The sequence below is a fragment of the Marmota monax genome, unplaced genomic scaffold (genome assembly GCF_021218885.2).
Source record: "Marmota monax isolate L192 unplaced genomic scaffold, Marmota_monax_Labrador192_F-V1.1 WCK01_AAM20220418_F8-fsc00013, whole genome shotgun sequence".
NCBI lineage: Eukaryota > Metazoa > Chordata > Mammalia > Rodentia > Sciuridae > Marmota > Marmota monax.
The window spans coordinates 10667994-10740082 of record NW_026692202.1 but is presented as its reverse complement, the minus strand read 5'-3'; the positions used below and the strand labels follow the sequence as shown (position 1 = coordinate 10740082).

The 72089-nt window shown below is 36.4% G+C and overlaps 1 long non-coding RNA gene across 1 annotated transcript; it reads right to left on the bottom strand.

Annotated features, from left to right (window-relative positions):
- Positions 1-51019: 51019 nt before the first annotated feature.
- On the bottom strand, positions 51020-71778 carry LOC131423776 (uncharacterized). Its single transcript, XR_009225825.1, has 6 exons — positions 70815-71778; positions 69941-70019; positions 69154-69296; positions 59384-59510; positions 58913-59078; positions 51020-52075 (listed from the first exon to the last, which is right to left on the bottom strand). It is a non-coding gene; the product is annotated as an uncharacterized LOC131423776 (long non-coding RNA).
- Positions 71779-72089: the final 311 nt, after the last annotated feature.

Genomic DNA, 72089 nt, shown 5'->3' with positions numbered 1-72089 from the left:
TATTCACATATTCAGGTTACAAGGCAATTTTTTTTCCATTGAAAAACAAAATAAAAAATCAACTTAAGTAAAAATGTGACTTCATATCCAGGTCACCTTAAGAGAATCCTCTCCCTCTCCCTCTCCCTCTCCCTCTCCCTCTCCCACACACACACACACACACACACACACACACACACCAGGACTAGCTTATGAGACAGAAAACATCACCAAAAGAAAAACATTTTCAGTGCTACATTAAGTAATATATGTAAAGCACTAACATACTGCCAAGGATAAAGTAAAAATGTAATAGATATTTGTGCTTGTGAGTGGCATCTGTTGTTTCTGGTAGCTAGCTCTTGTCCTCCATATTGGCCTTGGGAAACAGCCCTGACTTTATTCTCAACACATGTACTTGGACAGGATTAAGCTCACTGCCAGTTTCAAGAATGGGTCCTGGTTGGCCTAAACCAAGTAGCACATCTCTTTCCTCTCTAAGTGATCGTGGACAGGCACATGACCCTATCTGAGCCAAAGACACTTTCACTGAGACTTATGAGACAGACCAACTAGTCTTCCCAGATGAACTTGAACCTTGTAGAATAGAACTTCTACTGCCATCTTTCTTCCACATGAAGTCTGAAAAGGAAACAAGGCCAGATAAGAGCAGAGCCAATGGATGAAAAGAAACCAGATCTTGATCACCTTATTTAAGTCACGATTTAAAAAGCAGTGTTCCTGGGCCATTTTGAGCCAATCAGACAGAATTTTGGCTTAATCCAGGTTAAACTTAATTCTTTGTCATTTGCAATCTAGAATGAGTTCTAAGTGATTTGGTGTATAGATCCTCTTTTCCTTTCAAAGAACATGGAAACTCTTGCATTGATATGATTGAGTACAACATCCAAATTACCAATATTATTAGCATTTTTGGCACTTCATGCCTGTATGTGCATAGTGGCAGACTTAACTCTTCATATTAGTTATGCCCTTTGATTCTACAATCTCCTGTTGGAATCTGTAAACAAGTCAAAATAACACCTGGCATTTTGCCAGGGGAATGTTAGAGTTCGTAAACAAGTCTGGATGGTGCCTGGCAAAATGCCAGAGGGAGTGGTTTGAGAAGTAACAAAAGCGAGCCATTAAGTGTGGAGATTCCTGATTGGTTGACTGATGTATCTAGTTTATGCTAATTAGATAAGCTGTGTGGAATGTATAAATACTGCTCCTGTCCTGCAATAAACGGCTCCTACTCCTGCTGTATCAACGTACACAAGTTATTCGTCACCCCCCGGTTATTTTGCTGCAGCCGGACTGCGGCAATCTCCCTCCCAAGACATATAAAAGAATTCACTTCTGTCTTTAAGAACATGGAATTATTTTTAAAATGCAGACAATGGCTAACAAGAGGAAACTAAAGTTGAAGGCAGGATGACTCCTCCAATCTAAACCTAGAATGTTAGAGAGTTATGACATAGTCTACTAAAATAAGAACACTTGGCACAAAATTAACTCAGAAAAAATTCTAAGAACACGTGCGTTCAGAGTTACATTCAGGATTTTAGCAAGTTCATGAAAAATTGTATATCAAAATATGCACTGCCCTCTTCAAAGGCTATACTAGTACTACAACACTGCAGACAGTCCTAAATATCTGGACTTCAGAGACTAGTAGTACATTCATTTGAGCACTTTCAATGGTAGAAAAATCTTTATTGTTAAACAGAGACCTTGATTTTTAGAAATAAAATTTAAATTTTTTTTAAAAAAAATGTTGAATTATGTAAATAAGAAGGTTGAATGAACTGATCAATACCATTTTGCTCAAAAATAATATAGAATGAGATTCGGTTTTCATGTGACGTAAAAATGGCTATTATAAAAAACCTCCAAACATATTATGAACAAATATTATTAAATAAACTTCTAAAAGATAGCTTCTTTGAAGATAAATAACACTTTTTAAGATTTTATATGCATATAAAAATACCAGTCTCATTACTTTTGGGCTGGTCCATTAAACTTAACATTCTTGTTCTTCAAAATATCAAGTTTCAAAATAACAAACTTGTGCAAAATTTGTCCCATGATCAAAGCTATTTATATATTTAGTCCTCCGGTCATGCATATTCTAAGAGTAATTGAGGCTAAATTTTATGCGGTTTCACTAATAATCACAATTTGTGGTTAGCCATTAAAGGAAATAATACCTCCCAAGGTATTTTATTCCTGAATATTTGAATGATATGAAAACTAAGCCCAAAATGTGAATTTTGAGGAAATATTTCTAAAAACAGACTCATTGAAGCTAAAACACAAATTCACACAAATACAAACTGCATCCTAGATATAAGAAAAAAATATTTTCAAGTTTATATCTGTTTGAAGGAATTTAATAAACTTCTGTTCATATAAATAATGGAAGATTTTATATCTTAGCAAAAGGGAGCAGAAGAAAGGCCAGATTTCTTTCAAATTGTTTTGTGCTGCTTATTGATTTACCCATCAGGTTCATTCCTGGGTAGGAACTGGCAGCTCCATGACAATATGCAAGATTTTTAGCCATGACTCAATGGCTGGATCAGAGAAAGAACAAATAAGAGCATTTCTTAGCAATGCTCTCTGAAACCCCTAAGCCTCATACTGCACAACTCAAGCTATACTGGGTGGGTTTCAAAGGCAGTGGCAGTGGCAGCCCCAACATTCTGGGGACCAAGTTCAACTTGAACAACTCAGTTCAGTACCTAAGTAGACACACATTGTCTAGCCCCAAACCTGATCCTACTAAGGTCAAGAAAGAATATCATGTAGCACAACTACCAGCTGAGAATTAACAAGCTAATTGTTTGCCTTATTGATACAGTTACCATTTTTTCTAAAACCAGTACCTATTAAAATGATGTTGATAGTTTACACACTGAGACAACCACCATACAAATTGCCATCTAATTCCATTAGAAAACAAGACAATGATTTTTGCCTTTGGATTGTGCCTGAATTGATAGCCAAGTAAATATATCAATAAGTCTCACAATATTAAATCTTGTGAATATCAGAAGAGCTTCTAAAAATGTAAAATATGAAGAAGGATAATGATCCTATTGAGTTATAAAGGAATTTAATATTTTACAAAATGTATTTGAACTCATTTTTACCTTCTCTGATAAGTTGGATGATAAGTTGGATGGTCAATTTGTTTAAGATAAGAGAAAAATTTTAAGGAAACCCAAACTCAGAAATGAAATAAATATATATGAAAGTATTTAAAGGTCAATTGACTGTCTATTAAGATGGAAGAGTAAGCATTTGGTGTGTCGTGATTCAGTGAATGAGGATCAGACTGAAAACTTTCTGCATTTCAACTTATTCCTAATAATTACAGTCTCGAATGATTAAACTATATCCAAACAATTTTATCTTTTTACCGAAAATTTTTAAACAAATTCAAAATGTATAAAATAGTATAATAAGCTCTCATGTACCTGTTACCCAGCTTCAAAAGTCACCAACATATGGACAGTTGTTCATCGATTTGTCTTTCCACATACACATTGATATTTGTGATGGTTTCTTTGGTGCAGCGAATGGACCTAGAGTCTTACAGGCAATAAGCAAGCACTCTACCACTCAGCTACATCCCCAGAACCCTGAATTTTCATATTGCTTCATTCATAAATATTTGAATATACATGTCTGAAAGAGAAAACCTTTACCCCATATCATCTGAAAGATACCCCCATATCACCACAATGCCTAAAAACATAAAAATAGCTTTTCAATATCAACTAATAATTAAATGGAGTTCTGATATCCTTGATTATCTCACGAATGTGTTTTGCTTAGTTTGAATAAGAACTAAATGAGATTGATACCTTGCATTTAGTTGAACCATCCTTAGACCTCCTGATATAACAAATCTCCCTCATTCTCTGGCCTCTTTTGCTACTGATTAGATAAAAATAGGGTTACTTACCCTGGAAAGTTTTCCACAGGCAGAGGTGGCCTGAGTGCATCCCCCACAGTGTTGTGTGTTCCTTTATCCTGTATATTTCCTGAAAACCTGATGAAGACTGTGAGGGACTCAGGTTAAACGCCCAACTTTTTTAGCAAGAATCCTTCACAGGAGGTGCCATGCACTCCCTCCACAACACATGAGGACACTCAATGACTAATTTTCTCTTCTGTGATTGAAGCTCCATCAGTGAGCTCTCTGCCATCACTGGTTAGAGTTACACATTTGTCTTTCACCAAAAGTTTCAGCAGCCATTGATGATTGTTGCCCAGATTCATTACCTCCAAAATCATTCTTAGTTAATCTATGTGTAGCATTTGATATTTGAGAACATATTTTCACATCCATTATTCTCATTAGATGTCTCATTCAGTTCTATTAGACCTCTTTCCAAAAGCTACAACATGCAAATTCTAATACTGACTTGTCACATTTCAGTGAAGTTTCATGGCATTTGAGGTATGTTTTCTCAAAAATAAGGTTATTTTTGCAACTGCATCACAAACTTTATTTAAATCCCTTTGAATTCATTTTTAGCACTGCTATTTGCATGTTTACATTTTAATATTTTTTGTTTCTTTTCTGTTGTTTTTTTTTAGTTTTATTGATTTATTTTTTTAAATACATGACAGCGGAATGCATTACAATTCTTATTACATATATAGAGTACAATTTTTCATATCTTTGTATATAGAGTATGTTCACACCAATTCATGCCTTTATACATATACTTTTTTTGCATTATAATTCTTATTACACAAATATACCACAATTTTTCATATCTCTGTTTATATATAAAGAAGGTTGACACCCAACTCGAGTCTTCCTACATTTACTTTGGATAATGATGTCTATCACATTCCACCACCCTAGCTAATCCCCTGGCCCCTCCCTTTCCCTCCCACCCCTTTTTCCTATCTAGAATTCATCTTTTCCTCCCATGCTTCCCCTCCCTGCCCTACTATGAGTCATTCACCTTATATCAGACAAAACATTCACCATTTGTTTTTTGGGGATTGGCTAACTTCACTTAGCATTATCTTCTCCAATGCCATCCATTTACCTGCAAATGCCATGATTTTATTCTCTTTTATTGATGAGGAAAATTCCACTGTGTATATATGCCACGTTTTTTTTTTATTATTCATTCATCTACTGAAGGGCCTTTAGGTTGGTTTCACAGTTTATTGTGAAGTGCTGCTATGAAACATTGATGTGGCTGTGTCCCTGTAGTATGCTGTTTTTAAGTCCCTTTGGTATAGTCCAAAGAGAGAGATACCTGGGTCAAATGGTGGTTCCATTCCAAGATTTCCAAAGAATCTCCATACTGCTTTCCATATTGGCTGCAGCAATTTGCAGTCCCACCAGCAATGAATGAGTGTGCCTTTTTCCCCACATCCTCTCCAAAACTTATTGTTGTTTGTCTTCATGATAGCTGCCATTCTGACTGGAGTGAGATGAAATCTTAGAGTAGTTTTGATTTGCATTTCTCTGATTGATAGAGATGATGAGAATTTTTTTCATATATTTAAAATTTTTAACTTTGCATTGAAGTAAAACTTTGAAACAGAAAAAAGCATAAATTCCAAGTAAAACCTCAAATATTTTCCCCATATGCATAGAGCATCCCAGAGAACTTTCAGCAACCCAGAAAGCTGCCTAGTAACATTTCCTAGGCAATAACCCCTGCCCCAAGGTAAGCACTTATTTCATCTACCTTCACAGACTAATTTTGTCTGGGTTTTGAGCTTTATACAAATAAAAGTCAAACAGCAGATACTCTTTTGTGCCTTGCTTCTTTTGCTCAATGTTATTATTGAAGGATTATATATGTTCTGGTGTGCACAAATAATTCATTCTTTTTCATTGCTATATAGTATTCTAAGTGTATAACACAGCTTATATATGCATAGGGTAATTAAGTCTTATTTTAGAAAAATAAATGAATTGTATTAGTGCATGTTTTATGTCCTCTTAGATTATCTCTATTAGTTTTGAATATTTTTTAATCTACAATAGTTATCACTCTATGTGGTGTGGTAAAATATATCATTTGAAAATAAATTGATATGATAGGATTTGTTATAGCTAAATTATGTCAGGGTAAAAGATAATTACCTTGTCTCCTAACTGGCTATCCCATTACTTGGGGAAAACTTACATAGGTTTAAGACTAGAGGGGTTTAAAATCATGACCATGAACTTACTGTGTAATTGTTGTTCTCTTTGCCTAAGAATATTCTCATCTATAAAATTAGTGTAATGAAATTTGTATTTTCAGAAAACCATAATAATGGGTGTTAAATTTAGAGATTCAATTAAATGGAGACAAGAAGAAGTTTAATTAATGTGACATTAAGACTAGCAAAGTATTTTAAGTATCAAATATTACCTCATTTATTCATCAAATTAATAGTCATTTAGAACCTACTCAGCCAGGTGCTAAAACAGAGTGTGTCGGCAATGTATAAATAGTAACGCCAAGAACTTAAAATATACTGTACTAATTTTATATGCATCATCTCACTTAATCTTCAGCTACAAAATTGATGGTACTATTAAACCCATTTTACATGTGGGTCACAGAAAGATTAAGAAACTTGTTCAAGCTAGGCACAGTGGTGCACAACTCTAAACCCATCAACTCAGGAGGCAAAGGACAGAAGGATCACAAGTTCAAGGACAGCCTGGGCAACTTAGAGAAGAAACCCTGTCCCCAAATAAAAAGTAAAAGAAAAAATGTAGCTCAGTGGTAAAGGGAATCTGGGTTCAATCCCCAGTACAAAAAGAAGGAAAGAAAGAAATTGCTCAAGATCTCATCACTAATATGCTGTAAAGGAGTGATTGGAAGACTGATGTCAGTGTTAATAATACAAAACTAAAATTATAATTTAAAGTATTGCTATGATCATCGTTGACATACAAAACATATCTAAAGTTGTGCATTCAGGGTAATACCAAATTTTCTGGAATTAGCCCAAATATCTAATAATAGGTTCATTAAATAAATTATGGAAGAGCACACGTTAGAAGAATTGAAGTTTTCGATGGCCATATTTAAAATAATGTTTAGCAGAATCGATTCTTGTAAAGGGGTTGAGAGGGTGTGTGTTTATGGGTGTGTGGTGGGCATTTGCTGCTTTAGACTACACAAGATCATTCCTCTTCTTAGGGAACCCATGATCTCCCTATGAGCCAGGTGCTCAGAGAGAAGTTCCCCCCTCTAAGGTAAGGTTTGTCTGATCTGAGCAAATCCCCATATCCACAATCAGATCAGGGATGGGCACATGATCTAATTCAGGCCCATGAGACATGAGATTTTTCTGGGAGCTTCCAGGAGGCAAAGAAAATAAACTGAAAGGCCATTCTGCCTTCCTCTGGTTAGTACCGTGTAAGAACATGTCATTTGGTACTGCCACAGCCATTTTGCCTTACAGCAAATCTAAGGCCAATATCAGTGCAAAGAAGAGGAAAAACAGAGCCAGAGTCTGCTGAGAGCCATTGCCAAGTAGGAATGACTCATGGCAATTTCTTTGTCAGCCTACCCTATGTTGCTTAGAGGGAGGACTCTCCATTGTGGAAATGGGCTTGCCTTGGACCCAGGTCATTTGCAGTGACATTGCATGAATGTTTGAGAAAGGTGACCCTGCTCAAGGACCAGGGTGGATCCGGGTTTAGGGAGGATCCTGTTGGATTAGGGTGGGTCCAGGTTTAGGGTGTATCCTGCTGGGAATAGGGCGTATCCTGCTGCCTCAGGCACCCACCTGCTCCTTGAGTTCCCATTGAGTTCTTGAGGGATTCAGAGAGTATTTGGGATATAGAGTGCCAGTGGATTTTCCCCAGAACGTGCGTGTTGCGTGTAGAGTGCCCGTGAGAGGTGGGGAATAAAGACTTGCTGTTTGAATCTACAAGGCTGTGAGTGGCTTGTGATTTTGTGCCCAGCCAGACTGCAGCAAGAATCCTGTGGTAGTCCTGAACCCCTGGATTAAACTCTGCCTACAGCCAGAGGCATACCTTGGCTTGCTGGGTTCCACAAGCTAATAAATTTCTTTCTCTTCTTAATCCATTGTGGGTATGAATTGTTATGACCTAAAAAATCTCAGTTGTACAGATTCTGCATACAAAAAATTGAGAATGCCTGGGATTTTTCTTTTTGTTTTCCCCTATTCTGCATATTTTTCACAATACACATTATTTTATCATCAGTAAGAACAATAAATACTATTTTAAGTAGACCATTCAAATGCCCCACATTGAATATATTTCTTGATTATTTATATCTGAGCTCACCAAGCAATTGAAAAATCAGTCTGCTTTGCAGAACCTTAACATTTGAAATAATGATAATAATAGCACACATTTGTGTGAGACTTGATTGTTTTCAAAGCACTTTCCCATTTGGTAATCTGAACAAATCTATGAATTAGGTAAGAGTGTGGCAGAGACTACTCAGTTTATAAGGCCTATTTCTTTTCCCTCCTGTATACATAGATACAAGGTGTTTCCCAGCCTCTCCTGGGAGTAGGTGACACACTGACTGAGTTCAGCCTAATGGACCATCAGCAAAGCAAGGTATAAGAAGTTAAAGTGTAAGAAAGCAAAGTGTAATGGACCATCAGCAAAGCAAAGAGTGCTGGAACCTTCCCATAGAAGCCTCCGTGACACCTCTTTCTCTTTCCCTCTCTTCCCTCCCCCCCCCCTCTTTCTCTCTCTCTCTCTCTCTCTCTCTCTCTCTCTCTCTCTCTCTCTCTCTCTCGGCCAGTCTAATGCAGGGGATCTAGAATGAACCTCAAGGACCCAGAAATCAATAAAGATGCAAGATGAAAGGTACTTGGATCCCTAACTAAATAGAAGGCCATGTTCTGTCCAGGAACGTCTGTATTAAGTTTGCAAAAAATGAGATTGTACTTTACTAAAATGTATTATCAGAGTCAGAGTTCTCCAGAGAAACAAAACCAATATGGTGTGTGTGTGTGTGTGTATGTGTGTGCGCGCGCATTATGGAGAAAGAGAGATTTATTTTAAGGAATGGAAACTTAGCAAATCCAAAACCAAAATTGTGGATGTGGGCCTGCAGACTGGAGGAGAGTTGCAGTTTGCTACTGGCAGAATTCCCTGGTGAGATCAGTTTTGTTTCTATTAAGGATTTCAACTGATCGGATGTCTTCACCTATGTTGTAGAAGGTTATCTGCTTACCCCAAGCCTACTGATTTAAATGTTAATCTCATTAACATCACAGAAACACCTAGAATAATATTTGACTAAATGTCTGGGTACCATAGCCTAACCAAGTTGACACATAAAATTAACTATCACATAAACCTGTGGGGCCGGGTGCGGTGGCACACGCCTGTAATTCCAGCGACTCAGGAGGCTGGGACACGAGGATCATGAGTTCAAAGCCAGCCTCAGCAACAGCAAGGCAATAAGCAACTCAATGAGACCCTGTCTCTAAATAAAACAAAAAATAAGGCTGGGGATATGGCTCAGTGGTCGAGTGCCCCTGAGTTCAATTCCCAGTACCCCTCCCAAAATAAATAAATAAATAGATAGATAGATAGATAAATATAAACAAACCAGTGGGGACTACTTGCTAGGCCTGAATGCAACAGTTGCTGAGGAGCCTGAATTTCAGGCTCTCTTGATGAATCCCATTAAATGTCCATGAACACAATCATTCCATTTGGTCACGAGTGTGTTCAGCCCTCTCCATCCCCTGGAGAATGGCAAGGGTATCTTCTCACCCCTCTTACCTCTACTGATTGCCTGCAAACCTATGTATGTTTCCTGCTTTACAGGGTTTTTTCTTAACTTTATCCAGGAAAACTACCGCTTCTCAGTTCACTTTTCTTCAAAATAGGATATTAGGAAGAATTTTCTTCTCTCTTCCTCCTCTCCCCACCTTTTCTCTTTCCTCCCTCCCTCCCTCCCTCCCTCCCTCTCTCTCTCTCTCTCTCTCTCTCTCTCTCTCCCCTCTCCGTCTTTCTCCTTTTCACTCCTTGTCATCTTTCCTTGCACAATCTCTACATCCTAAAGGCCAGATAAGGAATAATCTTTCTCTCAACTCCAGAATTGTCTATTTTTTTTTCCTTTCACCACCACTGTGAAAAGCTTATTAATATGAAGTATACCCTTATGCCCTTTTCCCTTCTTGACTGCTGTTGAAATTTTGAGTCAAGATCCTTTAAATTATTTTAAAGTTTTGAGAGAAGGGGACTCTGTGATCCTGCCTTCTCTACTCTTCCATCTTAATCCATAGAATCCAACTGTTTACATTCAAAAGGAAACTATAAAAATATGTTCAAAACTTTTTGCTGTATTGCAAAACAGACTCATAATTTTAAATAACTTGCTCAGAATATAATCAAATTTAAAGCTAAGAGTTATATGCAAAGTCTTCTAAAAATTTTATTATTAAAAAAATACTTTTATTTTAATATACACCTTTGATGGCTATTTTAATTCACTCCTCTATAACCTTAGGATGAAGCTGCTATTTATGAAGCTAAATGCAATTTCTCTAAATTATTTAACATATAGGATTTAGATAAGTTCTAAAAGAGTTATGTATTTGCTAAAAGCCCTAAACTCAAGTGAAAATAATCTTAATTTTAGATAAGACAGTCATATGGCCCTTAACTCACCTGTCTGTGCCTATCATTGCACCATGCCTTGTGTTAACTGCTCCCCTGTAATAGCAGAAGGATGGGCCTGACGACCTCTCAAGGTCAACTCAAGCCTTTTGATTATATGAATTTTGTGCTGAAAATTACATGCTAAAATATCTACACAAAAGCTATGTCATTTTCTTTCTACAACTGTCATCTTTAATGCTACCTTGAGTTTTATATTTAAGGTGTATACCCATGTTTACTTGTTTCTAAAATGGTTTAAAAACTGTTACAGGCCATTCTCAACTTTCAATAGCAATAGAGGCAGATTTCATACAAGGTTAAACAAAACTGACTGTGAATGTTGCATTTGGTAAGTGTGATTATAGCTCTTTGTTTTATTCTCTGTATCCCAGAAACTAATATATCTACACCACATCCATTTTTAATTGTTTGTTATATTTGTATTTTCATATTTAAGACACTAACACCATAATAAATTTTCTATAAAATAAAAATCATTACAGTTGAATTTATTAAACCAAAATTTATCATATAAATTAGGTTGCTAGAATTAAGTTTTTAATATTTATCTGCATTAGATAGCCACCAAAATTTTGGAAGTAAATATTTTAGCAACTCACATTGAGGGATAACTGCCAGTTGGGAGAGGACTCAGAATTGGTAAGACAAATCAACTTAGTTGACATGTCAATTTTAGTTATCATTACTTTTGAGTGCCTGGAATTTTCTACCCAAAATTCCTATTAATGACAAAAAGTTCAACTAAGATTTTAGAATTTCCCTTGAATACTGAGACTTCTTTTCATATAAAACTTGTTTTCTCTGATAGACCTTAGTTCACCCTTAATAAAAAAACGAACTGTACATTTTCTTTATTATCTAAAAACCCTCTCTTTTTCGCTACCTCTCTTTCTCCCTCCTCTTTTATCAGTTTTCTTGGATCTGATCTCAGCATCTTTGCTCAGCAACTTTGGTACTTTACTCTTCCTCCTTTGGGAAAACATATCTCAGTTTCCAAAATTTGACCTTCACCATCTTATCTGTCACCAACGCCTTCTCAAGTCTGGGGAAAATCCAGGAGCCTTTTTAGCAAGCTTTGTTTTATTCTGTTTGTATTTTCTCCCTTAGCAGCCTTCAACTGCTGATATTTTCTTAGATCTCTTTTAATAATGCATTATTTTATGCCCTTTATCTTGATACATCTGTAGTCTTTAAATTAGTACTTGGCTAATTCACTTAAGCACTGCTATGACTTTCAGAGAAATTTTATTGCTGTGTTTTATCTTTCTTGCATCAGATTTTAACCTATTCTGAACAATTTCTACATTCCATTAAAACTAACCATTTCAAAGTTTGCTTGTTTCTGCTCTATCTTGTTTCACTTTCGTTTTCATCCTGATCCCAAACACAATGAGATTGGGATCGCTATTTCCAAGGTTCCTCTCAACCATTCTGCCTGCAGTCAGACCCCATGCAGCATACACAATACTCCTGCTGCCATTGTTTCTGCTCCTTGGCTGAGGCTTGTGGGCTCACAGTGAATGAGAAAGCAATGCTGCCGCATCAGAGCTATAAGCACTGGCCTGCCTTATCTGGTCTGCTTCCTAAAACAGTCTATTCATAAGAAATTCAGTTTTGCTGACCACTACTGTCCCCTAAGATGTTTACACATTTTTTTTCTTAATAATTCAGTAATTTTTGAGTGATATTTTAAATTGTGTGACATAAAAAAAAACTACAATAAATATTTTACTCTGAACAGTCTTGGGGTTAAAGAAAAGTATTTCCTCTGTCAACTGCAATACCATATATTCATCATTTTGCATTATTCATCGTCTATAAATTGGTAGTAGTGAAGAGGTTTTCAGTCAATATCAAAAATGTAAAATATGAAATAACTTCCTCTAATTTTTCACCAGAAACAAAAAGCTAAGGTCTCTAGATTGCTGAATAGAAAAAAAAAATTTTTTAATTTAGAAAAAAAGGAGAGTAACAAAATGAATACCCATCAGTAAAGGATCAGTAAGGGTATGGTTGTAAAGGTATAAGTTAGCTCCAGTTCCTAGAATATAATGTCATCATTAACAGAATGGATTAAGCACTGTATATACCAATTGATTTGAGAATTATTTATAAGATTCTGTTCAGCCAGGCATAGTAGCACACACCTGTAATCCCAATGACTAGGAAGGCTGAAGTGGGAGGATTGTAGGTCCAAGGCTAGCCTGGGCAACATAGAAGGACCCTGTTTCAAAATAAAACAAAAAGACTGAGAATATAGCTTGGCAGTCAAGCATACCTGGCTTTAGTTCCCAATACTACAAGAAGAAGAAAGAGAGAGAGAGAAAGAGCAAAAATGATTCTGTTAAGAAGAAACAGATACAACAAACATGTATTTTTCTCACTTTTTGTAAAGCAGTTGCAAAATTATGCATATATACACATATGTATTCCCTGCATATGAACATACATCACTGTATATGTCCATGTACATACACAAGTATACATACATATATACAATTTTCTGCATTTTATAAACATATAATGTTACATATGTACATGTATATTTTTCATAAAACAAGCAATGATAATGATATAGGTATTACAATATTACAAATGTTTTAGTTGATAAATTTGAAGAAATCACAGAAAAATACAATAGATCACAAATCTGGGTTCCTTGGATAAGGGAGGATGGTTTGTAATGGGAAAGAAATCAATGAGAAGGAAGAAGCAAGAAAACATTTAAAATTATTTAATGTCCTATATCAAAAGATAGCCTTGTGACATAATCTCATTGTGTAAAATGATGTGTTGGATCTTGGCATATACAGAGAGGTGCATGACACTGTGCGTGTTGCCAGGTCAAGGAGGCAGGATTTAAGTCAAGTTTTATTTTCCTGCTCACAGTTTTTTTGGCATTATTTGGATTTTTTTTTCAGTGAGCATTTTATCAGGGGAATTATTGAGGGCAAGAATACAATAAAGCTATTTCCATTGTGAATGAAAAAGAACTTACAAGTTGTTGTCTGTTGTGATGGTGATTCTCCTTTGCTCTGATGCTGCCCTGTTCTTCTGGGTTGACAGACTCAGTTAAGATGTACACAACCTGTAGGGAACAAACTGAAGTGGATTGACATCATAAGCTTTGCTTGAGGTTCTGACATGCTTGGTGGCCAAAGAGTTGCAAGCCCTGACAAATTATGGCACAACTGATCAGTATGAACACATCCTCCTAAGGGAACATGGTAATGGAAAGAAACAATCAGTCCTTCTCCTGTGCAGCAGGGGATTCATTTCCAACATGCTTACCTGCCAACAACTGTTCACTCAGGTGCTGGTGCTGGGCTCTGGAGGTGGTTGCCTGGGTTCAGGTCCTGCTCCCACCACTTCAGTTTTTTCACATACAAAACAGGTGCAATCACATAACCTCATTCATAAGTTAATTGTGATAACTGAACACCAGGTACATACTTAAAACTATTCCTACCTCATTGTGGATGGTCAGTGTGGATGATGCAAACATGCCCATCATTTCAAACAGAAAATCTGAATTTGATACATTTCTTTTAACTATTATTACTTAGTTAATTAATATTCTTATTTAATGATTTGCAGCTAACAATCCACATTTAGAAGAATTCATTTTAAATTTGGATTTAATGTTGGATATATCATTTATGCAACAAATACCAAGTCCTATAATGTCTAGGTGTGGCTACATCCAGGATTAGGCTAGTTGGATATAATAAGCCTTGCCTTTTTTTCATGTCTGCAGCAAATGAGTCCCAATTCCCAGTCCATACTTAATCAAAGCCTATACATCAGTGTATGATATTGAAAGCACTTTCTCTCCCTATAATGAAATAAAAAGAGAAAATAATTTTAGAAAAATAATTCTCCAAGTTGCTAGGGATAGATATTGATCACTAGCCCCTGGAGTCTCTATGAAAGGGCTTTTCTTTATAGGTAACAGAAAAATATGGAGGTAAGCACAATGCTGAGCTACTCCTAGTAAGGAGATAAGTTTCAAACGGTGTGAGCTATTTTCTCCATCTGCCATCTTGTGTGTATGGTCCTTCTTAAGCTTGCCTTTAGCTTGCAGGAATTTTCCATACCAAAATGCAATTTCTTGTCTCGAAATCCAGTTTAAGGTTCTTAGCTGGTACCTATTCTCCCTCCACAGAAAGAACAAAGAACTTGATGTCAAACATTTTAAGTTGAGAGAGTTTTTACCTACTTCCTACTGGCATTAGTGTTCACAAACATCAGAGCAAGGATCTTAAGCTACTGCTACCTGGGTGGTCACTAGGGTTACTAGTGGGGTAGGGACATGGGGTGTCACTTTTCCTGTGATGAGAAATGCATTCAACACCTTCTGAGTTCTCTTTCCCCCTTATTCCTCCCAGGGAAGGAGACCGTACATTTGATTGTTAATTTAAAACAATGATCCTCAAATGTTTTGATCTCAAAAGTCCTATGCACTCCTAAAATGTATAACTACCTACTAAGAGCTTTTAGTTATGAGGGTTATATTTAGTGATATTTGCTGCACCAGAAAGTAAAACTGAGAACTCTACTTTTTTATTAGAGCATTATAGTTATGCATAGTTGAGTTTATCCTGACACAATCATATAAGCGTGGAATTCAATTTCAGTTCACATTCTGCTTTTTTTTTCTTCCGCTCCTCCCTCTCCATTCCTGTTCTTATTCTTCTACTCTAATGGTCTTTCTATTATTCATCTATTTAGTGCCTCACATATGCAAGGCAAGCACTCTACCACTGAGCCACAATCCCAGCCTGGGATACCTTTCTTTTTAAATAAACAATAAATTCACTATATGTTAACATAAATAAGATTTTATGAAAAATAACTTTATTAGGGTTAGGCTAGTTGGATATAATAAGCAAAACTTATGATAAAAAGAATAACATTGTTTTAAAATTTTAGAAATCTCTTCAATGTCAATTTCTGCATTCAATCATTCCCAATATCATATGATGTAGCCTCTGGAAAATTCCATCATATGTTTGAGAGAGAGGGATAATATGTAAATAATACCTTACTACTGTAAAAATAATTTTGACCTCCGGGAACCCAGGACCATACTTTGAGAACCATCAATTAGGAGAAAGAAGTGGGCAGATTTTTGTCCTTCCTTAAGGACTGAACTGTCCCTAGAGAATAATCCTTTTCATTTCTCTCTCTGTCCTGCCTGCAGTTCTCCTGTGCTGTCTGAGAGGCATAAGAAGCACTATCCCACTCTGGGCTTGGTTTCAGGAAGTCCTTCATTGCTACTTGACTCCACTGTATTCTCCAATGTCTCTATCAAGAATAAAGCTGGGGTTCTAATCTTCATGTGTCTCTCACTCCTTAGTCTTTCTCTGGGTTCTTGTTCTAAACAGCATTGACTTTGATTTTAGAGATAGAGCATAACCTGAACCAATGTTTTCATTCTCAGTGCAAGTCACTTGGTTACCTGAATTCACACTTGTCAAGTGTAAATCAGAAGGTGTTTCACACACTTGGGGTTCCAAAAGGTATCATCTTCAGGAAGTTTGCTCCAGCTCCATATGACCTGTATCTCTACAACCCCCACCTGGGGGAGCTCCAAGGACAAGGAGCTGATTATAATAAACATGTGCTCTGTAGAAAGATGTGTACATACATTGCTGGGCAGTGTAATAGAGTAACAACTTTCACCTATCCTTTCCGCTTCCATCTTGAGCATTAATCTTGACCCACCTGTCAAGTATATAATGCCACCCAAAGATGCATGTATTTGCTTAATGACCATTTGGGTAGTATTTACTGTGTTCAGACACCATTAAAAGCATTTTACTAGCAATAGTTCATTTAATCTTCAGAACTTAATGAAGTAGGTACAGTTATCCTTCCCATTTCATAGACAAGGAAACTAAAGCACAGAGATGTTGAGTAACTGCCCAGTGGCTGTTCTGGGACTCAAACTCAAGCATCTCCCTCCAGAGTCTATATGATTTGACGTCTATCCCTATCCTGAGTGTGGAGGACACTGCTCTGGAGTTTTTAATATAATTCTCCTGAGTAAATGATTGTTTCACCCTGGCCCTTCCTTTTGTAAACTATACACTGTTCCCCCATCAACACATATGTGGGTTCAAATATCTGTCCTAGAATGTCTGTTCCTTCCCCCTTCCAAACATTCTCTTCATCCAATATAAACACCAATGGTCATGCAGCACATGAGGCCTCCCAAATCATTGAAGAATTGGTCACTGTGACATTTGAATCTTCTACATATTTTCCCATAGTAGAATCATTTAAACCTGTGCAATATTCCAAAGGTCACAGGTATCCTGTGCAACTTCACAATTTCAATTTCAATGTCCTGTAGAAGCACTTGACAGCATTCTGTGTAATGGAATCCCCAACAAAAATAATGGTTCTTATAATCCTTACTATATTTCATTTTAGGCATATATAAAATATCCTTCCCCTATTGGTAAGAAGTTTCTGGCTCAATCTACTGGGTGAACATTGAGTTAGATCCTGGAAAATCCTTTCATTTGTCTGATCTGTTAGACCCTCAATCTAAGTAAACTCCAAAAGTATAATAACATTTAAAATAAGTTCATACACTAACATCATCAAAATGGCGATATTACCAAAAGTTCTCTATAGGTTTAATGCAATGCCAATCAAAATCCCAATGGCATTTCTTGTAGAAATAGAGAAAGCAATCATGAAATTCATATGGAAAAATAAAAGACCCAGAATAGCAAAAGCAATTCTAAGCAGGAAGTGTGAATCAGGCGGTATAGCGATACCAGACTTCAAACTATACTACAGAGCAATAGTAACAAAAACAGCATGGTACTGGTACCAAAACAGGCGGGTGGACCAATGGTACAGAATAGAGGACACAGAAACCAATCCACAAAACTACAACTATCTTATATTTGATAAAGGGGCTAAAAGCATGCAATGGAGGAAGGATAGCATCTTCAACAAATGGTGCTGGGAAAACTGGAAATCCATATGCAACAAAATGAAACTGAATCCCTTTCTCTCGCCATGCACAAAAGTGAATTCAAAATGGATCAAGGAGCTTGATATCAAATCAGAGACACGCCATCTGATAGAAGAAAAAGTTGGCTACGATCTACATACTGTGGGGTCGGGCTCCAAATTCCTCAATAGGACACCCATAGCACAAAAGTTAATAACTAGAATCAACAAATGGGACTTACTCAAACTAAAAAGTTTTTTTCTCAGCAAAAGAAACAATAAGAGAGGTAAATAGAGAGCCTACATCCTGGGAACAAATCTTTACTCCTCACACTTCAGATAGAGCCCTAATATCCAGAGTATACAAAGAACTCAAAAAATTAGACAATAAGAGAACAAACAACCCAATCAACAAATGGGCCAAGGACCTGAACAGACACTTCTCAGAGGAGGACATACAATCAATCAACAAGTACATGAAAAAATGCTCACCATCTCTAGCAGTCAGAGAAATGCAAATCAAAACCACCCTAAGATACCATCTCACTCCAGTTAGATTGGCAGCCATTAGGAAGTCAAACAACAACAAGTGCTGGCGAGGATGTGGGGAAAAGGGTACACTTGTACATTGCTGGTGGGACTGCAAATTGGTGCAGCCAATTTGGAAAGCAGTATGGAGATTTCTTGGAAAGCTGGGAATGGAGCCACCATTTGACCCAGCTATTCCCCTTCTTGGTCTATTCCCTAAAGACCTAAAAAGAGCATGCTACAGGGACACTGCTACATTGATGTTCATAGCAGCTCAATTCACAATAGCAAGACTGTGGAACCAACCCAGATGCCCTTCAATAGACGAATGGATTAAAAAAAAATGTGGCATTTATACACAATGGAGTATTACTCTGCATTAAAAAATGACAAAATCATAGAATTTACAGGGAAATGGATGGCACTAGAGCAGATTATGCTAAGTGGAGCTAGCCAATCCCTAAAAAACAAATGCCAAATATCTTCTTTGATATAAGGAGAGTAACTAAGAACAGAGTAGGGACAAAGAGCATGAGAAGAAGATTAACATTAAACAGGGATGAGAGGTGGGAGGGAAAGGGAGAGAGAAGGGAAATTGCATGGAAATGGAAGGAGACCCTCAGGGTTATACAAAAGAACATACAAGAGGAAATGAGGGGAAAATAATACAAGGGGGAGAAATGAAGGTCAGTAGAGGGGGTAGAGAGAGAAGAGGGGAGGGGAGGGGAGGGGAGGGGGGATAGTAGAGGATAGGAAAGGTAGCAGAACACGACAGTCACTAGTATGGCAATATGTAAATCAATGGATGTGTAATTGATGTGATTCTGCAATCTGTATATGGGCTAAAAATGGGAGTTCATAACCCACTTGAAGCAAAGTGTGAAAGATGATATATCAAGAACTATGTAATGTTTTGAACAACCAACAATAAAAAAAATAAAAATAAAAATAAAATAAGTTCATACACTTTATTTTAAAATAGCACCAGCATCGAACATATAGAAACACAATTGTGTTATTTTAAGAAAGATTAAGCAAGTTTGTGTTGAGAATACGTAAAATGGTCCACTGGGTCATTCTGCTCCAGAGCCAGCTCACATTTTCACCCCTCCTGAAGCCTCCAAATACTACCTCCACCCCACCACATGGGAAAGCTGATTTCACGAAGAACTTCAGGATCTGGAACTTTTTAGAAAAATATCTTTACTTAGGCACACCAATTCAAGCTGTGGGAGGAAAAGTGAATTTGTAATACGAGACATCTAAATCCAAATATGTCTAGGTTAATTGGCCATTTATGATTCATCAATAGCCTGATGTTTCTGTCATATCTGAGAGTTACATACTTTCAGGTGAGAGTATTAACAAGCTCCTGGATGAGACTTTGATAAAATTTATGCTTCTTTAACTGATCCAAACCCTCTATTTTAAAAAAATAACCAATTTAACTGTCAACATAAAATATTCATTTTGTAATTCATATAAGTAATGATTCCCTAGCACACAAGCTAGTTTAATTTTCTATGTGAATTTATTATTTACTTTTTCTTCCTCCCTATTTCCAGACAGGACTGTGACAGCTGTCCAGGAACCCCAATTAAAACACTTGAACTGTCCCTATTACACCCTCTAGAGCATTTAAAAATCTCCACCTGAAAACAGCCTTTGCTAAACAGCTCATCCAAGTCTGCAGCTACCTAACACACTCTTGACACTCCCCACAAAGACCATAAAAATCCACTCACCTGGGCTATCATGTTCAGAACCTTTCATACTAGCCAGGGGAAAAGAAAAAGCAAGGAGATTCAGTTACCTGGGGTGCCCACTTCTGTATTAAAGATAAAATCTACATCTTTCAGATAAGCAAGTCTCTCCAGAGGCACTTCTCCTGAGACCCCAGTATATTTATTCACTGGATATACAGATGGCACTAAAGGTGCAGAGAGCTCCCAACATGCATTCAGCCAACCTGGAAGGAGTGGCAGCTGAGCATGTCTCTGTGTACATGAGACACACTCATGGAATTCAGAGAGGTGCTCTTCAAAGATTCTGTTTAGGAGTCTGTAGCATTTTACATGTTCACTCTTCAGGACAGTGAAGAATGGCACAGCAGGACCTTCTGATAAGTGTTTACCAGAGTCATGAATTCCTTCTTCCTAGTTTGTGAGTATTTAAAAATCAAATAAATGTTCTGTGAAAAACCTTAAGAAAATATTATAAAACTATTCACCCCAAACCATAATAATCCTATAAGAAGCAAAAAGTTTTCCTGTGCTTTTCTTGTTACTTCCCATGGTCATACTGATGATCCTATAAGATCTGAAGGCAATTTGTCACAGAGAAAAATTTTTTGAAAGCTAATGAAATCAGACAGGTGGTCAGCTTTTATAACCACAGTGCGAAGCATTCTTCAGAATCTCATCACCTTTTTTTTTTTTTTCAAAACAAGAGGGAACTTATTGCAGTCTATCCAGATAAAACTGCTTCTGTTGTCTTCAATGGTACTTTTTACCTGAGATGCCAGGCAGATTTTATATGGTAGGTTGGCTGGGATTTTTATTTGTAAAAGCTTTTGAAGACTCTAAGACCTTCCATTTTGTGAGTTGATGCTGGTTGGCAGGAATACTTTGCAGAAAGGAGTCAGGGTTGCTCAATATTCTGGGGGAGTAGAAACAAGATTTGTAATGAGATAGTAGGTGAGGTGGGCAGGGTTGGTGAATGAGTATGTCCTTATGGATATTGATTAGATTCTGGTGGGTTATTGATCTGGATTATACTTGTTGGATGGTTGTGATGAATGGATTATGCAAATTATGTCTTTGACAGTCCTCTAATCTTAGATACCATTCCCAAATTTTAGCAGAAAACTTTATTATCTACAGTCCCCGCTTCTTGCCCTTTAACTAAATGATATCCAGGAAGTACATGGATATTTATGAGCCCTTTCTTAAGACAATTTTGCATTTATTTCAAAAATTTTACATACAAGGAAAAATGTTGATTTATTTAAATTAGTAAAAGAAAATTCTGCAGAGTACCCACTTCAACTAAAATTCCAATTACTTTTTTCCTTCTGTCATCACAATCATTTGAAAATTACAGAAGTCTCAGCACCAAAGTTTGCAAACTCAAGAAATGGAGTATTTTTGAGAATACACGTTTTAAAAATAGAAACAAATATTTCATTAAGCCACTTTATCTTAAAGGTAATATAGATGGTTCAAACATATTATTAAATTATAACTTTATTATAATAAACATATTCTGTACCACAGTATTAGCCCTCATAAGTTACCCTCTGATAACACACACACACACACACAAAAAAAAACATTTTTTCCAACATAGATGTTTAGAACAGGTCCTGTGAACACAGATTCTGTTCTTCTCCTTGGACCTGAGCCATTCAATACAATAGCTACAAACCTTAAGTAGGTATTTAAATTTAGTTTAACATAAATTAAATTAAAACTTTACTTTCTCAGCTTCCCTAGACACATTTCAAGGGCTCTAAAACCATGTGTGGTTGGTGGCTACGTTATTAGCGCAGATTATAAAACATTTCCTGGATTGCAGGAAATTCTACTGGATAACTCTGCTTTAGATTAGGCCATGAGTTCTTTCATATCAAAAGCCATGGCTAGTCGTCAGTAGGAACAGAGCAATTCTATAAGAATATAACATTTATTTCCAGTACTGCAAAAGTAGGGAAAAAAAGAATATAACATTCAGTCCTAAAACATTCAAAGTCCAATTTGCTCATTGCATGTTATGGTTACAAATCCCTTCACTTTTTTATTTAACAGTTACCACATGTCTGCTCCCCAACTAAGATGGAAGCATCTTAAGGACAGGGACTACATTTCAAATTTTTTTTATTTTTTCACTGCCTCTCTGATTAATACCAAGCACAAGACTTTTTTTTTAATTAAAAAAAAAAAAAGCACCTAGGGCTGGGGCTGGGGCTCAATGATAGCATACTTGCCTGGCAAATGTGAGGCACTGGGTTCGATTCTCGGCACCACATATAAATAAATAAAATAAAGGTCTATCAACAACTAAAATATATATATATATATATATTTAAAAAGCACCTATTCGGTTTAATTAGATGTAACATAGCCTACACTATGTTTTGGATATGATTAGTCCCCCAAAGAGTCATGTGTTGGAAGCTTGGACCCCAGCAGAGTGGTGTTGAGAGGTGGTAGCTCTTTAAGAGGTAGGGCCTGGTGGAAGATGATTAGATCATGGGCAGCACCTTTGAAAATGATTGATGTAGTTCTTTCAGGACTGGGTTAGTTTCTACAAAAATAGACTGCTATAAAAGAATGATCCAGGACCCTCTGTTTTTTGTTTCCTTGTTCACACACATGCCCCTTCTGCCTGCTACCAGTTTGCTTTCAGCTTCTCTACCATGTTGTGATGCAGGCAGGGGACCCTCATCAGATGCTAGCACCATGCTGTTTGGACTTGCCAGCTACCAGAATCATGAGACAAATAAACCCCTTTTCTTTATACATTACCTAGTGTCAGGTGTTCTATTAAAGCAACACAAAACAGGCTAAGACACCAACCTACCTATGCTACTGCTAAGAATTCTGGGTATCCAATAAATCCTTGCTGGTTGGCTATCTTAGAGAAGAGTCTCACTCCAGGAAGAATCCTCCTGGTATATCCAGAATATTTTTCCATTTATAATAGCAACTCTTACTGGAGGGGTAGTTGTTACCCACTGAAGCAAAGAGTAATAACAGGTACCATGGCCATATTCCCAGTAGACAAATTTCTCTTTGCTCTTGCTGAGAGCCAAGTCACAGGGTAGACGCTCTTAAACCCCAAACTCACTGTTCAGAAAGCTGAGCACTTGATTGGCATTCAGCTTCCCCTTAATTGTGCTCCAAAAAAAGTTCTCAGCTTCACCTCAAGCATGATACTGACAATCATTTTTCTAATAATCCTGACAACATTCTAAAAATACTCATTCATTCTGCAATTGGATATTGAAAATCAATCCTTTGTTTCTTTCTCTCCCCCACCCCCACTCCAGATCCCTGGCTGGGGCAGAAAGTCAGTGGTAGAGTACTTACCTAGCAAAACAGAATAAGGGAGGCAGATAACAAGTAACAAACCAACATATTATTAAGACCTATGAGATGCTACAAAGGAACAGAGGCAGGTGGGTCTAATAAAGGGTCTTAAGAGTGAGGTGGGACAAACCTTATGTTCAACCAGCAGGAAAGATATTTTAAAGAGATGGCATTACATTGTGACCAGAAGGATGAGAAAAGCTAAAACCACACAGAGTCAGGCAGAAGAAATAGCAAATACAAATGTGTTGATAAAAATAACAAGGGTGGTTTATTTGAGCAAGGAAAGGCAACCAGTGTGATTCAAGAGAGTTTAAAGGAAAGTGGTAAGAGGTAAGGGAAGAAAGGACCATATTATTGTGGCCTTTTCAGTCATAAAAAATAATTGAGATATTATTTAATGTGCTTTGAAAAGCCCTGAAATGTTTATATCAGGGGATTAATGCAAAAACTAGACTAGTGGGCAGGTAAGTAAATGAATGAATGAATGAACAAATGAATGAACGAACAAATGAATCTAGTTAAAGCCCAAGAGCAAGTGTATTTAAAGTGGAAGGAATATTATAATAATGTAGGGTGCTTATTTTCCTTAAATAAATATAGCATTTCTTTCTATTCAACTGTCCACTTTCTTTCAGATGAGGAGGGTGATGTATTTGGCTGGGACTTTGGAACCAATTCCATGATATCCTTACATTCACTTTTTAAAGAGAGCAACAACATTAACTGGAAGACTTCCCTGACCCCTTCAGGCAGAATCAGGTCCTCTCTCTGCTGTGTTCTCACACTGCTTAGCACTTTTCTCTATGAAGCAGTTCTCACCACTTTGAATTATAAGTAAGTGTGTTTTAATAGGCTTCGAGCACAGTGAACGCATCTCTGTAACTGTACTTCCCAGCTCAGCATCCAACACACTGTGGGCCATCACTCAATGCTTCCTGAACAAGCAAAAGAATGAGACAGACAAGACATTATTTAAGAAGTCTTCTTAAATAAATGCAAACTAAGAACCAAGTTTCCATCATAATTAGTACTAAAAGAATATTAATTTACAGTTCCATAATCAGTTCCTCTGACCTGATTATGTGTTGAAGTCCCGAGGTCCTCTACAAATATTACATAAATAGCAGCATATAAATTAAGACAACGCTTGGAAAACTGAGAGATTTGAATTCCCATTCTATAATAAAGCTGTTCTCAATTAATTCAAAGTGCCTTTTTATAAATAATAGCTTCAGAAGCAGGGTTGGTCCCATCTAGCAGTTCCTATTCTGTGTACCCAGACTGTGGCCTTTCACCCTCCGATCCAGAGAAGGTAGGCATCTCTATCTTATAAATGAAAACCTAGCCCTGCCAAAAGAAAACTCATTTAAAGTTACCCAGTTCGTGTGCCAGGGAGCTGATGATCCTAAAACCTTTTTCCTAAGATTCTCTTCTTTCTTTTATACCCACAATGTCAATAGTTCTCAAAGTGTGAACCTCAACCAGCAACAACAGCCTCACCTGGGAACTTTCTAGAAATGCAAATTCTCAGCCCCACACAGACTTAATGAATCAAAACTTTCAGGCTGAGGAGTTGCCGGGTGAGAGGAGGGGAGGAAGAGAAGCCAGCAATATTTTAACAAGCCCTCTGATGATTCAAATTCACAATGAGAAATACTGCTCCTAATAATATATTTTTATGTGGTGCTGAGGATCGAACCCGGGTCGCACGCATGCCAGGCGAGCGCGCTACCGCTTGAGCCACATCCCCAGCCCATATATTTTTAAATATTAATAATTTTAAAATGGATCCAAAGTACATTCAGTTTATTTCATGTATTATGAAAGTACTTGATTTGAAAAAAAAATTGTACCTGAACACTTGGATTTACTCATTATCAATTCATTATCCATTATTTTGTTAGATTGACACATTAAATATCGTTTGTTCAAGGGCATACAATTTTTGTTTTATATAATAGTACCAAGCATTTCATCACAATCTTCTAATTGTAATTAAAACTGAATGAAGTAAATGTAACAAATTAAAAATTGCACTTATACTTAATCTGATACCCATCAACATTAATATCAACTGTAAGGCATATGGCTTGACCATCATACTTATAAGAGCAAAATGATGTAGCAAAAAGTATACTACAGAATCCATTTCAGGAAGGATGTTTATTGGTTAAAAAGTAAAACAAATGGGGCAGAGTAATGCATTTTTATTACATCTGCCAAAAGAAAGTCTTTGCTGAAGAAATTGCATCCAAAAAAGAAACTTGGCATTTTTCCCCTGGAGGACTCCAGCTCAATCTTTTAGGGGGACAGAGTTCCTGAATGATCCCTGACTTACAGACTTCAAGCAACTGAGAGTTAATCAAAGGTCTATGAAAGAGTCTTCAAAAGTTCTACTTGCACAGACATAAGCAATGTGTGCTATTAACATGTACAGCAGAATAAGACATCTAAACCCATGAAGAAAGTGGAGCAAATATTCTTACAATGGGTTTCAGTTAACAAATATCCTTAGGGACGAATACTTTAAGGTAGTATGTTAAGGATCCTAATTGCATATTTTCAAATGAGTAAGCACTCTGGTGTTCCTGAACAGCAGCTGTTTGAGACCTAAGTTGAGAAGTTTTGGTTTTCATTTTGGACCTTTACTAAGGAAATCAGTGTTAAACCTAAAGTCAACTTGGAATATTTTGGAGTGATAATCCAGGCTAAACATTATGGGCTTTTCACATTTCTGCTTTTGAACACTTAGCTACCAAATGGCCTCCTTCACCTTCCTATTTCACGCGCGCGCACACACACACACACACACACACAAATATAAAGGATTTCAAAAAGCTGTTAATACTTCTTGATTAACTTTGGCAGATTCTATAGTCTCTAAATCATTTTCATGATGGCACATTGCATTCCAGGACAGGTTATCAATTTTGTGTCTCAATGACAGTCCTGTCCTTTTCCACTTACATCCTTTACTCCCTTCCCAGGGGAAATTGTTCCTAACCAGAAGGTAGAAAAGTATTTGAGGAAAGTGTCTGGAAGGTTTGACTGCTGAGAAGACCAAAAGTGTGGACTAACATAAATATATCGGATTACTTAAAGACTCAGCTACAATAAATAGGATGAAATTAACCCTTGATTAAAATATGAATAAGTTAAAAAATAATAATAGTTGTCTGTTATTGTGACATACTTCTGTGTGCCAGGCTTATTTCTAAGCTACTGGTCAACATTATCTCTTTCACCTACTCCCTAGGTAGATGGAAACAGTCTCAATTTACAGCTGGAAACAAACTCAGAAAGACTTGTGCAACTACAACCATAACAGGACTTTGTGGGAGAAACTTTAAACCCAGGTCTTCCCGACTTCAGAGTTTATGCTCCTTTTAATATACCACAATGAATGAAGGAATGATTGCTTTTTCATTGTGCGTTTCCAATGAAGAGTAGAGAACACTGGACACTTCAATGGCTCCTTCACTGTTAGCAGAGCTATTCAAAGGGGGCTCTTTGTTAAGAAAACGTCTCTTGCACAGTCTTATTTTTGGGGGGGGAGTCTTTTTAAGTATATGTGACAGTAGAACTGCACAATCTTTTTGAATACTTTTTAAAATTTTTAATTGACACATAGTAATTGTATATAGGTATGGGGTACTATGTGATGTTTCAACACATATATGCAGTATGTAATGATCAGATCAGGGTGATTGGCATATCTAGCACCACAGACATATGTCATTTATTTGTGGTAGGGACAATTCAAAATCCTCTCTGCTAGCTATTTTGTATATTCAATTAATTTTTAATAACCTTAGTTATTCCTCTGACCAGCAGTCTTGGAGAGGGTTATGGTATTGCCAGCACTGACGTCAACTTCTCCTATTGTCCAAAGCTTTAGTGCCTGTATACTATGGTGTAGATCACTTAGTTGAAATGGGACCAGAGGAATCCAGTTACAGCTCAAATTGAGTGTAAAAGTCACTAAACTTCCCTCGAAAACAGGGGAGAGGAAAACATGGAGCAGGAGTCTTGGGAAAGATGGCAGTAGTTTAAGCTGGGGCAAGCAGAGGTTATCATAAAAAGCAGAGAATTCCAGAAGGAGAGGCAATAAGTTTTAGTATAAAGGGGTAATAATGCAAGCATCAACAGCATAGTATGAGAGAAAAGAAAGAATTATTTTTAAATTTTTTTTGTCTGGATGTTTCACATTTTCTAAATAAATCAAATAGAACCTAGCCTAGGCTAATTTTTATCAGGGTAACATTGTACTCATTTTGCTCACATCAGCAGGATGGAAGTTCCCAGAGAAGAAAAGAGATATGCATCCCAAACAAACTGACTATTTTTCAATTTGCAAAATTATGAAATATCCCTTTGGAATATTATTGTCTTTCATGGAAAAAAATATTTTATGGTACTGAGACAACAAGAGGCCAAGAAAAAAAGAGTGCCACAATTAATTCTTTCCTTTATCAAATGTTTATTGAGCACTTCTTACATGATAGGCACTGAGGGAAATAAAAAGATGAATAAGGCCTTCCACTCTGACAGTCTATTTGAAGATGTACATACATAAACAATTGTGAACATTAAAACAGAGGCTATAGCAAGATTTGTACAGAGTCCACTGGATCACAGAGAAGGGAGTCATACATTTAATCTGTCTCTGAGAAAATTTCACCAGAGAAAGGATGTTGAGTTGCTGCCCGTGTGCAAAAGGATTCTGCACATGTGTTCATGTGCTCCCCATGACCATGAGGCAAGACAACATGTGGACTCATTGGAGAAATTCTCTCTGTGCACAGAGGAAGAGAGTTTTTTTTTAATTAATGTTATATAGCTAACATCTACTCTTTTAACACTTTACATGCAACATTAGCTCACTTAATCCTCAAAGCAAATTTCAGAGTAATTCAAATTTTGCAGGTGAGAAAAATGAGGTTGAGAAAAGCTAAATAACATGATCAATGTGGGAAAAACTAATTCAGGAACACAGACACTAGAATGTAAGTTCTAACCACTGCACAACACTGCCCATGTGGCATTGCCCACAGCACATGAGGACAGAAATGTCCAATGCAAAAGACTTTACATGTCCTGCAACAGAGTTTAAATTTGGTAGTGCATAACCATCAAAGATTTCAAGATAGAGAAATAACAATCAGATTTTTATTATAGAAATATTGCTTTGGTGGCCAAATAAAGAATGGGTTGTAGACCAGGAAAACTGGAGGTTGGAGCACCTGTTAAGAATCTGTTGCAAAAAGACAGGTAATAGATGATGATGGTTTCCTTGTGATTGTAGGTTTGCATAGAAGAAATACAAAAGACAATCATTTAGTGGTAGTATTAACAGGGTTTGGTGACACTGGGAAGATTAGGTGGAGAATACATAGAGATAGGGTCCAGGATGACCTGAGGTGATTCCCTCCATCAAGCATTAACTGAGGTAAAAGTGTGAGGAAAGGAAGAGTTTGGTTAAGGTTGTTAGTAAGTTCACTCTGGACATGTTGAGTTTGTAGTACTCCTAGAACAGAGTTCAGGTTTTGAGGAGTGACATCTGGAGATACAAGTTCCTTATCAAGTCATGGACGTAGCAGAAGTCTTGGAGATGGATAAACTAATGATGATCAATCTCATGCAGAGTGAAAAAAAAAAAAAAAGCACCTAGGGTGCAATCCTTGGGCATAAGAGCTGAGAAGAGGAAGAACTCAAAAACAAGGAAGGAAGGGAAGGAGGAAGGGAGGGGAAAGGAAGGGAAGTTGAGGATGAAAGAGAAGAACTTAAAAAGAGTGACTTCATGACTTTTGCTTGAAATGGATGGATCTAGGAGACTATTATCTAAGCAAAATAATCCAATCCCCAAAAAACAAAGGTGGAATATTCTGTCTTATTTGTGGATGCTGAAACACATGGGGGCAGGGAATAGAAATATTTAGTGGATTAAAGAGGGATGAAGGGAAGAGAGAGGGGACAGGAATAGGAAAGACATGGAGTGAATCTGACTTAACTTTCCTATGTACATATATTAATACACCTCAGTGAATCTTCACATCATGTACAACCACAAGACTGGGATCCTAATTAGAATAAGATGTACTCCATGTTTGTATAAGTATGTTAAATATACTCTACTTCCATGTATAACTAAAAAGAATAAAAATTAAAAAAAATAAAAGAATAGGTTCATCTTAAATTTCTGAGATATAATATTGCTTCTAATAGAGATTTAGGTATATGATTCCCCCAAATTTCTATTTCTTTTCCATAAATTTAAATGGTATTTTAAAAATACAATTATTTTAGTAGAAGAATTCACTATATTATTTTCAGGTAACCAGCAAAGAGATCTTCTAAGGCACAGATTCTCTGCCAAAATCAGTAATTTCAAGATGGATTTATTTTTTTAGTGTTCTTAAACATACAAAAGTTTTGTCACAGGCTTCAGGGGGAAAAAAGCATTACAAAAAAAAAATCTCAAACACTTTCATGTTGAATATGTTCGGGCATATTCTACCTTTGGTTTTCGATAAGAGCAAGTTCAGATCATTTAACAAATAGTATTGGTAAATATTTTTCAATGAAGTGAAAATTTCCCCAATTAAGTAAACATTGACACTTAACAATTCTCAGCTTGAAACTTGCCTCCACTAATTAAAAGAAAGATGAATATTTGCATTACTTATAAATCACTGTCATTAAAAGTCATATTTTCTAATACAAAAATGACTGTATTTTATTAGAAATATGTTCTCAAAGATATCAACACGGATCTATGTGTGAGAAAATTATACATACTCAAACACTGTCGCAAGAAAATCAGTATTTATACTTAATATCCAAGCCTGTGTTTCCTGGATGGTGTATCTGAGTCCCTGAACAATCAGAGAAAGTATCATCGATGAGTCAACACTGGTTAACCTGACCTCAAATGTACAGTTGTGTTTTAAAAAAGCAGAATCACAGAAATGAAAGATAGTTCTTTTGATTTCCTTACTTCTCTTTTTGGTTATTTGTCCTTCCCCTCATTAGATTTCAATAAAAATCAAAACTATAGGCAATACAAATAGAAATTATAGGCAATATATAGTATTTATATTGCCTATATATAAATATTATTTTGCGCTTGTTTAAATAGGATAATAAAATAAGCAGCATCAATTATCCATTCGTGGTTATGTTTCTCACACATAATCAATATATTCTTTAAATGTGTTGCATACATAAATTACGGTAAATTAGCAAATAATTTAAGTGCTTGCTATTTAAAGGAATACTATAAGGAGTAGAAGTCTCTAACAAAATAATCACTTAAGTTTGCCTATGGATTCTGATGCCAAGGTATCATAAATGAATCAAGCCTCAGTTTATACTCTGAAACAACATAAATTTTCTTAACTCAAAGTAGAGTATATTGCAGACACATTGTAAACAGCATTATATCAAACCAGTAGGTAGTTTTTGCTGCTATAGCAGGCTGGACTCATTCATGTAAAGTGATCTGGGTCTATATGTCTAAAGGACCATAGTCTGCAGTATGGGGAATGGAGTGCAGGGGACTGAGAGGAAAGTGGTGAGACTAAGAGGAAAGATGGTGCCCTGGACTAGGATTAGGAGGTGAAAATGAAAAAAAGTGAACAGTTTGGGGGTATTTTACAGTCAACTGGACACATGCACTGATAGATTGAATCTGGGGAGGAAAAGTAGTGAGCAGAGGAAATAATTGGATGAATAGAGTGCTCCTTTCTGAGTTGGGAGAGAATTCAAAGAAACAGATATGGAGAAAGAGGGTTTTGTTGTTGTTGTTGGTGGGGGGGGGGTGGTTTTTGGTTTTGGGGGGATTTTTAATGTTAAGTTTAAGATGCTTACCAGACATCCAGGCAGACATTGGTTTTCTCTTCCATTAGATATTTATAATAATGTGCACTTTGGAGGGTTGTTATGTAGAGTAGAAATATTGTATTTAACTCACCTAGCAACTGCCCTAGATAACACAAGTGCTAAATTTTAGCAACCATTTTTTAAATTATCATTTGAAATGCACAGAAAGTGAGTAATGTTGTTGGGACTAGAAATAGAGGAAATTGGAATTATTGATTTAGACATTGGAATCATCTGTATAGCTTAAGGTCAAGTCAACAAACATTTTCGAGCACCTATCATGATCAGGTATTACATGAAGTACTGGAAATGGGCATAAAAATGACAAAGACAGTCTGTCCTTACAAGGCTCAGGGTAAATTATGGAAGAGAATAGAATGCTTAAAGGTCAGAAATTATAGAAGAAAAAGAAAGGCAACAAATTGGTTAATACTTTGTGCAACATGCAAGAAGGCAGATCTCAAGAAGGAAATCACGTAGAACAAAGCAAGAAAGAACCAGTACAACACAACCTGGGTAAATTCAGAGTCTTTTCCACAAGAGTAGGTGTGTGTTTCAACAGTGAGGAATTAATGAACAGCATTAGCTAGACAGATGGCTTGTTATGGATGTAAAGTGTCCCCCAAAAGTTCCTGTTAATACATATTCAGAGGTAAAATGATTAGAGTATGAGACGTGCAACCAATCAGTCCATCCAAGTTTGAATGACTAGGCAGTAACTGCAGGGCATGGTTGGAGAAGGTGGGTCAGTGGAAGAGTACCCTGGAAGTGTCCCTCTCTCCTGCAATTCCTTCTCACTTTTCTTTCTCTGCTTTCCAACCGGGCCATGAGCTGAGCAGCTTTCCTGCACTGAGCCTTCCTCCTTAATGTTCTGTCTCACGTTGGCCCAAGAGCAATGGAATTGGCCATCTATGGACTGAGACCTCAAAACTTTAAGCTGCAAATATTCATTTCCTCCTCTAAGATGTTCTCGTCAGGTATTTTGGTCACAGAGAAAAAAAAAAAGTGACTAACACACAGTTAAAGGTAACAAAAAGCTAAGAAAATGTCAGATCACAGGTGATTTTCATTACTTGTATGCAGAGTGAAGAAACCAGACACTAGATTGCCATGGAGTTAAGAAGCCTTGTCATTTGGGATAAAGAAGGAACCAAACAGAAGATTGACAGGTCAAAGAGGGACAGCAGTGGGTGTAGTTCATATGGCAGGACCTTGTGTGTAAGACTCAGGCTAATGAGGACATAGATGAATATTACTCATCCTAGCATTCTATTAGAGGAACACTAAAAATTGAACAAAATTCTGGACCCAAAACAACTAGATGTATCAACAATTGTATAATGTCTTTCCCAATGCTTCATTTTATTCATCAGGCTATATAATTTATATGTGTGTGTATAGACAAACGTGGTAACCTTAAGGATCTCTTTTTATCAATTCCTTTTACTTCATGAGAAAGTTAGACTAATGAGACCTAAATTCATGATTGTAGTTTCAAAAAAAAATACCATATTTTATGTTTTTATACTTGAGTTTCTTTTTTTTTAAAGAAAGAGAGAGATAATTTTTTTAATATTTAGTTTTCAGTTTTCGGTGGACACAACATCTTTATTTTTTATTTTATGTGGTGCTGAGGATCGAACCCAGCGCCCCACGATGCCAGGTGAGTGCGTTACCACTTGAGCCACATCCCCAGCCTGAGTTTTTCTTTTCTAATAATATGCTACAGTATTGTTTTATTGTGAATCCCTGACTTCAGTATTAACTGTTGCACATCTCTGAACAAATAATTGAGCCTTTTCAAGCTTCTATATTCTTATATATTAAAGATGGTTGGAAATATCCGCATCATAAAAAGGTGTGAGTGCCCCAGGCCACCCTGTATAGTTAAAGAAGCCGCCCAAGGCTCTAAAACTTAAAGAAAATCCTAATTTGAAAATCAGCAAGTCTAATACTAACAGGTTTTAAAGACTGGCATGAAGACAGACACAGTCAGCTTGGAAGTCAAATCTACTGCTGGCGCTACTGGGTGAGGTCACTTTTAAGAATACACAGGAAAAAAATGACAGTGTGTGGGATGGCACTAGCCATGTTCTCCAAAGGGAAAATTCAATTGGCAATCATTTTATTAATTAACTTATCATTTCATATAACTTTTTGGGTCACATATTCAAATTAATATAATATAATATAATATAATAACCGTTTTATAAAGCTATGTAAATACGTGCTCGTTTTCAACTAGTGATGATAGATATATAATAGACACCTATTATTTTTAATTATCATATTAAATGCTTTAACAGATAATACTAATCAAATGAGTACTTACTCTTTGTCATGCAGTGTTCTAAACACTTGACATTTATTAATTCAGTGCTGAAAACGATCATACAAAATCAGTAGTATGATCATTTTCATGATAAGAAAGATAAGAAAGCTAGACATAGATAAGAAAGCTAGACAAAGTGTGGGTAAGTAATTTATCCAAGGTTGTACAGCAAGTAATCTGCAGGCCCAGAATTTGAATGCATCACTTTATACTCTGTGCTATAAATATTCATTTACCAACTACTATCTTATAAGCATTATACTATGTATAGGGAAACGAGAGAGATTTGTCCCTACTTTCATGGACTTTGTAAAATAGTGGTAATACAAACAAATGAGCAATTAAAATACAACGTGCTAAGTATTATAATGTAGGAGGTACATAATGCCTTGAGAGCACATAGTAGGAGCACAACTTGGATATTGGGGTGGGGGGGTGTTAGGTAAGGATTCCTTGAAACAGTAAAAGTGGTTCATCAGGAAAAAGAAAGTTGGAGGTCAGAGAGTGAGGAGGAGTGAGAGAAGGACAATGCCCAAGGGGAAGAGAAAGCATTTGCAGAACAGAGAAATCTATAAATATTTCTGAAGTTGGAGAAAGGATGCAAGAGATAGGAGGTGAAATGGGAGATATGGAAAAGAGCCAGATTTGGATTCTATCCTAAAACAAAAAGAAGCCATTAAATGGTGTTAGAAGAGAGGATGTTTGAAATGCATAAAGATTATTATGGTATAATCCCAGTAACCCAGGAGGCTGAGGCAGGAGGATAGCAAATTAGAGGCCAGCTTGGGCAAGACCCCATCTCAAGACAAAAAAATAAAAGTAGTTGGGGGTATAGCTCAGTAGAACAGCATTCCCTGGTTCAATCCCCAGCTATGGGGGAAAAATAAAAATATTATAGCTTCTGTGTATAGCTTAGATAGTAAGAGGACAAGAATGAAGGCAGCAAGGCCATTAGCAAGCAAGTTGTGTTGAAAAAAAAAAGGCAACAATACTATCCTGGACTAGCATAACACGGAAAAAATGAGGACAGAACAAATTTATAAAATCTTTAGTTAAAAAAAAAAAACAGACGTAGTAAGGAAGAGAAGTGAAAAGAGCTGTCAGGGTTGACTATCAATTCCCTGGTTTAACAATTATTTTTTCCCAGCAGGGCACAGCAGCCTGACATAGTATTAGAGGATACAAAGAGCTACATTGAACCATGGTCAGGGTTCTGCAGGTGTGTAGGACCCTGGGACAAGTGGTTGGAGTTGCAGCAAGAGAATAATTAAAAGAATGGAATACAAAACCTAAGTTCATTAGGAAAGAAGAGAGAGAGACGTTAGAAGGTACAGCATTCAAGGAACTAGAGGTCTTTATCTGGGTGAGGAAGAGATGTAGCAATTGAGAAAAGAAAAAGATTATAGTTTGTGATCAGCAAATAGGGTATTTAAAATATCAAAGTGGCAGTGGTTCCATGGGACATGAGGTCTAAAGGACGACATGACCTTTGATAATGCCAAAGGACTAAACAATAAATACAGTAGCAATTGACATAGAACAGAAAAAAAATATCAGTCCTGAAAAGACACCACACTGGCACTGTAACTCAGGACATAACAAATAAAGCTAATGTAAGAGGTATTTTTTAAAAAAGAAATAAGCAAATTATTCTACTTCTCATTATTCTTTTCTTACATTAACACCTGGAAGGAAAAAATGAAATTTGAACAACATAAATATGCAAAATTATCAGCATATAGGAGATAATTTTTCTATTTTCAAAAGACTCAAGACTCATATTTAAGTCACAAAAACAAATATATTAAGCACAGGAGAAGAACTATAAGAACTATATTTGTAACCCAAATAAATCACAATTTCAAGAAAATAAGTAATCATTTATAAGATATTAAAACACTAATAATTTGGATGTGAGATCATGTTTAACTCTTTCTCCACAATGAGTAGAAGATGTTCAACCTGCAACATTCACAAAAGAAACTATTTACTTATTTTTTTGTTTGTTTAAAAAGAAAGAAGACTCTGAAAATTGTTCACTGGTAGAATGACCCAAACATCTCTTCTCTATTGATAGTGAATTTTATTTTAATAAATTTATAAACATGCAGCTCATTAAAATCTTCAGTCTCAGCAAAGCCTACAGAATATCAAGATAATTTTAATGCCAAATAGATGACAAAAGAAGGTAAAATGTTTTTCAATTCTATGAGTACAGCTACGGCACTCGGTTTGAAGTTACAGGAAAAGATGTAATATTTTCTCTGCCTGCTTGCTTATCATCCTATTTATCAAAACCCAATTTGAACATATTATTTTAGATCAGGCCAACATAATTTTAGCAGACTTAGGCTTGCTACTGAATAAGGTATATGGTATCTGTATTCTCCATAGAAATAATGAGAAAGAACCTCATCTATATGTATGTATACATATATCATATCCCTCAAATAGAACACAGATTTTTTTTTTAAAGATGGCAACAACCGGTGGATGATGGGAAAGGCAGCGGAGCACAACAGACACTAGTATGGCAATTTGTAAATCATTGGATGTGTAACTGATGTGAATCTGCAATCTGTGTATGGGGTGAAGGTGGGAGTTCATAACCCACTAGAATCAAAGTGTGGAATATGATATGTCAAGAAATTTGTAATGTTTTGAACAACCCACAATAAAAAATTAAAAAAAAAAAAAAAAAAAAAAGATGGCAACAACCCAATGATCTTCCCACTAGTATGGCTAAAATACTAAACCTCTAGATAGTTTCATGTGGACTTGAGCTTGATTGTTTCTTATTTCTGCTTCAGAACCCCATGTTCATGTGCATGTAATTTCCACAGAGGCGGAAATGTGGATGCTGTGGGTCAGTGAGCATTCCTTTCCAGGGTGCTTCTGAGATGAAGCCCCACGATTAACACAGGGCCCTTAATGATGGGCGGGGGACTAAGCATTCCAAGATTGGCCTGGATTCCTGCCAGAAGGGAGAGAAAGGGGTCTTTGTATGTGGACATCTGAAGGGCGGGCATAAACATGTTAGTTGATACTTAACACCCAAACCCAGTGCCAAAACCGTTAGCTCCCCTCAATAGCCTACTCTGGTTTCAACTGTCCACAACAATGGAGCAGCCACCTCAATATACAAAACTTGCTCTTTAAACATCCTCAGAGGAATTCCCAAAATAGCAGCTGTTAGAAGCAAACAGACTCTAATTCATTGACATATGCAGACCTTTTAATGTTTTTCTGGAGACAAGATTTTTTTTCTTTTGGTACCTACACGATCTATGCATTTTTAATAATTACCTTGTGGATTATGTGATGCAATTCCTCCAGGCACTTGCAGAAGGAGCCCTGGATTCATAGTCAGATGAAATTGTTATTTTTTATGGCGAGACGCCCAACTAATTTATGTGGTGAATTTTTTTTTATACATTTTCACCCTGGTTTCCCTTCCCTGCTGTCCTCACCCCCTTTATTCTTCAGTACATTAAGAGATTCTGATGTGCCCGCAGCAACATGCACCCGGTGGTGGCTGAGTGTAGAGATCCCAGCCAGACTACCCTGCAGAGGCACCTGGCCATGTGTGCCGCCTCAGCAGAGCTGACTCCCTTGGAATCCCCTCTGGGACTCTTCTTCCACCAGGGCTCGATCTAATCTCACACCTTCAATAACTTTTGAGGGTTCAGCTTAGTTCCCGGAAGACAGTTATCTATGTTACATAAATTCCATATGGGAGGTAAGCAACCTCCTATCTCTAGAGAACCAATTGGCCAGGCAGGTTGCTGGGGAGGCAGCTCCAGAAACTTCAGCTTATAAGTAGCCATGTGTAGCCAGATAAGAGAATAAAATGGTATGCTTGCAGTTCAAAGAGCTTTGATTCTCTTCTCCCTATATTTATTTATGCAAAATAGTAAGTCTACATTAAGAAGTCATTGGGAGTTTATATATATATATATAAAGGCAGATCTGTACGTGGACGATGGTTGACATATTTCCAAATGAACCAGGGTACACCTCTGAAATATTGGTTCTCATCAGGCAGCTCATTTCTAGCTACTACAGGACATTGGCCATGATATGGATGCCTATTTAGGAAGGTAACATCAGCAGTTCTAAGTAGATAATTATTCCTAATGAGAAACTTATTTAATAAGTGCAATTACAAAACCCTACTAAAAGTAAAACTATTCAATACATTCATAAAACTAAGTATTTCTAAGAATACATAGTGATTTTTAAATATCAATCTGATAATATCTTAGATATTAGTAAGCTGTAAACTTTATCACTCTTCCTTTCTAATTTTTAATCAAATGCAATATTTCTAGATATGTTGCTAAAAAACACTGGCTTTTATGGAGTGATAGTGTGTAGGAGAAGTTTTATTTAAAACAAAATATTCAGAGAAGAATAACAGTGTTATAGTGGAAAATGACACACTTTTGATATAACTAGGGATTCTGGTAAAGGTGAAAGCAGACATTACAAACTTAACAAGCCTTTTGTGTGACCTAATTGCATTAGAATATATTAGTAAGGTTGCATATTGTAGGTTTTATGTTTCATTAGAAAGGTCATCACCGATTTGGGTTGAATCGTTAAAGAAAGGAAACCACATTAGCAGAGTGCTCTTTGAGGGGCTGAAGGGTGAATATGCTTTGCTTCATTAGAATTATCCCACTGTAACTCAATATTCTAATTTTACAGTAGGAAGAGACAATAAGAGAGTTCCGAAGCCCCAGATTCTATGTTCCTCTTATTGTAAACCGGTGGGTAATTGCATCATGACATTGTTTCTCTAAAATATAAACCTAGTACAATAAGAGCAGTCAACCTATTTGTCCTTCTGATTATGATCAAAGATCAGGCCCATGGCAAACTAAATCATAAAAGACTTTACCCTACAAATCATGCTATTTTTAACATTTGAACTCTTTTTAAGAAGTCTTAGGCTATTTTAAAACAGCACAATTTTTAATCCCATAGTTATTATTGAAACAAAGATATTATAAGGTCTCTATGTATAATCCTTAGATATCTTCACGGATGTAACAAAAACATAAGCCTTACTGATCTTAATTGGTGTTAATTATAATTACCCCAGGAGGAAATTTTAGTTGCTGTTTTTATCACTGGTGGCAATGAGAGCAAATATACTTGGTGATTCATCTTGGTAAGAATTTTGTTAGAATCTTGAATTTCTATAAAAGAATAATAAACTAGTCAATCATTTAATCTCCAGATTCCCTGAGCAGACTGTTGTGTTTGGCTCCTCTGGGTTACAGAGAACAAAACTATGCAGATTACCTTGTACAGTGAGCTTTATTAGAAGGATTCCCAAGATAGTCAGGACTCAAAAAAGGCTTGTGAAGAAACTCAACATGGCTTACCATGCCATGGTGACACCTAAGGCTCCATAGCAATTTCAGGTGTCTGCTTTCACTTGCCACCACTTCCCTTGACTTCTTCCTCTCTACTCTCTGGCTTCAGCTTATCATCTTTCAGAATGCTCCTTGTGTCTGAGTACTCTTTGGTCTCTACCTCTTTTTATATGTTTTCCTGTCAACAATTCTAAGAGCAAAGATGCCACTTCAGTAATCAGTCCTTTATAGCTTGGGCCTAACATAAAGAAAGAACTTTTTAGCACACTATCTCACATGATGACCTAGAAGATGGTCTTGGACTCAGTTACAGATCCGAGGCCCAGCTCTGGCTATGGCATTAGAAGCAAACTCACAGGAAATGTTTATACAAGGAAGTACCTGCTCATAAAGGGACTGTGGGTATGAGGTGGGCACTCAAAGTATGATGAGCACTTATTACCTCAATACACAACACAGAACACCCCAACAGGGAATACAGCCTTGAACTGCCTGTCATCCATGAGAAAACACTTTGAAGGATGTGCTAGCTATCCTTTCCTGTAGAGCTACCAAGGTGAATTTCAAAAGCTCTCATTAGTATCATATTGTCTTGACCCCTTATGGAATTGCTTATACTAGACTGTTTTATAGTCTGCCCTCAGCTTTCATATTAATGAAGAATGAATCCTTATCATTGGAAATCCTTTGTTTCATTGACTATAGGAATATTGTTGAGGGCATCATTCATGGCTTTCTCATATACACCTCTATGACAGAAATTTCCTTTAGGACTTTGTGCTAAGAAAAGTGTTATGTGCAGAACACAACAGTTTCCTTGTCTTAAACAATTATCAAATTCTCCATCTTCACTTGGACACAGTTATTTCAACTATGCCATATTTTGTTTCTGATCTTATCTTTTGTTTCTAATTTCTATTTTCCTTAATCCTATTTTTAAATATTGTCTGTTTTATCATTCTTCTTGTAAATTAATTTAAATCCCTTGAGGAAATGCATAGCAAAATAATATTTTTAAAAGACATATATGACAAAAATTAAAAATGATGTTAAGTTTTAATAATTATGTCCTATGGGCTTTTCTAAAACACAAGAATATAATATTTTATCTTATCTTACTAAATTTCTGAGGCAGTTTACAAAGGTTTCCAATATCTTTCTGTTCCATTGAACCACGAATTAAATTCAGAACTACTACAGAGAAAAACTGGATCAAAAAGGAGAATCATACATATCAGAAGCAATCTTATATGTAAATAACATAACATTTTCAATCCCTATAACATTTCAAAGACCAATTTAAATGATCATAATTAGTTCTTAATACAATAAAATTTATAGTCAACACAATTACTAATGAAGTTTTGCCATGGAAAATATTATATAAAAATAAGAAGCCAAATTAAAACTGACCACATATTTTTGAGGTAAATAGGAAAAAAAAAACTAACCAATAAAAAGGAAGACGATATATCACCTTTATTAAGTGTTAAACAACAACAAAAAAAAAACTTAAAACTACTTCAAAACCCTGTTTTTATCATTATTTCTGTAGCTCAGTAAGATAGAGTGAATAAATAATTCCCATTTTTAGAAGTATATATAGTGATAAAAATGTTTATACAGATTCTGCTTCTCCAATGCCCTTGAATGTTGGTTTGTTCATTAATGTATAATGTTCTACTAACCCTAAACTACCATCCATCTCACAAAAGCACCTCAGGTAACCAGGCAGTCAGTGTCCAAAACAGTCCAGTCTCAAGAAAAATGTCCCAGACAAATGTGAAAATCCAATTAAAAAACTTTCTCAGATTGAGTTAAACAGTTATTTTGAGATACCATTCCAAATATGATCTCTTTATAGCTTAACACATTTACAAACACACACACACAAAAAAAAAAAAAACCCTCCCATTCTTCCTCCAAACAAGGCTAGTTTTCTATATCCACTAATCCAGGTGACATGTTGCCTCACAAAATCAAACAAGAACAATAAATTACAAAGAGATTTTCATTCAAGGCAGAAGAATTTTCAAAGTGATAAAGGAGACTCATAAGTTTCATATCTCTCTCTAATGAAGATGAAAATCATGTTAAACACCAAATACACTTGTCTAATTACATCAGGAAATACTGTTCTGTATTTGCTAATGAAATGTGATGCTACTGTATTCACTGAGAGCCAAAACAAAGTGAAGATATAACATTCTAATTACAAAAAGGCAATTGGTAAAATGGTTGTATGCTTTGAACTGTAATAAAAATTAATAAAATTATGTAAATACAAACACGGTTACTGAAAACTTGGCACTCTAATTTTAGAAAAGCCACAGAACCTAATGACTTAAGAAACTTCAAACCATTTTTAACCTCATTCTCTTCACGGAGAAAAGACTAATGAGAAAATGTTTGTCTGAAAGGCTAATATTTGTTTTAATCTATTTACTTCATTGCTCTAAGTATGAAAACCACCCCATATCCTTTTGGCAGTTAGGGTAGAATCCTAAATAAGTGAATATGTAAGCACAAATTTTCCATCCACAAGCATTTTGCAATCTCCCAGCTAAGTCACCAGTGATGCATTCATAAATGTCTTAATGGCCTCACTGTATAGAATCCTGTTATTATGCAGGAGCCAGAGGACACACAGAACCCCCCTATTGTATGCTTTCCAAGTTATAAGAAAAGAGATGCACCACACATCAGTATGTACACAGAGAACATGATTTGACCTCCATGATCAAATCCATGCTGTAACCAGGTGCCTTGTAATAGGTTATTATCATAGCTGGTACTTAGTGATTCTCCACAGTGGGCTTTGTTCTGTACTAATTTTTCATCCTGAAATCTCTTCATAGCGTTCATGTTGACTCAAGAAATGCAGTGTCTTTAAAATTAACCTTAGGAATATATAGTCTATTAAATTTTCTTATAATTTAAACATGAAACTGATTATTAAAATTCATATAGCCTACCCTACATTTTAATTCTTTAAAATTAATATTTCCATTGGCTATGACAGAGATCAGTGAAACGATAAGCTTTCTAACTTTCAGCACGTAACAATATCCTGGTCAAGAAGTGAGTATGGCTCTAAACCAAATAAGCAATCTTAAAACTCTTCAAATGTTGTGTCTCCGAACCGTCTGAATAAATACCATATTCTTTACTAAGAGTCTTCAATGATAAATGTGCTTATTTGCAATACACTTACTCAAGGAGTTATAAAGGGACCAGAGATAATTTAAAAGGTCCCTACTTGCTTTAGTATGCAGGGAAAAAAAATACTACTTCAAGTCTGAAAATATATAATGGGGAGTATATCTTCCATTTGATTCTGATTACTTTTTGTAATCTACTGGGAGTTAATATAAGAGCACATATCTTCTGTGCTGCTCCAGGGGAAGTCTCCCCTAAGGTAGGTATAAGAATTATATCAACTGCAGAGGATGTGAATTTACTCTGGTGAAATGGCTACAAACACACAATCAAAATTATGTATGTAATTTGGGGAATGAAAATTGGGAAGATTTTTATTTTCAGTCACTTTCAGGATGTGATTATGTCAACAACGAAGGACTTAATCCATAAAAAATATATCATTTATTGTGTTTTTTTTACATGGATCTTAAAAAAACACTTCAAATATCTAATACACTGTAACAAAATGGGAGTAGTATTTAAAACACCAGGATTAAACATCTAAATGATAAATATTGCATGGTACTGCACATCTGTTCTTTGTAGTGTTTTCTGGTATTGTAGCATAGAACAGCATTTCAGCAAACCAATTCAAACATGAGAATCGCTACAGAGCAAAAGCCCTTGTCACTGTTTGTGATTGTCTAATGGTATATGGTCCAATCATAAAGGGCAGCTGACAGGCTGGTATAAGAAATGAATTTTCTTCTTCCTCCTGACACATCAGGGTAAGGCCCCCTGCTGTAATGCAGAAAATCTTTTATGCAAAAAGAATACACCATCTTTCAGCACATGATTACTATTCAGAAGATTCTGATTAGGTTTTTTAGTGCATTTTTTAAAATATTGATACAAAATTGCACAAAGACTAAACTAGATCTGGGCTTATGCCTTATCTTCCCACTTAGTCATTCTGTGACTTTGAACAAATTGCCTTTTTTCATAATGCCTTCATTTCCCTATCTTTGAAATGGGGATGATAATTATAGAATGTGGTTTCTGTTCTATATAAAATGAGAATTTATGAATACTATTTATTAAGAACTTTCAATCTAAGTAGAAAAATGATACTATCCAGATAATGTTGGGCAAACAATGTTATCTTTTCAAACACTTAAAGCAGTGCTTGAAAACAATCATAGTAAACATAACAAATAATCATACTAAAAGCCCTAATCAAATGTAAATCAAACATGTTGTATAAAATGTAACATTTCAAATGTTAAATATCTTAGAATTGTTGCCAAAAAAATATAAACACATTCACTCTTCTTAAGTCAAACAGCAAGTCTATTGAGTAAGTCCATGGGAAAACACTGTGCCTAAATGAAAACATTCACATCTGTAGAGTGTACATTTATTTTCTCATTTAATCTGTACAGCCTTTTTTTTCCCCCAGTGCCTGGTATGGAACCCATGGCCTCACACTTTTTAGGCAAGTGCTGTACCAGTAAGCTACACCCCAGCACTTTCACAGCATCTCTCTGAAGAACTATTAGTCACTCCATTTTATAAATGAGAAAACTGAAGCCTAGGGAAATTTTTAAAAGTGTATCCTGGTTAAAATATTCAGGGACAAGAGGATGGAGTATGTTCATTTTAAGAACTCTGGTAGCCAAGCCAGAGTCAACCACTGCTTGCACTCTACAAGTTCTGTGCTATTCCATATTTAGTCATTTGGAAAGATAGCCAATATTTATGGGAAAGATGGGAGAGTGGGGGGAAAAAAGGGGGGATTTTTGAGCTGGAGAAGAGGTAAGAGATTGGTGCTTAGCCAGGACAGAGGACCTAAGAACTCACCATAATGCACAATAGGAAAGTGACTGCAATCGGGGAGGAATGTTTTGGTGAGTTGAGGGGCAGGTGGGGAGGGATTGTCAGAGCCAGCAGCAGGGGGTCCTGAGGCTCAGCTAAATTGGTGTGAAAATCAGGGAAGAGTGAGGAAAAGGATCGGGCAGGTGGGCTTCTCCTGGGAGAGCCAAGCACAATTATTCCAATAATAGAGATGAGGCAGAGGTTGGGAGGCAAGCTGGAGGCACACTAGTCACCTGGGAAAGGGACCTCTGAAGGGAAGAGATACTAATGAATGTGATTTATGTGAGTTCATGTTCATAAGGCTGTATAAATGTAAGTTGTTATTGCTTGAGGAGTCTTGCATTCACCAGAAAGAAAGTGTTACATAAGACAGATTTAGGAATAAGATATTCTGTGCAAATTAACTGAGGCTGCTATTCTGTAGCTAAGAACATCCTACCTCTGGCTTAGTGTTCCATTGCCTAGTCTGAGATGGTCAGGGCATGGATTAGTGGTACTTGCGGTGTTTTCAGAAGTGGGAAGAGAAGTTTTCAAAGCACACTCAGAGACAAAGGTGCTGCTGAAGTTAAAAACCAAAAAGGAGCCCCTTCCTCTGGGGAAGAAATGAGCATCAAGCAGAAATATTTAAAGAAGTCTCTGATTGGAGGAGAATCCCAACAGGAGTGAGACAGGCCTGGATGGAAGAAACATATTCAGGAGGTGTTCATTGCAGAGGCTTACATGTGAGTTTGAGGATGCCTGAGTTGAATAAAAAGTCAAGTTTTATCTTTTTATGCCAGTGTTTCTTGAATTGAGGCCCATGGACATATTTTGAGAAATTTAAGAATTTTTATTGAAGAGGAAACTGTCATACACTAAAATACCTTCTGAGTTGATCTAATTCTTTAAAAAGAAATGTGTGCATTCAGGGCCTTTTTATGAAAGGGAATTTTAAAACTGTGAACAAAAGTGTATATAAAATGAAACTAGATGGGTCTGAGGTCTATAGAGACTTTGTAAATAAAGCATAGCATTTGGTTTGGTTGGGATGGAGAGGGAAGAGCTGGCTATGAATTTCTGCCTGACCCACTTCACCTGTGGAGAGCCAATGTGAGAAAGAATTACATGGTTGAAAGGCTCTAGCACCTTCCATGACTAGCAATCAAGAAGACTTTGGTTATTGGTGTGGGGAGGGTACCATAATGTAGAAGCCCTGGAGATAACCTGATATTAGTAAAAAAAAAAAAAAAAGATTTTTTTTTACTTAGCACTAGAACTTGGGGTAAAAAAATAAAGAAGCCTGCCACAAGGATTAGGTTCATAAAAAATAATTTTCCCAGGAAGGCAATGATGATCTTCCAATTCTCCAATTCTACTTCATTATGTGTGTGTGTGTATGTGTGTGTGTGTGTGTGTGTGTGTGTGTGTGTTGGGGATTGAACTCAGGGGCACTTGACCCTGAGCCCCAGCCCTAGCCCTATTTTACATTTTATTTACAGACAGGGTCTCACCGAGTTGTGTAGAGTATCACCATTGCTGAGGCTGGCTTTGAACTCAAAATCCTCCTGTCTCAGCCTCCCAAGCCACTGGGATTACATGTGTGCGCCACCGCACCTAGCTCACTGCTTTCTTAATGAATGCTTTTTAGTATTCAGATCTCTCAATGTCAGTGATCAGAAGTCAATAAATATACCTTAAGTCGGTGATCACAACATACTGATAATCACCAGGAGATGGTTAGCTGTTTATGGGCACAGTACTATCTCATAAATAAACATTTCATTAACTTATTATACCTAATATTATATATTATTTAACTTTAGAGAAATCAGGCAGAAATTATAAGAAAACCCTAGAACAAGTCTATGAAATATGAATATATTATTTCCTTAAATCTGATTGGCCCTTAACACTAAATCAGAAACAAAGTAAAATGAAGGATTCCAGAAGCAAAGAATTAAATACATTAGATTAGTCCACTATGTTGAAAATTCTGACTCATTTTCAAGTAACTTCACTAAAACTGGGATAATATCCCTTAGAAAGATCCCATTATTGTATTAATTTAGTGACTAGTCTGTTGTTTGAGTTGATTTTTAAATATTAAAGAAACAAACATTGAAAAATTTTTAAGAAGTCTCTTAAAAGCAATCGCAGAGGACTGGGAAGACCAAACCTATAAAATGTAAATTAAACCCCAAATTAAATTACAACCAAAAAAAAAAAAAAAACTAGGGATAAATCTAAGTTCTGTGGAACCTTATGCTTATAAATATTAAGGTCTGTTTTAGTCAGCTTTTTCACCGCTATGACTAAAAGACCCAACCAGAAAAATTGTAGAGGAAGAAAATTTTATTTGAGGGCTCACAGTTTCAGAGGTCTTAGTCCATAGAAGGCAGGCTCCATTCTTCTGGGCTTCAGGTGAGGCAGCATCATGGCAGAAGAGTGTGGCAGAGGGAAGCAGCTCCTCACATGGTGATCAGAAAGCAGAAAGAGAGACTCCACACTCCAAATACAAAATATATATCCCATAGCCATGCCCCCAATGAACCACTTCCTCCAGCCACACCTCACCTGTCTCCAGTTACCAGTTAATCCCATCAGGGATTAATTCACTGATTATGTTAAGACTATGACCCAATCATTTCTCCTCCAAACCATCTTGCATTGTCTCTCATGTGAACTTTTGGCAGACACCACATCTAAACCATAACAGTGTCCTGTATAAGAAAAAAAAATCTAATTATGAATAAAAAGCATATGCAGAAGTGAATATTTTCAAATAAAGCTAGTAGGGATTTAGGAAAATAAGGAATCTTGAAGATTAAGCATCATTAGCTTCACAGTAAATCCACCTCCTGGAAGGAGCTAGAAATTATGATGTTTCTTCATCTTCTGAGTCATACAACACAAGGGCCTGAGATCTTTTCACTAGAATAAATTAAAGGTTATCTTTTCTCATAATTAGGGCAGCAATAAAGAGAGGTTACTTGTCATTAAAATTAATGTATCAAAATGACTCCTATAAGCAGACAAGAACCAGGAGTACAATAATCAGCCAGGAGTTAGGGATAAATCATGGGTAATTCTGTAGTTTTAAAAAAAAAATTTAATGAGCATCATACATTAGAAAATTCCATGGCACTACTTTGTAAATTTAAACATTCAATTGTTCTGCTCCTGTGTGTGTGTGTGTGTGAGAGAGAGAGAGAGATAGAGAGAGAGAGAGAATGAGAGAATGTGTGTGTGTAGTATAAAATTCTGCGCCTAGGTATGACTGAACATATATATAGTATGGCAGATAAAATGTACAAGTGTTTCTTCCAGATAAAGTGCAACGAAATCTAAGAAAATCATATCAAATGAAAGCGAACATGATAAACTTACAAATTTGTAAAATATATACTACATTCTCTGTCCCAGAGCATGTAATTAACAAGTGGTAGTTGATAGTGGTCATTCCTGCTGTGGTAATGGCTACTGACACTGCCTAGGTCATCTGCATGTAGCATTACTGTAATGAAAGACTACGGAAAAACTAAAACACATGGCCCCTGACCTCAGTGAGCTCCAAAGATGACATAACCACCATACCACACAGGGAGATGAAATTGCAGCAGACAGCAAGGCATTGCAAATAAAACTCTTGACCACTTCAAACATGGCACCGTGTACAGATTACAAGCCAAATAAATGCATAGCAAATGCATACTACAAATGTCAACCAGAGGTAGGGAACATATTGAACAAAACATCTCTCTCATTTAAACAAAACTCAAACATTGAAAGGGTTTATCTTGAAAGAGGGTGGGTGCTTCTACCCCTGGTTGAGTTTCTTCTCAGTTTTACTGATCCTGTCATCCAGTCTACTCTCCTGAGTGAGGAGCAGAGGAGCAGGGGTGAGGAATGTGTGTGCACATGAGTATGTGTCTGAGTGTACCATGTGTCTGAGTGTACCATGTGTCTGAGTGTACCATGTGTCTGAGTGTGCTGTATGTCTAGTAATACCACAGTCAGGTACATCAAAATTTCAGCTGCTTGTTCTCTTGCTCTTGGTCTCTCTCCATGTGAAGAGTGCCATCTTTAAACTCACTACATAGGAACCACCACTTCCTTGCCTTGAGAGCTTTTGCTAAAGCTTAAGAGTTATTCTCAAGAACCTACAGTCCAAAGAAACTTCCGATCTAAGGGATATAGCTTCTTCTCTCTTAATTGGCAATTGATAATAATTAAGCAGGTGAAACTCTACCCTCTCAGGCCTAACAATTTCAAATAGGGCAGTTAGGATAGTCCTCATTAAGAGATTAGCATTTGATAAATATCTGAATAAGGTGATGGAGATATTCATGAAGATATCTCAACGGAAATGTCCCAAGGAAAGTAAATAGTGTAAAGCCCTGAAGAGGGAGCATGCATGGTTTACTGAAGGATCAAAAAGTGGGCCCTAGTGAGAACAGAGTAAGAAAGAGAGGAGGAGAAAAGAATGGTAGAGAAGTAATGGCTGGCCAAATTTTCCTGGGCTTCATGGACCATTATAAAGATTTCAGATTTTTACAGAGAAGATGGAATCTAGGGGTTATGGAGAACACTTGAAGGTAGGGAGCAGTCTGAGGGACAAGAGTGGAAGCAAGGAATCCATATAAAAGACTATTGCAGTAGTTGGAGAAAGAACAGGAACTCAAACCATATAGCAACAATCAATGTGATGAGGAGTCAGATTCTTGGGTGTATTTTGAAGGTAGAATGAGAAGGATCCAATGAGATGTAGGGTGTAAAATAGAGAAGATCAAGGATGACATGAAGGGTCTTACTCCAGGCAACTGAAAAGGTGAGCTTACCATAAAGTGAGATGAGGACAGACACCTGCACATATTTGGGGTGTGTGGGGGGGAAGCTCAGGGCATCTGTAGGACAACTACAAAGAGGGAGACGTCTTCATGAGAAAGGAAAGAAAACTGTCCTTTCTAACATCAGCCATACAGCCAGAAGTTCATTCTGTAGTTTTTAGTGTTTGTCTGACAGTTTTGATGCAAATTCCCTACCTCTCGTTTAGCCTTGAAAAGAGAATATTTTTAAAGAAATATAGGTAGGGAGGAACATGCTGTATCTGCAGTTTTTAAAACTTATTAAAGATTCACATGGCTGAAAGAGATCAGAACAGTTTAACCTTTGTAATATTTTCATCCTTATAAAAAGGTATAAAAGAAAACTTAGTACCCTGTCTAGAAGGTAATTTGTCTCTTTTGATATTATATAGCTACTACAGCTTTAATTTGATTAGCATGGATTAAGTCCCCATCCTTTTACTTGTAACTTATTCCTGTCTTTATACTTAAAGCATGTTTCTTGTAAACAATATATAGTTGGGTTTTGCGGTGGTGGGTACTATTTTCTTATCTAATTTGACAACCACTGCCTTTTGAGATATCAAGACCATTAATACTTAGTGTGTTTAGTACTAGTTGCTTTAAGTCTATACCTTGTTACATGTTTTCTATTTGTCCCATCAGTTGCTCTTTGTTTTCTTCTTCCTTTATTTCCACCTTCCCTAAGTTTGGGTATTTTTCATGATTTTGTCTTATCTCTTTCATTGGCTTATTTGATAAGGCTTTTTGCTCGGTTCTTTCAGTCATGGCTTTAGGGTTGGACTGTAACTTATTACAGTCTACCCTTGAATGACATTAAATGACTTCACATATAGCATAAAACCTGCCAGGCACGCCTGTGATCTGAGTGGCTTGGCAGGCTGAGGAGGATCCTGAGTTCAAAGCCAACCTAGCAATTTAGCAAGGCCCTAAGCAACTCTGTGAGACCCTGTCTCTAAATAAAATATAAAAAGGGGCTGGGGATGTTGTTCAATGGTTAAGCGCCCCTGAGTTTAATCCCTGGTGCCCCCCACACACACACACACAAAAAAAAAAAAAAAAACTTATGATAGTGTGCCTTTATTTCTCTTTCCCCTGAAACTTTTTCTACTTTCCTTATAGCTCTTACTTCTCTTTATATCATGAATCCCAAAACATATTATTTCTGCCTTAAATGGTTAATTTTTTCTTACAGAGATATAAATATCTAATTTATTGACATAGTTACCTACTCAGTGTCCTTCATTCCTTTCTACAGATCTAGATTTCCACCTGTTATCATTTTGCTTCTGCCTGAAAGACGTCCATAAATATTTATTTTATATATATATATTATTTTAGTTGTAGATGGACAGATTTATTTATTTTTTTATGTGGTGCTGAGGATCAAACCCAGCACTTCACTCACGCATGTTGAGGCAAGTGCTGTACCACTGAGCTACGATCCCAGCCCCCCATAAACATTTCTTAAGGTACCATTCTGGTAGTGACGAATTCTTCCAGGTTTTATATGTCCAAAAGTGTCCTATTTCCCCATTGCTTTTAAAAAGCATTTTCACTGGGTGTAGAATTCAGATAAACTGCCAAAATCCACTTATATTTCTTCCTGCCCTGTGCTGTGGCCTCAAAACTCCAAGAACTAAGTTGAGACTTCAAAAACTAAGACTTACTTCATTAGATTCTAATCCCTCAGAAATCATGGTTATTCCACTGCCTGCTGTCAAAGTCCTGAAAATTGTAATCCCATGTTTTTTACAGCTTAGTAGTGTTTAGGGTGGAAAATTAAACCTGGTCCTTCTCAGTCAGGTTTTTTAAGAAATAGAAAAAAAAATAAGGCAAATTCTATCCAAAATGACCACTCAGAGCTATTTCAATTGATGGTTTGTTAAGGAACGGCCGAGGGAAAAGGAGAGAAATAAAAATTGGAAATCGTGTTGATTTTTCAACTAAGGAAAGCCACACTCACCTCCTGTTTGGCTAATTAACTGTAGTTGTCCCCAGTGGATTCATTATATTTCTATTGAAAATTGAATTGAATGTAAACTGAAAAAGGATGGGGAGAGGGAGAGTTTGATTGGATATTAATACTAATTTTCCCATGAAGTAAACATTTTTCTTTAACTGGGAAGTTACAATGTTTCACAAATCTTTTTAATTTATCCCCAGCAAACAAAGAGTGATCTACACTCAGATTAAACACTAGTAATGAAAGATAGTATGCATCTGTTGACTTGATGACAATGTATAATAATTATATTTTTAATGAATAATAAAACAATACTTTTTATGCACTTGTCAAGAAGAAAAAAACACCCAGCTACTAAATGCCTTTTAAATATGACTATATTTTCCCAGAAACGTGAGCTTTAATAACAGAGCTTTAAGGGGTGGTACAAAACATATAATACTAAGTTAGAAATAGAAGACTAAATTTATGAAATAACCTTGACAGTAAATAATACTTTTTCAGCAGAGATCCAACCTACATCTCTGTTGTAGAAAAAGGACATCGACTTCATCTCACATAGTCCATCAATCAGCTTTGAAATGCAAATTTTTGAGAGATAACAGAGAGATCACATCACCTGTAGAAAATATCTGATCAATGCCGTGAAATTTTCAATAAAGGTAGGAGTTTTAATCTACAAAGATTCTTCAAGAATATCTCTTCAATTAATATATATACCTGCACACATGTATTAAATTCAAGAATAACAAAATTTCTAGGGATAATGGAGAGTGCAACCCAACAATATTAATAACTATTGTATTTTAAAATTCTTGTTGATAAATTTCAGCCTCTTTCCTTTTGATGCTCTCTACACAGCAAATGTGGAAAGAGGCATGAAGGACACTCATTGATATAAAATTAAGCTAAAAGATACTTTGGCCTCAATTATCTAGATATTTTGAGCAAATGCCAGATGGTTTCCTCATTCTTCACTTCCTTTGCAAGAAACAAACAGCTTATGTCTTATTTTCAGGGAAAAAAACTTTGCTTCCATTATATCACTGACAATTTCAGAAGTATAAAATGACTTGGAGATGAATCATCATGTCTAAGAGACAAGAGATTTTAATAGTTTCCCCTTCAAGATGGACTTCTTGGTGGTTTCAAAACAAAGTTCTGGTACTTTGAATCCCAGGATAGCAGTGTGTGACCCACACCAAGTGGAACTTTAGTGTCTGTAACTTTTTAACCCAATGACACTTCTTGGGGTTTCTGTACTATTTTTCTCTCCTCTTGTCATCTAGCATGGCACTAAGATGCTGATCTTCATTCCACCTTCTTTGTTATGTCCAGGCTCCCATGGACAGGCTGGCACCAAGTCACTTTGACAGCCCTTCCTCAACCCACTCTTATAGCAGGATTTCTGTGTTAGTGGCAGAAAAATGGAAGGAAGGAAAAAAGAAAGAGAAAAGTAAGTCCATCAAATAAGAAAAATGTCACAATTAAAATATAGTCAAACTAAATGTTTCATGTTATATAAATTCAATTAGGATGTACCAACTAAGTTTTTTAAAATTCAGCTTATGATGTTAGAGACAAATAAATCCAGCCAATGCACATGTGGTGGAGGCCTATTTGATGGAAGCTCTTATATGCCAAATGATTCTAGTGGCAATTACTCTTAAGGGAAAAAAATAAGTTTTTAAAATTAAAATTATAATTCCACTCTGATATTCTCCAAACTTTAAGAGATCAACAACAAATAATTCCATATATGAGTCCAATTCACTATATCATCTGAGAGGTGTGTTCTGCACCCCTGGGAGGCCCACCAGGATGTCATGCTAACATTGTTACACAGCTATGGATGTCTGGTTAACAACTCTGAAAAATATTAAATCCAAAATCATCTCTCTCTAAAACCAAATCATCTTAACTTCCTCTTTAGGAAAATCCTGGTTTTGCCTAAAGTTCTGTGACCCACTAGGCTAGAACATAAAGTAGTCTCCTTAATTTTATTAATAAATGTGTTGATGCCGCCATCTGGATTCCAAGGAAATGTCCTCTGTCCTTAACCTACCGAGGACTCCAGGCTTGATGGAGTCACCTTTATGTTTTGGACACTGTGCTCCACTCAAAAGTAAAATTGACAAATTAAATTTAAGAATGCTCATCACCCTGCTTTTTGCAGATCCAAGTTCTAGACATGCATTATATTGAACATCAAAAGATTAAATCCTTAGGCAACTTCTATTCATGACATGACCCTTTACAAAAGACATTACAAAACTGATCTGTATTGATCACACTTTTGTATTATGAAATAGTTATTAGAATGTTTATCCATTCTGAAACTTGTGTTACAAATGTAACAGTTGCAAGTGTTAGTTTGGGAAAGACTGCCTCCACTAAGGGTCTATTGTATCTCTTTTCCACATCACCAGTTAGGTAATTTACACCATCTCCCTTTTGCCTTAGATGCCAGAATGCTCACAGACCAATTGGGCCCATAATCATAACCACTGTACATTACACTTATTGTTTCTTTCCTTCTTAAACTTCTTTTCCTCTTTTTAAGAATTAATATTTTGTCATAGTCATCCTTTTGTAAGCTGACATAATATGCTTCTAGCAAAACAAAAATACATCCCTGTCCTCACTCAAAGCTTATTATCAATGCATTTGCATACACAGATACTCAGGTTTGTTCCCATTTAGGCACATGTTCCCTTTTCCTACCCCATGCACATAATTTTCTATCATCTTCTTTGCACACAAATATGCTGTAGAATTCTCAGTATGAAATAAAATTTATGCTTGACGCCATATGCCCTACAGCTGTGTCCATTTCTCTACTTCTCTTTAATAGTAAAACTCCTTAAAATAACTCACTGTTTCCAATTCTTTTCCATCCATTCCCTCTTGAATCCACTCTTGCTAAATTTCATCCTTGGAATGCCTCTAAGCCAGCACTCTTTAGAGTCACTCCTGATTCCGTGTTGCTGAAGCAATCAATCCTCAGTCTTTAACCCCAAGAATAGGGTAAGGGAGTCATTCATCTCAGATGTGTATTTTAAGGGAGTGCCAAAAAGGGGGTGACGGAAATTAAGTGTTTTGATGTAGTATTTTAAGTAAAAATAATTGCAAAAATATCATGATAACATTCAAATTTTTAAATAAAGATAAAACCTAGCCAGGCCAAGACTAGGGTAAGGGAAGCAAGATGAGTCGTGTGAGTATACTGCCATTTCCTGTCTTAATCATGATACTTTGCCAGGTGTATCAATCAGCTTTTCATTCCATTGACCAAATACCAGAGACAACCAACTTAAAGGAGGGAAGATTTGTTTTGGCATTTTCAGGGGTTTCAGTATATTATCATCTGACTCCATTGTTTCTGGGCCTGTGATGAGGCAGAACACCATGGTAGAAGGGAATTGGTGGAACAAAGTTGCTCATCTCATGGCAGCAAGGAAACAGAGAGAGAGAGGAAGGGGCCAAAAACAACCTATGGTTCCCCATGGGCACATCCACAAGGACCTGCCACCTCCAACTAGCTTACACCTCCTATAGTTTCCACCACCTCCCAATAATCCATGAAACTATGAATAGCAATAGATTAATCCATTTAGGAGATCAGAGCCCTCATTATCCTATCATTTCCCCAAATCTAAACATTGCTGCATTGGGGACCACACCTCCAATACATGAGTCTTTGAGGAACAATTCATATTTAAACTATGACATTAGAAATACTTTATTAATTTTTAATTTTGCCTGAAGACATTAATCATCTTAATGACTGCTTGTCTTGGTGCCCCCTTTAAGTTTTGCACCCAAGGCAAGGAACTTACTCTGCTCTGTTCATGAAAGTGTCAGTCCTAGAAGCATTCCATCTTTCTTGACTCACTCCGAATTTGGCATCCAGGGCACCATGTCTCCTTTCTCTTGCAATCTCATTGTTACTCCTTCTCAGTCACTTTTGTTGGTTCCTCCTCTCCTCCAGCTTCTAACTGCTTAGAGCTCAACTCTATGATGTCCTCATCTATACGCATTCATCCTCTTCATGACCTCACCAGGCTCACAGCTTTAAATATCACATATGTGCTAACAACTCCCAAGTTTTTATCTTCAGCCCAAACTGGTCCCCTGAAATCTTGGCTAGGTATACCCATTTTACATTTAATGTGAAAAAATTCCACTTTCTATTTTATCCCTTAAACTATCTCCCCCTATAATTTTCTGCTTCTCGATAGAGAGCCATTCCATCCTGCCCAAAACTCAAGCCAACAACTTTGAATTACTAAAAGTAAGTTCTTCCCCTTAATACTCTCATTTTATGTATGATCCATCAGCAATTCCTGTTGGCTCTATCTTCAAAATATGTACAGATCCACTTCCCACTACCATTCTAATCCAAATGACTGTCAGTCCTTGCTTAGACTAATTACAGTTTTCTGTAAATGGTCTATTTGCCTCTTTCATTTCCCTATAGTTTCTTTTTAAACAAAGCAGCCAAAGTAATCACTTTTAAATGAAAATTCTGTTATGTTTTATGTTTTAGGAGCTCTTCATTTCACTCAGGATAAAATCCAGAGCTTATAATGAAGCTTTGCACATAGGTTTTCATATCTGTGAGCCAGGTAGTCGTGCTCACCTATAATCCTAGCTATTCAAGAAGCTGAGGCAGGTGGGTTGTATGTTCAAGGCCAGTCTCAGAAACTCAGTAAGACCCTGTCTCAAAATAAAAACTAAAAAGCATTGGGGATGTAGCTTAGTAGGTTCAATTCCCTTTTGTTTTAGTTAGCTTTTTCACTGCTGTGACTGAAAGATCTGACCAGAACAATTGGAGAGGAAGAAGAGTTTATTTGGAGACTCACAGTTTCCAAAATCTCAGTCTAGGGTCGGCAGGCTCCATTTCTTAGGGCTGGAGGTAAAGGAGAATATCACGGCAAAAGAATGTAGTTGAGGGAAGCAGCTCACATGATAATCAGGTAGCACATAGAGAGACTCCATTCACCAGATACAAAATATATACCCCAAAGTGATGCCCCAGTGCCCACCTCCTCCAGCCACATCCTACTCACCTTCAGTTACCACTCGGTTAATCCCTATCAGGGTTAAGACTCTCACAACCCAGTACTTTTTCCTCTGAACCTTCTTATGTTGTTTCACATGTGAATTTTTGGAGGACACCTCACATCCAAACCATAACATCTTTACTGAAGGAAAAAAAGTACCTGTGGATGGATGGATGGATGATGGAGGCATTCATTCTAAACCATTCACATTTCTGTTTCTCAGGCTGCATGAGTAGAAAAGTTGATAGAATTTACTGTGCAAACCTGAACAGACCACTTAAATACTGCACCCTCTTCTTGTAAGCTTTTATTGTAAAATCATCTTAATTTGTTTTCAAAAAATAAATTGAAATTAATACAATAATAAGTACAGGAAGCTTCCAAACCCCTTTTTGTTTTGACTACATTCCTGACCTCTTGTGCATACAGGCCACTTAGGGTGGCTAAAAATAAAGTCCTTTTTCTCTGTTGTCACCTGCTTCCTATAGCTGTAAGTCCCATCTGTTCCTATAGAGAATCATCTCTGAGCTTTATTTCCATGAACTATTTTTTTCTCTGACTCTCCTCTATCATTTTCTTTATTCTTCATAGAGAATTGCTTGCTTTTGTCCAGCTAGCAACGATTTTACCCTTCCTCCTTACCAGGTGTAGCTCCAATTAAATTTGGGTGTCCATTCTGCCCGTATGACTCAAGGCAAATCCTGATTAAGAATCCAATTAGGATAATGCTGCTTCCTTTCCTAGCAACTGCATATCACTCCGCTCCAATCTATGGGAATGGTCTGCTGGGGACTTTCAGAAAAGTTAACCTTTCAATAAAGAGACAGATGTAATGAAAGATTCTTCTGCTATTGGACATTGTGCTATCTGCATGTTACACCTGGGCACCTAGCAGCCATTTTTATAACCCTGAGGGAAGCTATCCAGGGACGAATCTAGAAATAGCTAAGAAAAAAATGATGGCAAAAAAAACTGGGTTCTTAATTAATCAATGAGCTAATAAATTAATATTGCAGTTACCCTTTCTCAGGATTTCTTGATATATGGGACAACAGGACTTTTTTACTGTTTATACAGTGGGTTTGGAATGGAGAGTCATTATTTGAATCTTACCTGATACAAATGGCCATACACAGTAACTTCACTATATAAGATTTTAAGGAGATGGAAATGTTAACTGCCTTGATTTTATCATTACATGCTGTATTCAAGTATCAAATTATCACACTGTACACAGTAAATGCAAATGATTAAAATTACAAGAGCCCAGTTGCATACACAATTTGCATATAAGAAAGCTCCATATTACATATATAAACTTGTATCTAGAATACCCCTTTCCAACCTCCATGAACTGTTTCCTCTAAATTAAATGCCCAGAGCAGGGCATCTCATGTTGAGTTACTCATGTTAATTTCATGCAGGGCCCAGTCTCTTTGAGATCCCAGAAAAAGACACCTGCTTCCTTAGTGTGGCCCAGAAAGAAACTGGTTTTACATTTATAAACCCATGGATTGAAGTAACTAAAGTTTTATTATGCATAATGACCAAAAACAGAATCATTCTTATTATTATAAAATGAGATCTAAGGGAGAAAATTTGTCTTGAACTTTGTAAGACCTTTACAAACACTCAGTTCAATAGAACCGCAACAGACTCTCACAAAAATGAAACAGCTACAAGACATTTAAAAGAACCCCCACAGAAATGCATAATTTGAATCATTGTGATATATTTTTTTAAGTTTCAGACATTCTGAAATCTCTGTTGGGTGGGATGTTCTATAGATAATGGTTAAATTTCATGAGTTTTTAGTGTTGTTCAAGTTTTCTAAATTTTTTGTTGATGTTTTTCCATCCATTATTGAAGCCAATGTATTGAATTACAATTATTATCATTGAATTATCTTTTTCTGCCTTCAACTTGTCAGCTTTTGTTTCATTTATTTTAGTTGCTGATGTTAGTTTCATATACCTATAATTTTTAATAGTTTCTCAATGGATTAACACATATGCCATTAAAGAACATCTTTATCTCTAAAAAAAATCATTATAACAAAACTACTGAATGCTTCAATGGCACTCTGTAAATGTTCATTCTCTCATGAAGTATTTGCTTCACTAAGGATTATTTTTTCTTTATAAAATTCACTTTCAAAGTTGAATCTCTGCATAGAATCCCTTGTTCTCTCTGGGTTGCTGATGAAGTCTAGTTAAAATTGTAAAATTCTGCTTTATTTCCTCCCTTTTTGGTCGGCTCTAGCTTCAGCTCCAGCATGGTTTTGGCAGAAATGGGTTTTTTTTCTAGAGTTTGGCTAAAAATCCTCACTCAGGAAACCTCCAGATTGACATTGCAGAGGTTCTGCTTGTTTATCTTTTCAATTTGACATGCCATACACAACCTCACTGATATATGAAACATTAGTACAAAATGTAGAAAACTTATTTTGCTTTTTGCCTCCATATGCTTTTTTTATGATGAACTGAGTTGTTTTTCCACAGGCAATGGGTTTTCCTAAAGTAAAACTATGAAAAATAAAAGCTAAAATAAAATAATTTAAACAGAAATTTTGCATTGAGATTCTTACAGTTTCCTGCATTAAAAAAAAATAGAGGATATTATGAAGTCTCTAGAAAAAAAAGTCTAACTAGAAAGGCACTTTTGAGAAAGCCTGAAGTATGTCCAATTTACATGGCAGTATATATTTCAAGATTTAATCATTATGGGTCACATTATCAAAGAGGCCTCCACCCTGAATTCCAGAATTATACTTACTATTATTGTATTTCATGATAATGATAAGTAAACATACATTGCCCAATTGTGTTAAATGGATATTTTGAGAGACATAAGAAACAATGAAAAAACAGCCTCTGCAGAATTTCCTTTTATTACAAGTATGTAATTTAGTAAATATTTTGAGAATATGGACACAGCAAGGTTTTTTTTCTTATCTGACTTTTTTGCTGTTATAATTTTTCACTTGCAAATATTAGAAATTCATCTGAGTGTTTTGCAATATTAAAAGATTAAAAAAAAACATTGTGAATTCCCTTCTAAAATAATGAAAATAAATAGTCCCAGTTCTAACTTTTGCCCTCAGATGGGAGGCATAGTATATTGGTTTAAATTAGACAAATCTGACAGACCTAAATTTGTACAGTAGCTCTATCACCTACCTATCCATGATGTTGGGCAAATCCATTAACATTCGAGACAGATTCTTCATCTATAGAATGTATAGAAGGATCATCACTCCCCACACTCACTTCCATAATAGGACTTTTCACACTGAATTATAATCATCTGGTTACTTGTCCATTTCTTCCATGACATTACGAGTTTCTTGGGAAAAAAAAAAAAAAAGAGCAGTGGTTCTCAATCTTGGCTGAACACTATAATCACCTGCGGAGCTCTTCAAGCTCCCAATGCCCAAGTTGCACTCAAACCACATAACTGATTATCTCTGGGGGTCATCTGAGATGTCTTTTTTAAGCTTCCCAGGCAATTCCAACATGAGTCAAGGTGGTGAACTCCTCTAGAGGCTTAGTGCAGTACCTGGCACACAGGAAGCATGTTAAATAGAAAGCAAAAGTAAACTCAGTCAGCAAATGAGTGAAAGCTATCACAGACCACATTGTAATACTTACACCTTTGCCCACAAGGCTGAGAGCTCATAGGCTGTGAGAGCCACAGTCATATTTACTTTCATCTACATCTTCTCACACAACGTCACTGTCCTTCACATTCCTTGATATATATTATGATCTCAGAATTCTGTTGAGATAGAATAACATGAAAAAAGAAAAAAGAGGGTGATTTTGGTTAATTAAAGATTTAGATGAACACTATAAGACTAGAATTTGTTCATAAGAGTTAAGCACACCACCCAAAGAGTACAAGTATCACAGCTCAGACACCAATGTTAACAACACCTTGTTTACTGAATGATCATATCTTATAAAACTCTTTGGAATAGCCTGTAATGCTGCCTCCAGTTGCAGTGAACACTTGTTCTTATGTTCCTGCTGCAGTGTAAAGTAGAAAAGGTTTTTTTGCTCCCCTTCCCTAAATAATGCTGGAACATTTCTGAACTCTACAAGACAAAATCAGAGTCTCATTTCTTAGGGTGAAATATTTATTGGGTTTATTCTTTAACTTTTGAAAATTTATTCCTTAACTCTTTCTCAAACATAACAGTTTAAAAGCATGTGTTTATTTATTTCCCTATTATTTATTTACATGTCAGTAAATTCATACCCATTAAATGTTTTGATGGAATTACTTTGACACGTAAAAGGAAATTCTCACTGGAAATTCTCTATGTGAGCTAGTAATAACTGGTAAGAAGGCAAAAGAAAAATAAATATGTATATATTAAAAAGCCAAATGTAAAATCATCCAAGTATTTGAATGACAATGACTTCACGGGGAACTACATCTATATAATAAATTGATGTATTTTCTGTATAGAGCCATTGTTTCCATCTACTGAAATTTTTACATCCTATTATGCAATAATACCATTGTACAGATGCTTAAGATGACAAGACCAATGACCCCACTGGACTTAATTTACCTAGGTTACTTATGGACAGACTTTACTGGTAAGCCATAGATAGATGCCACAGTCTGGCTGGGCACAAATGCCGCAGTCTGGCTGGGCACACAATCACGAGCCACCACACAGCTTGTAGATTCAAACAGCAACTCTTTATTCCCGAACTCACACCAGCCGTCTACAATCACGTTCTGGGGAAATCCAAGTTCTCTGCCCAAATCCACCTTCTCTCCCAAATTCACCTCCACTGGGCTTCTATCTCCAAAATATACTGTCTGAATCCCGTGAGAACTCAAGGGGAACTCAGGCAGCAGGATACGCCCTATTCCCAGCAGGAATAATCTTAAACCTTAAACCTGGAACCTAAACTGGGAACTCCCTAAACAAGATTATCTTAAAACCGGGAACACCCTAATCTGCCTTGGTCCTTGAGCAAGGTCACTTACATTCAATGTCACTGCAACATGTCAGCAACATGGGGTACGCTGGCAAGGAAATTGTCATACCTACTTGGCTAATGGCTCCCAGCATCTCCCCCCTTCTGATTAATTAAACAACAAGCAATGTGGCTTAAGGACCGTGCCTGGTAGGTTGTCCAATTCAACATATGGTTCTTACCCGTCATGGGAAAAACTGACCTTTAGGCGTCAGCCTCCTGTCTTAGGTTGATACCACTGCAATTGAATCATACCCGTCACTGACTACCGGTCCAGCATACAGCCATACTTGTGGATAGGTCTATGCACCAGTGGGGGGGTGAGGTTCTTGGCCCCCAAATTTGGCCTTGGTGCCAGTGGGGGAGTGAGGTTAATGTGGCTTATGGACCGTGCCTGGTAGGTTGTCCAATTCAACATATGGTTCTTACCCGTCATCGGAAAACTGACCTTTAGGCGTCAGCCTCCTGTCTTAGGTTGATACCACTGCAATTGGATCATACCCGTCACTGACTACCGGTCCAGCATAAGCCATTGGCCCCCAAATTTTAGACCATCACTAGCAGAAGGGAGGAGGATACAGAAATGCCACGACACCAAGCCAATTGACGGCTCCTTGGGAAAAATTGCATCACTGGTGACACCATCAGCAAAGATATGTCAGCACTACCACAATTAACATGGGGTGCGCTGGCAAGGAAATAAAAATTATATCACTGGTTAATCACTGTCGCAGATGTAAGAATGGCCAAGCTGGAGCTCTGGATATCAGCTGTTATGGATTTGCGTCAAATTATCTTCTTTTCGATCTGTAGAAATTGTTTTAGTTAATCTCTCTGGAATCCAAATCGGCTGCTGTTCTCCCTGTGGAAACACACAAACAAAACCCCGACTCCAGACATCACTGGGTCAGGACCTTTCCATTGTCCTGTTAGAATATCTTTCCAAAGTACCTTAGGCTTATGTACATTTTTTGGATACATGTGTCTTTCCGCAGCACTAAGTCCTTATGAATCCAAATTTTAAAAGTTTAGAGTAAAAAGCATTATTTTAAGTTTATCTTTGGGGGATATATACCCCTTTCCAATTCCCTCTTTTTGCTTTAATAAGTATGTCTGTATCTAATAGTTGTCTTAGCTTTTTGCATTTTCTATCTGTGTAATACCTTACTTGACATTTTCAACCATTTTCTATCTTATTTCTATCTTCTAGTTTTTTTTTTCCTAAGGTTTGTATATTTACCCTTAGTTGCTTATTTTCCTCCTAGTTTTTTTTTTTCTTCCTATTTTGTGGGTTTAAAATTTTTGTCTTCCTACATTTTTTTATCTTCCTACATCTTTTCTATCTTTTTCTTTTTAACTTTCTATACTTCTGTCTTTAAAGTTTTTCACTTCAAATTTTTAATCTTTTTTATCTAAATATCTTTTATCCTATTATCTTCCCATTTTTTTAAAGTAATGCCTTTAAGATTAACTAGGCTTCAATGATGCATAAGCATCTTTTTCCGACATGAAGGTATCTCGACCACCTTCAATTTAACCTTTTAAAGCCTTTCAATTATCATCTATACTGTACTTTTAAATGTACTTTTTCACCACCTACAGCTTCACTCTTTTAAACGAGGCTTAGATTTTGTTTAAATCGCTTCAATGTTAGTTTACATGGCTGCCCTTCAACCAAAGGCTTTTTTTTTTTTTAACTCCATTGAGAAGCTTTGTCTCAATCTGCCATGTACAAATACCTTTTTCTTCTTTCTTCCTTTCTCAAGCTTTTAAAGTAAGTCTAGTTTCCTCAAAATCTTTTTAAATGGCATTTTACAACTTTTTACTTTACCACACAGAGATTATCTCATCTAGAAACATTTCTTTTTCCTTTAACCTTTTATATTAAAATATATTTCCACATCTTGAATCTTTTTCTATCTCTTTTTTAACCGTTAACCCTTTTTATAAATTCACATTTTGAAACAACTCTTATAAAATTTCTGATTTAGACAAATTACTCCACTTTAATAAGATGAAAGACTTTCATGTTTTTTATGATACTATAATACTATAATTGAAACCCAACTGAAAATTTTTCTACTCTTTGTATATAAATTACACATGATAGAATCTTAACACTTAGTAACCTTGTTTTAGCAAAGACACAGACACAAAGCAATATTAAACCTTTTTCCATTTACCAATTTATGAAAACACACATAATGTTTAAATATATTACCTTATGGAACTTAATAAGTAAAGAGTACTTGATTTTATATTTAGTGGTTGATATTTTAACACTTTAGCTTTGTAAATTAATCAGATGTCTGTAAAAACCAAGATCTTAGACAAATGTAGTAAACAGAATTAGCCATCTCTTTCTTGAAGAAAAATCCTTCTACAGGATACCATGATGGTCCCATTGATATACTTAATAACTCGTCTTTAAAAAGCCATTGGCTACATTTTTGTATTGTATCAACATATGCCCTAATTGTTCTTGGTCTCACTGGGGTGCCTCCTTCCTCTAACAATTTCTCTTGCTCGGAGGCGAACAACTTCAAACCTTGAGTCACCCATTTTCCCCAGTTTGCCTGAGAAAGTTCTAGGAACAGGCAACTTGAAATAAAAACAAAATAAATCAAAACAATAACACATTGTTTTTTGAAATGTTCACCCATTCTTTCTCTCTTCCTCAGGGGTGAGAAATTTCACTTACCTCTAAGCTTCAGAAGTTCCCCGCACGGGCCGCCAAATGCCGCAGTCTGGCTGGGCACACAATCACGAGCCACCACACAGCTTGTAGATTCAAACAGCAACTCTTTATTCCCGAACTCACACCAGCCGTCTACAATCACGTTCTGGGGAAATCCAAGTTCTCTGCCCAAATCCACCTTCTCTCCCAAATTCACCTCCACTGGGCTTCTATCTCCAAAATATACTGTCTGAATCCCGTGAGAACTCAAGGGGAACTCAGGCAGCAGGATACGCCCTATTCCCAGCAGGAATAATCTTAAACCTTAAACCTGGAACCTAAACTGGGAACTCCCTAAACAAGATTATCTTAAAACCGGGAACACCCTAATCTGCCTTGGTCCTTGAGCAAGGTCACTTACATTCAATGTCACTGCAACATGTCAGCAACATGGGGTACGCTGGCAAGGAAATTGTCATACCTACTTGGCTAATGGCTCCCAGCAGATAGAGCCAAAGTTCTTTCTGATAAGTATATACTGAGAACTGAATATGTGCCTTGCATAGAACCTGCTTTTGTACATAACAAAAAATACAAAACACACACACACACACACACACACACATACACACAGAGAAAGGCAATAATGACTTTGCATAGTAGAGACAGAATGTAAAAAAAAAAAAAAAATGGCAACTCAAGCTGAAACCATGCAAAGTGACCTTAATAACCAATAAGAAATTTTCACTAGTGGATTATATCAAACATTTAAAGAACAATTAACACCAACACTTCTCAAACTCTTCCAAAAAATAAAAGAGGAGGAAATTCTGCCTACATGGTAGCAATGTTATCCTGATACCAAAGCCAGAAAAAAAACATCATAAGAAAAAAAAAACTGCAAACCAATATCTCTTGTAAATACAGGTGTAAAAATCCTCAATGAAATATTGGTAAACCAAATCCAGCAACATTTAAAAAAAAAGTATATTCCATAACCAAGTGGGATTTATCTAAGAAATACAAAATTCATTCAATATTGAAAACCAATGATTCATATTAATAAAATAAAGGAAGTAACACTATATAATTAGCATATATAGACATAGAAACATCACATTTGACAAAATCAATTTCATGATAAGAAAAAACACTGAACAAAACCAATAAAAGGGAACTTTCTCAATTCTCAATCAGATAAAGGACATCTATGAAGACACCCACAAATGACTTTATTTGTACTGGCAAAACACTGAAATCTTTCCTCCAAGATCAGGAAGTATCAAGGATATCCATCCTCATTGTTCTATTAAACATTGTACTGGAATACTACCCAAAGGAATTAGATAAGAAAAGGAATTAAAGGCATCCACGTTGAAAAGGAAGAAGTAAAATTATTTGTTTGCAGATAATATGATCTTATATGTAAAAGCTCCTCAGAAATATCCAAAAATAAAAGAAAAACAGCTATAAAGCCAACAAATGAGTTCAGCAAAATTACAGGATATAAGAATTATACAACACAAATATGTATCAGTTGCATTTCTATATACCAGCAATGAATAATCTGAAAATGAAATTACAAAGACAATTTCATTTACAATAGCATCAAAATAAACAAAATATTCAGGAATAATCTTAATTAAAATTCAAGACTACTTCACTGACAATTATAAAACATTGTTAAAATAAATTAAAGAAGACCTAAATCAATGAAAAGATAGCTTGTGTTCATGGATTAGAATACTCCTCAAATTGATCTATAGAGTCAATGCAATTCCTATAAGCCAAAAAAATATGAGGGCTCATATTTTCCAATCTCAAAACATATAATACATATAGAGCAGGGAGGAAGAGCAGGAAGAAAAGATTAACATTAAACAGATACATGAGGTGGGATGGAAAGGGAGAGAAAAGGGAGAGAAAAGGGAAATTGCATGGTAATGGAGGGAGTCCCTCATTGTTATACAAAATTACATATAAGAGGTTGTGAGGGGAATGGGAAAATAAACAAGGAGAGATATGAATTACAGTGGATGGGGTAGAGAGAGAAGACGGGAGGGGAGGGAGGGGGGATGGTAGAGGATAGGAAAGGTAGCAGAATACAACAGTTACTAATAGGGCATTATGTAAAAATGTGGATGTGTAACTGATGTGATTCTGCAATCTGTATTTGGGGTAAAATTGGGAGTTCATAACCAACTTGAATCTAATGTATGAAATATGATATGTCAAGAGCTTTATAATGTTTTGAACAACCAATAAAAAAATTAAAAAAAAATAATAATACATATAGTACAAAGCTACAGTAATCAAGTCAATGTGGCACTGGCACATATAGACCAACAGAGAGAACTAAGAATCCAGCCAAGTCCATTAGTAGCTGAGAATTAAAGTCTGTCTGCCAATGGCACCCGAAATGGCTGAGGCAATAAGTCACTCTTTGAAGAGGAATTTGGACAGCACATCATTATGCCTACCATACTGATGGATGTGATTACATTAAGAATAAAAACTTCTGTTCAATGAAGGATACCTTGGACAATGTTAATAGGCAGGAAGATAAAAGGTGAAGATATCATCAGTGTTTATAACTGATAATTACTAATATCTAGAACGTAGAAAATTCTTGTAACAATCTCAACCCCCCAAAATGAACAACAAATATAAATAGGTAATGTGCAAAAAAGAAAATTCCAAAAATTCTAATAGCATATGAAAGGATGCTCAAATATCATCAGAAAAAAAGAATAAAGTAAAATTGTTATTTTAAACCTCCACACCTATTAGATTAGTAGAAATCAAAATCAGAAAGGTAGAAAATAAGTTGGCAAGGGTGTGGGGATATACAAGTATCCATAAAGAAACATACTGTAAGTTGGTCATCGCAGCATTATTTGTACTAGCAAAGGTTAGAAGCTGAAAGTACATAACTGGGAAAGTGGAAAAGTAAAATATGGTGGATGCACATCCTAGAGAACCATGGCGCAATCAGAAGCCACATAATAGATGTAAACAAAAAATAGGTGGTTAGTAAAAACATGATATTGAATGAAAAGATCTTTAAAAATAGGATAATATTAAGTGTGGCATATATACACAATGGAATATTACTCAGCAATAAAAGAGAATAAAATCATGGCATTTGCAGGTAAATGGATGAAGTTAGAGAAGATAATGCTAAGTAAAGTTAGCCAATCCCAAGAAAACAAATGCCAAATATTTTCTCTGATGTAAGGAGGCTGATTCATAGTGGGATAGGGAGTAGAAGCATGAGAGGAATAGATGAACTCTAGATAAGGTAGAGGAGATGCAGGGGAAGGGAGGGGGCATGGAGTTATTAATGATGGTGGAATATGATGATCATTATTATCCAAAGTACAGGTATGAAGACATGAATTGGTGTGAATATACTTTGTATACAACCAGAAATATGAAAAATTGTGCTCTATATGTGTAATAACAATTCTAATACATTCCATTGTCATATATATAAAATAGGATGATATTAAGGTAGGATGACCTCCCTGATTCACACTATTGTATAATAGTGGATGAAAACTGAGAATATGACAGAATATTACTACCCTGACTATAAAGCAAAGGTAAAGAGATTTTTTTTACTTTAATTAAGGTCCCTTATCAGTTGTCTTTAATCATAGAGAAACCATCCTGAGAGGTTATGACCAAAGAATCAGGAACAGACACCTCAAACATTATAACTACAATCAAGAGTGTCCCTGAAAGACAATAGTCAAGGGAAATCTTTCTTGAGGGAAGAAATTAAAGGAGTACATTTGATTTCCCTCTTTGTCAAGTTTAAATATGGCCAGAGATATAGGTCTACATTGATTTATGGGCAGTAGCTAATAGTTTGGGTTGATGGTTAAAGATAAGATTAGAATATCGATGACAAGAAAGATAATGGGAGATGTTTGTGGAGAGACTCCACTTGGAACATGAAAACATCTGCTCACCAAAAGGCATCTACTGCATATGAGGCTCTCAATACTCAGGTGAAAAAAGATGACCATTTGTATGATGCCAGGCAGCATCTTCCCGCCAATCAGGTGCTTGCTGAATGAATTCACAAAGTAGATATGACAGCAGGGATGAAAGTTATGCATTTGTTCAACAAACATGGTCCTCTCATCTAGGCTGATCCGGAACTGCATTGCAATATGCATAAACTGCCACCAAAAGAGAGCAGTGCTAAGCCCTCAAGAGGCATCATTCTCTGAGGGGTGCCAATTAAACTTTTCTGTATGTTTATTACATCAGACTTTTCCTTTCATTGAATACAGTAACAATTTGTCCTGACCACAGTATAATGTTATGCATTCTACAAATGATTTTTCCTTCTCTCTCTCTCTCTCTCTCTCTCTCTCTCTCTCTCTCTCTCTCTCCTTCTACCAGCACCATCATCATGGATTATAGAAAACCTAATTCATTATATTCCGTGTGACATTGTTTAATTTCACACAATAATGCATTTGACCAAAAAACTTAACACAACAGAAGAAGTGCAATAATGAAATAATATCCTTGGAATTCACTCCCCCATCACTTGGCTATACCTGGCCTGACAAGATGTGTAATGATCTATAGAGAGTCACTGCTATTCCAATTAAGAATATCCTAAAAGTCAGGTTCTGTGGCCCAGGTTTATAATCCCAGCAATTTAGGAGACTAAGGCAGAAGGATTGCAAGTTGAAGGCTAGCTTCAGCAAATTAGTGAGGCCCTAAACAACTTAGTGAGGTTCTGTTCCAAAGTTTAGATAAAATAAAATAAAAAGGTCTGGGGATGTATCTCAATAATAAAGCACCCTGGATTTGATCCCTGTACCCCTCATCCCAAGAAAAAATCCTAAAGGCTGAGGGTCTATCTCAGTGGTACAGTACTTGCCTAGAATGTGCAAACCCTGGATTTAACCCCCAGCACTACAAAATAAAACCATATCCTCAAAGTTTGGGGCTATGTCTTATAAACCATCATATGCTTTGAATCAGTGACCAATATATGATGCTGTTTCTTCCATGGTCAGAATATAAGAGTCTAGGAATCAATGTCACTATCCTATCTGGTTAACACACTGGCAAAAATTTAACTTTCCATCTCCCACAACTTTTAGCTCTGCTGATTTAGAGGTTTTAGTTGAATGCTTCCACAAGTAGACATAACAAATGTTCCATTGGTCTGAAAGTTGAGAGGGCCACCTGTCAATTTGGGGCCTTTCATGCCCCTGAGCCCACAGTGAAAAAGATCACTTTAATTACTGGGTGATAGATAATGGTTAACCAATAAGAACTTGGATGCTGCTACACAATGCAGGCAGTGAATACTCAGAGATACATTGGGGTGCATCTTAAAGCTTCCATTTCTAAGAGTAAAAGGTAAACTACAGTTATCACAAAATGACTGAACCACTGAAGAAGTAAAACCTCTCATAAATGGAAGTATGAACCTTTGGCCAGGTAAAGAACTAGCTGAAGTGATAGCTAAAATCCAAAGAAATATGAAACAGGTAGTGGAAAAAAAGTTACAAATATCAACTATACCCTTGTGACCAGTTCTAAAAACACATTGACAGTAGCAGCTTTGCATATTTTCTTCTTGCTTATTATGTATATTTCCACTTTTTCTATTGTTTTATAAAAGGACTGTTGATGGTAGTATAATTGACAATTCAGTCTTTAGGTAACTGAAATAGAGGATTAGTTAATTCCCTGTATGTGTAAAAAGTACCTTTTGGCAAAGTTGAGTCTTTTTTGGCAGGAAGGAAGAAGTAGAGGGCAAAGAAGTCTTCTGAAAGATAGCTGTATCCAGAGCTAGGGATATAGCTCAGTTGGTAGAATGCTTGCCTCACATGCACAGGCCCTGGGGTCAATCTCCAGCACCACACACACACCAAAAAAAAAAAAAAAAAAAAAGTTGCATCTTACTAAACAGAAGCATAAAGTCATTATTGTGCAAAGGTGCTGATAGGGTAGAAGCATAGTATTAAGGTATTGTCCTTCAAGTCAATTCTTCCCTTCTAGATCTGCTTTGTAAACCAGGCTTGGGACTCTAAAATCACTTCATCAGCTGGACCACTATTAAATTCCATCAAAAAAGGGTTGTAGAATGAGTCTGAAAGGCAGACAAAGAGCAGAAAGAACTTGTTCCTTTTTGTTTGCCCACCCTTCCTGTCAATATTACCAGCAATGGTGCTTCACCCTGGCAGCAGTAGTGTGTTTCAGCCTCCTACTCTTTTTTGGCACTCCCAGCAGCAACCTTATCGTGCCCTGCCTCCATCAGAAGCATCATCAACAGCTGCCAATGTCTCCTGAAGTTTGAGTCTCCCGTTCCTCTTACCTCAAGCTACCTCTACTAGCTAAGTAGCACTCCCTCTTCAGAGGGCTGAGTCCTAGTTCCCAGAGACCCTTCCTCCTAACTTTAAAGTACTAAAAAAATTGATTTCCTATATTTGTTCCCCAGCCCTACTGTTTGCTACATTATCTCCATTTTTCATCAGTCTTTGCCTTTTGCTTACCTTAAATACTGTATTAAATCACCTAGTATGGTTTCTTTTTTGCCTAATGGAACTTGACTGATACATACGTGATGGAGAGCTGCATGATAAGCAGAAACACAGGTTAGTCGTACATATAACAATACAGAAATCATAAATAATAATCCATACAGAGTACTGAGTGAAAAACAAGAAGTAAAATGGCATATTCAACATAACATCAATTATATCAATGAAAAAGAATTCCTTAAGAAAAGCAACGTGTATTTTGCAAGAATATATACAATACATATTAGAATGATAGTCTATGACAGAGAGACAAGGATCAGAGGGAGATTAGGGGATAAAAGAAAAGGAAGGAGGAAGAGGGAAGGGAGGATGGCTTGCTTTGCATAAATTCATGATGATAATGTGCCAGACACTGATATGTACAACTAACTCAACTCTCCACTCGGAAGAGTATAAGAGTCATAAGAGTCATGACTACCTTGATTTCAAGTAACAGAAACTCTAACTAATTTCAAAAGAAAAGGGGAGAAATTTCCTTCTTTCATTTTTGCCTCTGTTACTTACAAGTTTTATTTAAATATCATTAACAGAAAATATGTGTCAAATATGAACATTGGTTACAATGCCAATACAAATGCCAGTAATTATTCAACAACACAGTTAATAATTATTCCAAGACAATGCTTTATAAATTGGTTGCAGGAGACAAGTTAGACATCAGGTACCCCAGGAGGAAGGGACAGATCAGTTGGCTCAGGAGATGTTTATATGGCAGCCCAAACATGCCTTCCCCTCAGGTTATGCACATGGCAGCTCACATCATAAACTTATCAAGGCATTAGGTCAGCCTTGATCAAAAGGAGGGGGGGGGGATTTCTTGACTTACAAAATGAAAAGGTCCAAGAATAGAATTTTAGGCACAGTTGAATCCAAGGTCTTAATTACACTTTACTCTGCCTTTTGCTTTTCTCTGAATTGGTTTCTCTCAAGCACATTCTTTCCACAGCAGTGCTCCCAGAATGTAAAGACTTGTATGTTAACCTGGAAGATAAAACTTTAATGTTTTTCCCCTCTTTTCTTATTATCCTGGCCAAAATTATGAGTTTAATGTTCATTCATCTTGATTGATCTACTTAGCTCAAATACCCTCCTTGAACCAATCACTATGGAGCTCAACACTGTTATGGCTTGGATATGAAGTGTCCTCTAAAAGCTCATGTGTGAGGGCTGGGTCTGTGACTCAGTGGTAGAATTCTCACCTAGCATGCATGAAGCACTGGGTTCCATCCTCAGCACCACATAAAAATAAAGATATTGTGACCATGTATAACTAAAAAAAATAAATATATTTTTTTTAAAAAAAAAGCTCATGTGAGAGATAACACAAAAGGTTGAGAAAAAAAAAAACGATCAGATCCTGACAGACTTAATCCAATCAGTGAAGTCATCTGATGGGATTAACTGGGTGGTGGAGGAAGATAGGGTGTGGCTGGAGGAGGTGGGTCATTGGGGATATGCCTTTGGGGTATGTATATTGAAAGTGGAGTCTTTCTCTGCTTACTGATCAATACGTGAGCCACTTCCCTCTGCCACATTCTTTCACCATGTTGTTCTGCTTTACCTCCAGCCCGGAGGAATGAAGCAAGCTATCTATGAACTTGGACCTCTGAAACCATGAGCCCTCAAATACACTTTTTTTTCTCTGCAATTGTTCTGGTCAAGTCTTTTAGTCATGGCAGCGAAAAAGCTGACTGAAACAAACACATTGGTCAATGATGAGTGATTCTCCCTGACTAGGGTCAGTTCTACTGAGATTATTACTAGAAGAGCTAGAGTGATTCTTCAATACAATATCAAATTCATTAAAACTTTTCTAATTCTGCACAATCACTAATAACACACACAATAGCACTGTTTTTACATTGGATATGTCGTGTCTGAGTAGCTCACAGAGGTAGAGCTGGTCTTAAAAGCGAGGACAAAGAAGGTGACTCATGGCCATGTGGCTATATTTTAGGAATGCTTCAAATTTCTCCTTCCTAAAATATCTTTTCCATCTGCTAACTACAGTCCTAAAATTCCAATTACACTACTGAGATTTATTGTTTGGGACCTTAACGTGGACCCTCCAAGCTTATTTGGAAAAATAGGCAAATGTCTT